At 48.6% G+C, this 71,083-nt stretch overlaps 1 protein-coding gene across 2 annotated transcripts; it reads right to left on the reverse strand.

Annotated features, from left to right (window-relative positions):
- Positions 1 to 23,921: 23,921 nt before the first annotated feature.
- On the reverse strand, positions 23,922 to 33,750 carry Dlk1 (delta like non-canonical Notch ligand 1). 2 transcript variants are annotated; one of them, XM_085697933.2, is made up of 6 exons: positions 33,499 to 33,749; positions 32,176 to 32,239; positions 31,611 to 31,741; positions 29,009 to 29,150; positions 27,301 to 27,580; positions 23,922 to 27,075 (listed from the first exon to the last, which is right to left on the reverse strand). In XM_085697933.2, exons 1-6 carry the CDS (start codon positions 33,563 to 33,565, stop codon positions 26,833 to 26,835), a joined length of 927 nt encoding a protein of 308 aa, XP_085554059.1. In that variant the 5' UTR covers positions 33,566 to 33,749; the 3' UTR covers positions 23,922 to 26,832. The 2 variants fall into 2 exon arrangements, with proteins under 2 accessions (XP_085554059.1, XP_048287248.1); XM_048431291.3 differs by having other exon boundaries at positions 23,922 to 27,580; positions 33,499 to 33,750.
- Between the last annotated feature and the right edge of the window lie 37,333 nt (positions 33,751 to 71,083).

A 71,083-nucleotide genomic window follows, 5' to 3' on the forward strand; every position in this document is an offset into this window, starting at 1 on the left:
ACAGATTAATAGAAATGGGTTAATTTAAGATGTAAGAGCTAGCCTGGAATATGCCTAAGCCATTGGTTAAACAGTGTTGTAATCAGTATAATTTTTTGTAATTATTTGGGTCTGGGCAGCCAGAAGACAAAAGAACAGTCTCCCTTTACATAATGGCACCCACTGTCTGGGACATGGATCCACATAAAACCTAAAAAAAAACTTAAGAAAAAAAAGGGGGCTTCTAGACCCACAAAAATGGGAGCCAAGTGCAGCTTCTGGGTAACCATATTTTTTTTTCAGCTAGTCTTTGTTTGCTGGCCACAAGCAAAGGTGCAATTTCTTTAAAAAATGGCTTCCTGGTTCATACTCATTGCCCCAATAGCTCTGGGTCTTTCGGGAGGTTCCCCTAGCATTTAAATGGAGTTTGTGAGCAGAGTGCTACAAGCTTCTTAATGGTGACATAGACCTGCTGTGTTCCTGGAGCTGGGGAAGTGAGCATGACTTGCAGAGGCAGTTAACATACCTCTACCATGTTGGATGGGATAGAGCCAACAGGCAAAGCTGCAGAGTTAGTCCAAGCCACACCAGCCACTTAGCATTTAAAAAAAATCTACTGGTCAGAAAATGATTACAGATATACAATAAGACAGATTCAGACAAAAAAAAAAAAGACGTCTAAGTGGTTCATAGTGTTGGATAAATGTTCATGGGCTTATGAGAGAAAAGAAAGAGTATAAAAAGTCATAGATTAAAGGAATAAAGATAATTAAATATTAAAAACTAATAGAGTGAAAAATAAGCTACATAAAGAGAGAATATACACAGAGAGTCTGGATTATGTACACTATTCTGTTTTCTTGGAAATTTTTGACTGCAGAGAGATATATGATTTTGGGGACTGCTAAGCTAAACCAACATAAATATTTTAAAGAAATCTTGACTTCAAAATTTGAGTCTAAGGATACGTTACTTTGGAAAAGAGGTTCTGCTTTTGTTTCCACAGAAGATGAGAACCTGTGGATTCCTTTCAGGCAAATGTGGTTTGATGAAACAAGACCCTTGAGAAGGATCTCCACAAATCCTAAAAACACTTTGTCCCCCAAACAGCAGGAAGCAGTTTGAAGAAAACAACATCCAAATTCCCAAAATGATTGTTTATAGATATTTATTTTCATTTAAAAGGGATTGAGTATAAATCGTTAATGGTTACAGTCAATCTCTTTTTAAAAAAATGTTAGGTTTTCTAAATGTACAGAGATGATGTAGGAGGTCGTTCTGTATTTCTGTTGCTTTCATTGGTTCAATAAAGAGACTGCCTTGGCCTTTTAAAAGGGCAAAAAATTAGGTGGGCGGAGTAGACAGAACAGAATGCTAGGAGGAAGAAGGCAGTGAGGAAGATGCCATGGAAGATGCCATGGCTTTCCCTTTTGAGATGGATGTGGTTAGACTCATCCTGGTAAGCCACAATCATGTGGTGACACACAGATTTATTAGAAATGGGTTAATCAATATGTAAGAGGTAGCCAATAAGAGGTTAGAACTAATGGGCCAGGCAATGTTTAAATGAATATAGTTTCCGTGTAATTATTTTGGGAATTAGCCAGGCGGCTGGGAACTGGGCAGTACGTGGCCTGATCACTGCTCATCCTTGCTTTTTTTACACAGAGATATATTTTAGATGGATAGGTATTCTTCAGACCTTTCAAAGACCCACAGAGTATGGCATTTAAAATGTTTAAGAATTTGCACTTTTCTTAACAGTGAGACATGTCTCCTTCTGGCAGCAACAATTACTTCAGAGAGTTTGATGGGCATTGAAGAAACTTGTTATGGAATTTGCCTTTAATGTGACAAGGCTAGTTATTTGGGCAAGAAACTACTCTTGCCTGGACTGCTTGATGGTATGCTGTATCAACTGGACATGCAGGACCCACAGAAAATGACTGCTGAACTTGCCTAAAGAAAGTGAGACAAGTCCTTCAGGGTTCCTGATTCATAAATGAGTTTGACCAACATTCTGCAGGACACAGAAGAAAGCACATGATGAACTTTGGGTGACTGTCCAGGCAGCAAAATGTCTCTGTCAATTCTAGAGTTTTGGAAGTTGCTTATGACAAATTTCTGTTTACTTAGGTAACATTATATCCTTCTGGAGTCTTTGATGGAGTTGAAGAATAGATGGTTATAATTATAGTTTTCCTTAGTTATAATAAAATAAAATAGATATAAGTATTATAACTGTAATTCTTGCTTGATACCTATTTTGTCATATGTAATTTTACTATGTTAAAATTCAAACCTTCCAATTTATTTAGACAGAAAAAGGGAGGTAATGTGGGATTCTCCTCTGTATGCCGTGAATATGTTTTATGACCATTGGTTAATAAAGAATCTGCTTTGGCCTATGACAGGGCAGAATATAACAAGGCAGGAAATCTAAGCAGAGATAGAGGAGGAAAGAAGGTAGAGTCAAGAGACACCATGTAGCTGCCAAAGGAGAAAGATGCTGAAACTTTACCAGTAGAGCACAGCCTTGTGATACATAGATTAATAGAAGTGGGTTAATTTAAGATGTAAGAACTAACATGGAATATACTTAAACCATTGGACAAACAATGTTGTAATTAATACAACTTTGTGTGATTATTCAGGTTTGGGTGGCTGGAAAAAGAAAGCACAGTCTCTGTTTTCAGTCCTTGGTACAAAGGTAGAGGGACAAGCATCCGTCCAAACCGTTCATCCCATTCCCTGAGACCTCTACCCTCCAACTCACCCTATATCTTGCCACATCTCTCCCCACCCTTTTCGACCATACCAAGGTTGGAATCTAGGGCCAAACTCCAGCCCTGTTCTAGTTATTTTTTTTTATTATTTATTTTATTTATTATTTGGAGGGACATAAGCATGGCTCATATGGACATCAAAGAACAACTGGAGGAGTTGGTTCTCTCCTTCATCCACGTGGGCCCCAGAGATGAAACTCTATTGTTGTGGACTATTCCTTTACACTGGGTGGATATGAGTCAGTGTGATTGGTTTAATAATGAGCTGAATGGCCCATAGCTAGGCAGGAAGAGGTTAGGAGGGACTTTGGGGGATGGAGTGGTGTTGTGGAAGAAGAAATGTGGAGTCGACAGCCGTACACAGAGAAAACAGAACATTCAGGAGGTAAGGTGAAAGCCACGAGTCACATGACAGCATGGAGATGAATATAAATGGATTTATTCGAGTTCTAAGAGCTGGTTAGAAATAAGCTTAAGAGCTGGGTGGTTGTGCCTGGTCTATAAGAGCTAGTTTCCAGGACAGGCTCCAAAAACTACAGAGAAACCTTGTCTTGTAAAACAAAACAAAACAGACAAACAAAAAAAAAACTTAATAAGCCTAAGCTAAGACTGAACTTTCATAATTAGTAAGAAATCTCTGTGTCATGATGATTTGGATGCTGATGGTCCAGAAAAGGCTGATGCCTGGTGTGCTGATTGGCTGCAAGGGCCTTTGCCCACGGAGTCTTCTCATGCCTCCTCTAGTTCTTCTTCTTCTTTTTTTTTAATATGGTATCTTTTTAAAATCACCATTGCTTGCATTTTATTTTTTTCTTTCTTTCTGTTTTTTGTTTTGGTTTGTTTTGGTTTTGGTTTTCAAGGCAAGGTTTCTCTATGTAGCTTTCTCTGTGAGCCTGTCCTAGAACTCAATCTGTAAACCAGACTGGCCTCAAACTCACAGAGATCCGCCTGTCTCTGCCTCCTAGTGCTGGGATTAAAGACGTGCAGCAGCACCGCTCAGTTTGCTTTTTTCTTTTTAAAACATTTCATTCATTTGTCTTATGTGTAAAAGTTTTGTCTGTAGGTATACCTGTGCACCACGTGTGCTTGGCACTTACAAAGGTGGGCACTAAAACCCCTGGGACTTGAGTTACAGTAGGGTGGGGGCTGCCATGTGTGTACTGAGACTCAAACCTGAGTCCTTTGGAAGAGCTGCCAATGTTTTTAAACCACGGAGTCATTTCTCCCACATGGAAATCATTCTATAGACAAAATGGAGTGGATCTTGATCCACCTGATTCTGCCACTCAAATGCTGGGATTGGAGGTGCGCACCATCATACCCAGGGCATTTTAAGACGTTTTTGTTTGTCTGGTTTTTGTTTTTTATTTTAATACTTTTAAAATAATTTGTTTATATTTATTAAATGGTTTTTAAAGATTACTTTGTGTAATGAGTGTTTGTAATCACTTGTGTATGTGTACCATGTGCCTGAAGAGCTCAGAAGAGGCGTCCACTCCCCTAGGGCTTGAATTATAAGCATGTGTCAGTTGCCAGGGTGCTGGGAACTGAACTTGGGCCCTCTGCAAGAGCAGGAAGTGCTTTTAAGTGTTGAGCTATCTCCTCAGGTCTCACTTTTGTTTTTTATATATGAGGTCTTGCTATGTAGCCCACGTACATATGGAACTTGCTCTGTAGATTAAGATAGCAAGCACTTGGCAGGCAGAGGCAGATGGATCTGAGTTCCAGTCTATTTAGTCCACACACTGAGCTCTAGACCAGTCAAGACTACATAGTAAGGCCCTGTCTTAGAAAATGAATCAATGGTGGTGGCAACGCACATCTTTAATCCCAGCTCTCCAGAGGCAGAGGCAGGTGAATCTCTGAGTTGGAAGCCAGTGTGATCTCTGGAATGAGTTCCAGGATAGCCAGAGCTACACAGAGAAACCCTGTCTGTAAAACCAAAAAAAATAAATAACGACAAGAATGAAAATTAATTAATCAGTCAATTAATGCAAAACATGCATTAAATGGACTGCCAGAAAATATGCATTTAACAAAGAAGAACTCAAAGAGCAAAGCAAAGCAAAAGACAGGGTTACATCAAAGTGGCAGGAATAAATAAAACAACAATAATAATTACACCAAAATAATGTAACTAAGAAAATCAAAATGTAGAGATTATCAGACTTCATGAGAAAGTAACTTATGGCATCCTTTGTGTCTGCTCCATGAATGCTGGGCTATCTATGTGCTCCACTATATCTGGTATACATATTTAAACTTTCCAGCCTACGGCTATAGTTCAGTTCACAGCACTTGCCTACTGCAAAAGGGCTAGGGCTTATTTCTCCAAACTGAAAACAAAGCTTTTTTAGAAGAATGATTATTTTGGGAATTACAGTACACATTTTAAGGAGTAAGTCATATCAATCTTTTTCTATTAGGGTAGAGGAAGTTCGCTCAATGCAGCCTTCTTCTCTTTCCTGTCTTTTGTGCTGACACCATCATGCATTACTCCTTGATGTGTTACTGCTCTGCTAACGTAATGTTCTTATTTTGTGCAGTTGTGTGTTACACTCAGAAACTGCAAACACAGAAAATCATTTGTGATTCATCTGTGTTTGCCTGCTGGCTAACCTTAGTGGCTGCTCCCCCATTGATGGCTACCACCATCTGGTGTGGTTTCTTTGTGGTTTGAAGAGCTGTCTTTAACGGGTGTTGTAAGCCAGGTCTGTTGGCAAAGGACTCGTTTAATGTAGTTTGTCCAGGAATGTCTCTGTTTCGTTTTTATGAGTGAGGAAGTGAAGTTTTGCTGGGTATAAAGTTAACGACTTGATCATCTTATTATCTCGGTTCTCTGATGTTATCTCACTGTCTTTGGCCCCCTCACAGCTTCTGCAAAGGAATCAAATGTATCTGAGTGTGAGTTCAAATGCAAGAGTCACTTGACTGTTGTTACTTTTCACTGTTGTTTTTTGAGACAGGGTTTCATGTAGCCAAGCTGGCCTCAAACTCCTGAAGCTCCATCCTTCACCTCCCAAGTGCTGGAATTACAGTTGTATACCACCCTCAGTTACTACTGTTGCTCTTTTTAAGATGTGTTATAGTCAAGATGTGGTTATGGATCTCTTTGTCCTATGCTATGGTCTGAATTCCTGTGTTCTGCTCAGATTTACTCACTGAAATCCTACCCATAAATATTGGTATTTGAAAATGAGTCCTTGTAGAATCAGAGCAATAGAGCCTGTCAATCAGAGTCTTGTATGCAGGACTTGTGTCTTTATAAAATAGCTAAGAAGAACTGTGTATAGTTCAGTGGGGGGAATGTTTGCCTGGCTTGCAGTAGGCCATCCAAAGTAGGGAAAGAGAGAGAGAGACACACACAGAAAGAGACACAGACACAGATTGAGAAGAGAGTGAGGAGGAAGTAAGGAAAGAGAAAGAAAGGGAAGAGTGGAGAAGGAAAAAAGGGAAAGGAGAGAGACTAGGAAGGAAAAAGAGTAGAGACAAGGAATGAAGAGGAAATGAATGAGGAGGAATTAAGGATAAGAAGAAGCAAGAGAGAGAGAGAGAGTGCACAGAAAGAGAAGGAAGGAAAGAAGGTGGGAGAGGAAATGGAAAGTGGAACAGAAAGAAAGGGAAGAGAAATGGCAGGAATGGGGGGAAGGAAGGGGAAAGGAATAAAGAAAGGATGAGGAGAGGGAAGGAATATGGGAAGAGGAATAGGGAGGAGAGGGGAAAAAAGAGGATGAAAGAAGGAAGGGGAGTAGGAAGATAGGGAAAATGAGAAGAAAGAAGGAAGGAGGCAGAGAAGGAAAAGAAATAGAGAGAGGTATGAAGGAAATAAAACAGGAAGAAGGAAGTAAATAGGGAGGGAAAAAGAGGAAGAGATGGAGGAAATGAGAAGAAAACACAAAGAACGAAGAATGGGAAGGGAGAGGAGAAAAGGAGGAAGAGAGAATGAAGAGAGAGAAGAGGGGAAGAAAGGAGGGAGAAAGGAAGAAAAAGAAAGGATGGATAGAGAATTAGGGGGATGCAAGGACATAGGAAGCATAAAGAAAAGGGAAGGAGAGAGAAAGGGAGGAAGGAAAATAAAGAAAAAGGGAAATAAGGGGGAATAGATGGAGAGAGGGGAAAGAAATAAGGGACAGAAGACGAATGATTCCAAGAAGGAGAGAGGGAAGAAAGAGAGTGGGGAAGGAAGAAAGGAAGAACAATGAGGGGAAAAGAGTAGAAGAGAGGGAGTAGGGAGGAAAGGGAGAAGAAGAAAGGTATGGAGAGAGAGGCAAGAAAATGGAAGGGAGAGAGGAAAGGAAAAATAGAAGAAGGAAATGAAGAATGGAGAGAGAAAGGAAAAAGAACAAATAAGGAGGGGAAGAAAGGGAAAGAGGAAAGGAAAGACGAAATATAAGAAAAAGAATGGAGAGAAGAAAGGAAGAGGGGAAGAGAGAAGAGAGAAAACATGGGGAAGAAGAGAGGAAGGGAATGAGATGGGAGGGGGAGAAAGGAAGACAGTAAGGAAGGAGGCTGTAAGGCAGAGGAGGTAACAGGAAGGAGTGAGGAAGACAGGAAAAAAGGAATAATAAACAAGAGCATAGCTGAACTTTCCTTGGACCACCAGCTCCCAAATAATGAAATGGATACTTCTTATTAAGTATGAAAGCTTGGTCTTAGCTTAGGCTTACTCCCACCTAGCTCTTAAAACTTAAATTAACCTGTTTATACCAATCGACGTTCTGCCGTGTAGATTACCTCTCCTCTGTGCCATGCATCCTGCTTCCTCCGTAGCTGGCTGGTGGATCTCTACCCTCTCAGATTCTTCCCCCAAGTTCGTCTCTCTACCAGGAAGTCCCGTCTTTCTTGTTCTGCCTAGCTACTGGTCTTTCAACTATTTATTAAACAAACCAGAAGGTGCCTTGGCAGAGGCACATCTTCACGGTGTACAAAAAGATTATGCCACAACAGAAGGAGGAGAATAAAGGGAGAAAGGAAGAATGGAAGAAGAAGGAAGAAGGGAAAGAGAGGAGAGGGAAGAAAGGGAGGAAAGAAAGAGGAATGATGAGGAGGAGAAGGAAAGAGAAAAGGGAGGGAGAGAGGAAGAAGAAAGAGGGAAGAAGGAAGGGAGATTGTAAAGAAGGAAGGAGGCCGGGGGAGAATGGAGGAAGAAAGGGAACAGAGGGAGGACTACAGGTAAGGAGAGTTAGAGAGGGAGAAAGAAAAACATTGAGTGAAGGAGATGTGGAGAAGAAGGGAGAGAAGAGAGAAAAGGGAGTACTTTAAAAAGAAGAATGAGGAGAAGTGGGAAGGAACAGAGAGGTAGACAGGGAAAGGAAGAATGGATGGGGGAAGGAGGAAAAGAGAAAAAGGGGAAACAAAGAGGAAAAGTAAGAAAGAGGAAGGAAGGAAAAGGTGAGAAGAAAGGAGGAAAGGAAATAAAAAGAAAAGAAAGGATGAGAGATAGGGAAAAGAGGCAGGGAAGGAGAAAAAGGAAGAAAAAGAGGGAGGCATAAAAGAGGTAGCAGGAAAAGATAAAGGGAAAAGAAAGGAAAGGAGGGAAGGAAGAAGGGAGGTAGGAGGAGAAGTGGAGAAAAGAAGAAGAGAAGAAGGAAATGAGAGATGAAGGGCTAGAGGAAAGGAAGAAGGAGGAAGGGAAGACAAAGGCAGAAAGGAAGGGCAGGGGAAGGGAAAAGGAAGGAAGAGGAGGGAAGAGGAAGGGAGAGGAGGGAAGAAGAAGGAAGGGAGGGGAGGGAAGAGGAAGGAAGGGAGAGGAGGGAAGAGGAAGGGAGAAGAGGGAAAAGGAAGGAGGGGGAGAGGAGGGGTGGTAGCAGGAATCAAATGAAAGGAGGGAGGGAAGGAGGGAGGGAGAGAGGGAGGGAGGGAAGGAGGGAGGGAGGGAAGGAGGGAGGGAGAGAGGGAGGGAGGGAAGGAGGGAGGGAGGGAAGGAGGGAGGGAGAGAGGGAGGGAGGGAGGGAGGGAGGGAGGGAGGGGTTGCTGTGCCTACTGTGTGCTCCTCTCATTGCTTTCCTAGGCTGGGGCATTTTCCAGCTGTCACTTCTGTTTCCTCCCTGACTTGATGGTGTCCCAGGGGTCTTTATTTCATGAGTTTCTTTTTTCTGTCATTTAGTCTAGTTGCTTTGCCTTTGTCTCTGAGTTTGTTGCATCTGCCTTCTCCCCACTCAAACACACTGTCGAGGCTCTCAGTGGACGTCCGTTGCAATTAGGGCACCTCTCAACTTCCTTGTTTCTCCCCAGTTCTTTCCATGTTTTATTTCCTGTCTACATTTATTTGTCATTTTTTGCTTACTTATTTATGGCTGTTTAAAGTGAGGTTTTCATGCAGCCCAGACTAGCCTCAAACTTCTTAGTAGCCGGGGATGACCTTTCTGTCCCCACAGCCACAGTACTGAGATGAAAGGTTTAGGACAACATACCTGAGCGGCCTACCACCTAAGCTATACCCCAGGCCTTCCTTTAATACTTTAAAAGATAGTGTTATGTATATAAATGTTTGCCTGTGTGTGTGTATGTGCACCATCTGTGCAAATCTGTGGAGGCCAGAAAGGGACTTCTGATGCTGGGGAGTTAGTTACAGGCAGTTGCTAGCCGCCATGTGACTGCACAGAATAGACCCAGGTTCTTTGCAAGAAAGCTAAAACCCCTAACCACTGGGCAACCTCCATAGTCCTTTCTTTAATCTTTTGTTGTTGTTGTTGTTTTGTTTTGTTTTGTTATGTTTTGCTTTTTAGGACAGGGTTTCTCTGTGTATTCCTGGCTGTCCTGGAACTCCCTCTGTAGAGCAGGCTGGTCTCGAACTCACAGAGATCCACCTGCCCCTGCCTCTCAAGTGCTGGGATTAAAGGTGTATGCCACCACTGCCTGACTCCTTTCTTGAAATCTTTAAACAGGACATCCTGCAGGTCTTTGATTATAATCGGGAGTCTGTGTCTGCCAAGGCCAATACCTGGGGTAGTTTCCACTGACTGCTTACTCTTCCACGTGTGGCTACACTTTCCTATTTCTTTATGTTTCAAATTTTTTGGGGAAAGATAGCATTTTGGATAAACATTATAGCATATCCAGACTCCTATCTGCCTTCCCAAGGGGTTGTTGTATTTGTTTGTTTGGTGACTTTCTTGGACGGATGATGTGGTTGGCTTTGCTTTGTTTCATTTGAGACAGGATCTCACTATTAGTTCAGGTTGAGCTCAAACTGAAGATCCCCCTGCCTCAGTCCCCTAAGCACTATGATTAGAGGGTTATATCACCTCATGCAGGGAGGCAGATGAATTAGTGAGGGTCTCCTTGTTCTCCAGTATGGAAACTCTGAAATCTGTATCTACTTTTGCAAAAAATGTTTTCCCCTTCATTTTTAAACATAGAAAAGTGGCTCTGGAGGTAAAGGTACGCTCTGCCAAGTCCACTGAGTCTGGTAACTTGAGTCTGTGTGGTACAAGGAGAGAACTGGTTCCCACAAGCTGTCCTCTAGCCTCTATGTATGTGTGTGCATATGTGTGTGTGTGTGTGTGCACGTGCGTGCGTGCGTGCGCACATGCACTTAAATGTGCATGTACACAGTTAAAGCTTAAAGTAAATAAATAATAAGATAAAAGAAGCATGGTACCCTTTAGCTCAACCCTGGGTCAGCATGACTTGTAGTCAGCTAACAATGGCTCAAAGATTAGGTACTTCGCGGCCTAGTACCACGATATCCCACCTTCTCTGTGGTGAGAGGGACACTCAGAATTCTGTAGTCCACAGCTATTCTACTTCTTGCTTTGTTTTACTTTCTGGTTGTGCAGGGCCTTGAGGCTCTGACTCAGGATGAGCCTGACACATCCCCGGCACCGGCACTGGGCCTTGTCCTGCGTCTCCTGAATCTGAATCTTTGGATGTGCTCGTAGCCATCCAGAACCGAATCCTGTGTGGGCCACCCCAACCTTCCCTAAGGCCATCTCGCCTCCCCCATCTCTCTTTTAAAATTGTGTCTGGTTGCTGCTTCCCCAAGTCAGAATCACACAACCTTAGGCCACTGTGATATCAGCCTTCCTTAACTGTTTGCTACAAGGATGGCGATTGCTCTTGGCAGTGTCCCTGGATACAAATCAGCCAAATTAAATCTACTTCTCCCAGTAGCAGCAAAACTTAGAGCTCTCGGTTATGAGGTGACACAGCTCCTGGAGAGGCGGACAGGGAAAACTCCATGTCAAAATGCCACAGACCCTGTCATTGTCTACCAAAGCTCCGAGCTTTTTAATTGAATCTGTGTCTTTCAGTTTGCTCCGTGCTTTGGTGGCTTTCCAGAGTTCTGACAATGGTCCAGTTTTATCATGGCAAGTGACAAGAGTTGCCGAGGTCGGCCCTCCACCTAGTTGCTGGTTAAACCTTAGCCTCCATTATTGGTGTGTTATTAGCTCTTCATATCAAAGGGCCAGAAGAAAAGGGGAGGAGTCTCCTAGCTGGGAGAAAGTGACATGCCATCAGGGAGGGATGAGTCTCTGATGAATGCGGTGGCAGAAGGCATATGCTCATACCTGGGTTAGTTTATGGACACTTCTTAGTAGACCTTCGCTTTATTCGGCTGGCGACTGACAAGCAAATGTCACAAGCCTGACCTGCGTACTGTTTGAAAAGGGATGAGGGTCTGAGACACCTTCCAGTCGAGCAGCCTGGATCATTCCAGACACAACATAAGGAGTGGGTAGAAGAGATGGTTACAGCAAAGGCCTTAGATTGGCAGCAGAAGCAGGGGCTGTCGCTGCCTCATCCTGGCCCTCCACCCGTGAGTTCCTGCAGGAAAAAGGCTCACAGGAGCCAGGGAGTGACTCAGGGATCAGGGTTTATAGCAGGTAGAATTAGGTGACAGGAACGACTGTCGCCTCCACTGTGTGAAATAGGTGCACACTTCCTAGCTACTGGCAGTGCGGTCAGTTAGTCTGTGTCCCTCGTACAAGTACTTTTGCCTGAAGACCATCTTCTGGCTGGAGCAAGACCCCATTGTGGGGCCTCCATGCCCCACAACAGATCCACGTGGCCCTCAAAAGACTTAAATCCCACCTCCTGGACAGGGGAACCCTGAGCGGCCAAGTAGCCCCCAAATCTCTTGGGATTTCTCATGGCCGGTGAAACTGATGACAAGATAACGGGCTCAGGCATCCCCTCCAGATCCCGTGACCCCCTGCAGAGGTGTTGGAATGGACGGTGTCCCTCAGACAATTTCTCATACAAAGCCTTCTGGCAAGGGAGCCCAAACCTGCAACAAACAGTGTCTCATTCATTTGATGTAATCACACAAATTAAGCCCAACAATTACCTCAAATCAATCCTCCTTCTCTATTCTCCTGGCAGCTGGCAGGGAGGGAAGAGTGGTACAAAACAAAACCCAAAAAGCAACTGACAGATGTTAAAGTTGAGGGCGACTGTTTTATGAATGGATAATTAAACCCTTTTCTCCGACAATATCTACAATGATGAAAAATGTTGCTTGCCCAAGATTGTGACCTCTGGAGTGTGACAATAATTCCTGACAGTTGCATAGAACTTACAAGGACTGTGCTGAGCACAGCCGCCGATGATGGGTGGAGTTGACAGGTCTTCATCAGTCTGGGCCTGGTTCCCAGTTTTGGGGGAGCAAGGATGTATTTCCTCGGGGAACGAATATGCCAGAGAATATGATCTCTCCAACAATCCGATGGCCGGCCTGAATTGCACACTGGTTGGGAGCAACATTGGCCTGGGAGTTGTACCATATGAGCCAAGCTGCTGAAGCAGGGCAAGCGAACCATTTGTTCCAGGAACTTGACCTTAGGCACAACCACAGGGCTGGTCACAGGCTCTGCAATTGTCTTCCCTTCTGATACCGGAGTTCGAGGAGCACACAGCCCGCATGTAAGAAAGGAAGACGTGTAAAAACGGCACGGTCAAGAGCAAACCACATCCACAGTGGTGCAGGGCTCCTGGAAGACAGGCAGGCCTAGCTCAGCGCTTTCCTCTCATTTGGGTGGTATGACCATCCTGTAGAATTCTGGGACTTTCATTACAAAGTTGAACACAGTATCTTCCTTGGGGTATAAAGGGGAGGAGTCACGTAAAGTGATCAGTGGGCTGAGCATTGTTAATATCCTGCTTGGGGAGCCATTCAGCTCACCAGCCATCACCAATGGGAGAGTTACTGACTGGCTGTGGCTCCCTTCAGCTTCTAGAACATCCCAAGGCCTACATCTTGTGTACTCTTAACTAGCCACACCAAAGAGTGGGAATTCTGAGTAATGGGTCAACCAAGAAAAGCTGATTCATGACAGAGCCCCCAAGGCCACCTCTTGTTGGTTTGGCACCCACATTTATCTGGTACAGTGATCTGGCACTTATCATCCAAATTATAAAAAAATATTCACATGGCTCCATGCCTGCCTTACACAACTGTCACCATTATACAACCGCTGCACACGTGGTCAAAAGCATGCTGACCCTTTCCCTAGAAGAGAATATAAAGCCCCTGTGTTTTGCCTCTGGATTCTTCCATCTCTCCTTCACACTCCACCCTTTTTAGGTTCTGCAGCTTCAACACTGAGACAGAAAGTTCACAGCTATGATGACATCTTCTGCTGTGTGGGAGAGCGGTGTGAGAGGGAGGAAAACAGGTTTCTCACACCAGTGTGGGTCACCAACCGGCAGCATCAGAACTATCAGTCCTCATTCCAAGGCCAGTTCCATAGCCACTACCAGTTCTTGTCTTTGCTTCTTTTAGGTTTATTTATTTTCTTTTGTGTAAATGACTTCTTTGCCTGCATGTGTGTCTATGCACCATGTGTGTACAGTGCCCGAGAAGGTCAAAAGAGGGCATTGGATCCCGAAAACTGGAGTTCCAGAAAGACTGTAGGCCAACATGTGGGTACTGGGAACCAAACCCAGTCCTCTGGAAGAGCTGCTAGTGCTCCTAACCACTGAGCCATCTCTCCAGCACTGACTGACTTTGATAGCTACCTTCTGGGATCCATTTTGTATCCCCTCAGTCTGAGTGACAGTCCAGCTACCCTGGATCCTCTTTGCTTTAAGGAATTGCTTGAGCATTTATTCATGAAGAGCTTGATCCACCAAGAGCCCTATTTAATTCAGGTTGACTTTTTTTGTTTGTTTGTTTGGTTGTTTTTTGTTGTTGTTTGTTTGTCCTTGGCTGGTTGGTTCTCTGGTTGGTTGACTAGTTGTGTGGTTGTTTAGTTGTTTGTTTGGTTGTTGTTTGCTGTTTGCCTGGTTGTTTCTTTGTTTGTTGTTGTTTGGTTGTCTGGTTGATTTCTTGGTTGTTTGTTGGTTGTTGTTGTTTGGTTGGTTTTCTGTTTGGTTGTTTGATTTTCTGTTTGTTTAGTCAGTTGCTATTTGTTTGTTTGTTTATTTTGTTGTTTGTTTGTCATTGGTTGGTTGGTTCTCTGTTGGTTGATTGTCTAGTTGTGTGGTTGTTGAGTTGTTTCTTTGGTTGTTGTTGTTTGGTTAGTTTTCTGTTTGATTGTTTGATTTTCTGCTTGTTTGTTTAGTCAGTTGCTATTTGTTTGTTTGTTTGTTTATTTTGTTGTTTGTTTGTCATTGGTTGGTTGATTCTCTGTTGGTTGATTGTCTAGTTGTGTGGTTGTTGAGTTGTTTCTTTGGTTGTTGTTATTGTTGTCTGGTTGCCTGGTTGTTTGTTTGGCTGTCTGGTTGATTGATTGGTTTGGTTGTTGTTGCTTGGTTCGTTGACTGGTTTTCTGTTTGGTTGTTTGATTTTCTGTTTGTTTGTTTGTTTGGTCAGTTGCTATTTCTTTGGTTGGTTGTTTGGTTGATTTGGGAAGTGCTAAGGACTGGGATCGCATGCAGACTAGAGAAGCACTCTGCCGCTGAGCTTTATCCCCAGCCCTGTGTTTATCCTTAATTGAGAGTGGAAATTATGATTGGTTTTAACCACGGGTCATGGGAGAAATAAGCAACCCGTAGACTTCTCTGCATTTCAGATATCTTCCCATCTCAATAAAAGGGGTCAATCAGCTTCTCCAGCTTAGGATGGACTAGGGTCACCTCTCCCAGCCAGCAGAGAAACCTACTTTGCTGTTGATTCAGCAGACAGGTGACAGTCTTGGCACTGAGTCGGTGGTATCACTGTGTGAGGGCAACACAGACACTCAGAGGTCATGCTGAAACGCATATCCACAGAAGCATCATAGGCAGGGAGGGCAAGCTCACACAGAGCAACTGTAGCCCAGCACAGCACCCTCGTCTATGGTGGAAATAGGCCAACAGACTCAGCCTCCAGCACTCAATTGATCCACTGGAGAGCACTCCCCATGGGGACTCAGTGTGGGTCTCTGCCTTTGACAAATTGGCCACTCAATCATGGCCCTGAATGATGGTCCTCTATGGAGACATAAATGTGACCAGACTATACAACCCCATCATTTCCAAAGGGTTACTTTGTTCACGAGACTGTGTGACAAAGACAAGAGAAAATGGTCCTGGGATCTGCGCAAATTAACCTACTCACCTGGTTGATTGCATATTCATCTTCTGAGCAAACCCTTTGTTGACTCTGAGTGACAGTTCTGGGACAAACACACGAGCATGCTGTGCAGTTTAGAGGGATACCTATTTGTCCTTCTGATGCTATCACTAAGTTTTCAATTGTAATCATTCCAGTTTCCTGGCTACTCTCCAGATTGATTAGCCATAGCCTTTGAGGCAATAGTGGCCCACAGTCACGGCCATCCCTCCCTCTAGGCAAGATGAACAAACCACATTTCGCTCCCTGGACAGTCTCAACATCCATCCCTGCTGGTCACGCTTGGGTGGAACTTCTATATTGTGTAGAACAGTCTAAAAAGGAGGTCTCAATGTTTTCTTTCTTGATGAGCTGATCACAGGGAACCTCCCCATGAAGCCATGATTGCAGGGCGGAGGGAGAGAAAGTGGTGAATCAAAGAACTGGGACTCTATCTGGGTCACATCCTTCTCAAACAATTCACCCTGACTAAACCTGCTAGAGCCAAGATTTTGTACACAACTTCATGTGGCGATGGATTGTTGCTGAGCATGCCTGGTTGGAAGGCCAGATACATGGGTCAGGCTACCCTCGTCCATGAAGTGAGTATCTCTGGTCAAATGGTAGCTTGGGGCCTGTGGTTAAGAGTTTGAGCTCCATGCAAGCACATGCCAATCAAAAGTGATGCGCTTCTCCCAAAGAAAAGCCAGTGGTCTGCTGGATCAACTTCTGAGCATCTTCCTGAGGTTACTCATATCGTAACCTCTGCCCCATTCCTCTAAAACACCCTGAAACCTGTTGGGTCACTTGGCCCAACTGGCAAAGCTACTGGTCAGTGCATCCTGGAAGCAAAACTTTCTCTGGTTCTGGGTCTAATTCAGAATTTTCAAGTAGGTCATAGTGAATGGGTCCAAGTAGCACTGATGTGCTAGGCAGGAGAAAGCTCTGAGCCCCAGCACTTCCTTCCTTCCTGTCTTCCCTCCGCTCCTCTCTTCTCCTTCCCTTCTTTTAATTTCTTCCTCACTCACCCCCACCCCGCTTTCTCTCTCCAGCTCTGGGATTGAGCCTAGGGCATCCGTACATAACAGGTAAACATTCTGTCAGTAATATAGATTCCCAGACTTTTTAATTTTCCTTTTTTATTTGGAGACAGAGTCTATCCAAGTTTTCCAGGGTGGACTTGAACTTGCTCTATAGCCAAGGCAAGCCTTGGACTTGGCAATGCTCTTGGTTTAGATTTCCCAGGTAGGCAGAAGAACAGGCCTTTGACATCAACGTGTGTTTCTCCTGTAGGATGGGAGATCCTACCTGTAACTGTTTGTCTCTCACCCTGGAGAGAGAATATTCTGACATGTCCCCAAACTCCAGGACTGCTTAGATTTCCACTGTGGTGGAAGAGGAATTGATTTCCCTCTTTCTGGCCTGCAAGCGTCTCAGCCACGTGTCCTGCTTCCAGGTCCAGCCAGCTGAGGAAATGCAGTGAGATAAAGCAGCAGGATCCACCATGTAAGTGAAAGACAACCAAACTCCTGGGGAGCAGATTAGAGCACGGTGCTGGGAGAAAGATACACCCGCCACGGAGTACCTGAGGTCCAGCAGCGATGATGGGCCTCTGGCTTCGCCGCCGATACTGTTGGGAAGTGAACTCACTCTGATGGCCTCCACTAACAAACATAAAGGAAAAAGCTCTCAACAAAGCAGGGCTGTATGCTGGGGGATTCCTGTGTGAATGGACTTTGACAATGGATTCATATCAGGAGCAGCAGCCACACACTTGGTTTTTTAAATAATTCATTGTTGTTCCCCAAGCTCTATCTGCTTTCTTCTCAGGTCAAAGAAGTGAGGGGACGAACACAGACTACCCTAGCAATTGCCATTCTTTCGACTTCGATGCCGGCCATCGTGTGTTCCTATTCAGAAACACCTGGGGCTGTGTAACCTATCAAGAAAAGAGGGACTGGCTAGGGAGCTTTATTGGCAGAGGGCTTGTGGTGCAAACACAAACACCTAACTTCAATCGCTAGCACACAAAAAACCATGCATGGTAGCACATGGAAGCAGCGCTAGGGAGGTGGGGACAAGCAGATCTCTAGGGTGCACTGGCCAGCCAGTCTAACCTATTCAACAAACTCCATGTTTGAACAAGGGACTCTTTCAAAACACAAGGTGGATGATGGCTCTTCAGGTATATATGCATGCGTGAACCAGCCCAGGCATGAACACACACACACACACACACACACACACACCCTGGAGGTCTGTTTAACTCACCGTTTTAGAAGCAGAATGGGCAAAACTCCTATGGCCCCGTCTGCTCAACTGTGACTACTTTACAGAATGGTGGGTGGTATCATAGCACACGAGAGAGGGAGCTATCCAAGTCATCACCACTTCCACAATGCCACACGAAGGACGTAGCTTCCAACACACAAGTATTTGGAGGACAAACCTCATCCTTCCCACATCTCAGTCATAGCAGGCACCGATCTCCATCAGTGTAGTCTTGCTTCAGATAGGTAGACAGTCTTCATGGACACAGACAATTCTATAACTTGCACTTGGCCTTTCCCACTACGGGAGTCTCTACTATTTGAGTCCAAGACTCTGTGAGGAGTCTGCAGGTGCTAGGTTCATAATTCCAGTGATGAGTTCCTGATTCAAAAAAGATAATCCCAGCTAGTCAGGGAGCCATTGGGCCCTTTAGGGGACAGTACCACCGAGAACTCGATCCGCAAGGTCCCCATTCTGACTTGAGAAACAGTATTGCTTTCCAGATGGAAGACTGTCCCCTACAGTGAGTGTTCTGTGATCTCTCTCTGAGAAGTCTGACGAGCTACAAATGCAGCCTTCAGTGCAGCTCTGTGCTGTTGAAGAGGAGAGGGAGTGTGGCTGTGATTGCTGTCATGTGATCAACTGCTCTTGAATCCATCCTTATCCTCAGCTTGGCAAAGTGGCGTCTTGATTCCACTGGGTAGTTGTCAGGGGCAGGGGGGTTGAGAGGTACGAGGGGTTGTCCCACACGGACAGTAAGCAGGGAATACTTACCCCAAGAGGATCAAGATGGAACCTCTGTTTATCAATGACCTGCTGGGAGGGAAACAACCTGGAACTTTTTGTTAAAGAAGCAAGGAGACTAAGAAAGTCAGGAGGCAAAAGCAAACTGCAGCAATGAATAGACAAGAACAGGTGGGTGTGTATGTCAGTAGGAGTCACAGGCTACCACTACCTAACCTAGTGGTCTCAGATGCATGTGGGTGTTGACTGCCTTCAGCCCCAATGTCATCATCTCTAATGCTAGAAACCACGAACTACTAATGTTCCCTAAGTTGCTAACTGAATGACACACAATGCTTTTCGCGAGGGTGTGCAGTTCTTAAAACCCTGGCCCTGACCCACGGCCTTACTCTGGGTTCTTCCACCTGTTATAAGCATTGGGGACAGGATCTTCTCTGCCGTCCTGAGCCTTGTGGGCTAGTCACCAGCATCGTTAGCTGTTACCCGATGGATTCTGATACCACCCATCAAGCTTTGACAATGAAGGATGTCACCAGAATTGCCAATTATCCCCGTGGTTGAGATGCATTAACTAGCCACACTTTCTAGTATCTCTGTATTTATAATAAAGTACATGGGCACTGGGGACTGAGATTCCTTCCAAAGCTATGCTTCATGCCTCTGTCATGCTTTCCCTCGTGTGCTGAAAAAAACACCTGCCAGACCTGAGTCATGATTTTTTTTTCTTTTTCTTTCTTTTTTTTCAATTTTTTCATTTTTTTTTTAATACATGGCCTTACTGGGTAGCTCTGCCTGGACTGGAACTCACTATGTAGACTCAATTGGCCTCAAACTCACAGAGATTGGCCTGTTGCTTCTCCAGAGCTGTGGTTAAAGGGTACATACCCCAGTTGGCTACACAGTTTTTCCCCTGACTTTTCTCTTTGGTGATTGTTCTCTCTCTCTCTCTCTCTCTCTCTCTCTCTCTCTCTCTCTCTCTGTGTGTGTGTGTGTGTGTGTGTGTGTGTGTGTGTGTTTTGAAAGGAGCTGCTTGTTTGTTCCAGCAACCCAGAACCAAAATAATCACTCAGAAACTGTATTAATTAAATCACTGCTTGGCCCATTAGCTCTAGCTTCTTATTGGCTCTTACATCTTAATTTTACCCATTTTCATTAATCTGTGTATCTCCACGTGGTTGTGGCTTACTGGGTAAAGTTCCCAGCATCTGTCTTCAGCATGGCTTCTTCTGACTCTGCCTCCTTTCTCCCAGAATTCAGTTTAGTTTTCTCTGCCTATCTAAGTCCTGCCCTGCTATAGGTCCAAAGCAGTCCTTTATTAGCCAATGGTATTCACAGCATACAGAGGGTTATCCTACATAATTTTTGAAATAATTTATTTAACTTTATTTTATGTGTATTGATGTGAAAATGTCAGATCCCAGGGAACTGGAATTACAGATAGTTGCAAGCTGCCATGTGAGTGCTGGAAATTGAACCCAGGTCCTCTGGAAGAGCAGCCAATGTTCTTTACCACTGAGCCATCTCTCCTGCCCAGTGGTTCTTTTTCTCACTTGTTCTCATCATCTCCTTAGTTAAAATTCAGAATGATATTATCAGGTGGTCTAATACACACCGATAGAATAAAACTCATTATTTTAGGGGTTAATTAGAAATGTTCTACTCCTATAAAAAAAGTTTTATTTTAAAAATTATAGAATTTAATTACCCAGATCACTACTTTTAATCAAAGGGTATGTTCCCTGTCTTACTGACTTCTTGAGCTATTTCTATTTTGTTTCGTTATTATTTAAAATATTTTTTTGATTCTTCAAGAATTTTGCAACATGAACCCCCAACCCCACTCATTTCTAATCTTTTTGTGTCTGCCCTCCGCCCTTGTAGCCTCCCCCTTAAAAGAAAAGGAAAGCCCCCACTTTGATCCTCAGTCTTGCCCCCCTCTCCATCGTTCACAGTAGCGGTCATGCTGGAGGCTGTGATGTGTAGCATACCCTTTTGTCTGGGCTGGGTTTTGTTGTTCGTTTGTTTAGTTACTTGATTGGTTTGTTTTTTTTTTTTCTTTTGGCTTTTGCTGTTGCTTTGCCTTTTGTTGTTTTTTTAATATTATTATTGTTATTTTTTGTTGGGAAGAGGAAGCAGGGGGCGATCAGAAGATAACCTGTGGATGTTGGTCTCTCCCATGGTTATTCCCAGGACCTATGTGGTCCTAATCAGACTAAGATCCTCAGGTTTGGTGGCAAGTGTCTTTGTCTGCTGAGCTGTCTTGTCAGCCCTGGTTTTTGTTTCTGTTGCTGATTTTGAAACAGGGTCTGGTGGAACCCAGACAGGCCTCGACTCACTCTGTACCACCTGAACTCTTCTTGAGTCTCCTGCCTCCTGTTTCACAGGACTGGGATCACAGGTGTCCATCACCACACCCAGCATATATAGTGTTGGGGATAAAACCCAGGATTTTGATCATGCTGGGCAAGCTCTCTTCCAACTAAGTCATGCCCCCAGCTCCTCTCTGGCTCATTTCTTCTAGGTGACTTTGAAGTTTTAGGGTTGGGGGAGGATAATCATAATCTCCTTGGTGATAGGCATGCCTCTTGCCTTTTGTTCTTTCGGGAACTTTTTGATTTGATTTGATGTACGTAGCTGTTTTGCCTGCATGGGAGTCTGTGAAGTGCACAGATTCTGGTTTGCTTTCTCTTGCCATGTTGGCTGGAAGCGCTGGAACGCTAGCACACTAGCAGCTCACTGCGCTCTTTCACACACACAAAAGCAGGCAGCGCGAAGTGAAGACATCAAGGAAACCAAGCCAGAGTCACATCCAAATCCAGCGCCATCATGAAGGGATTCTAGCCAACCCGAGCATGGCATCCATGGATCAGGCGGGCCTTGCCCTTCTCCCCATTGTCCTCTGCCTTGCTAAAATCCATTAGGTTACATTCTAAAGCGAGCCCCAAGGTCTAGCCCCTTATTTGACTACTTCCTTCTCCTGTGGCTGACTACCAAGGTCCAGTTATCAAAGTATTGAAGTCCAGCAATCACAAACCCCCTTTGGGGAGGTTGGGAATTTAGCTCAGTTTGGTCCTCAACTGGTGTGGGGAGCCCCAATTGGCTCACCCAATTAATATGCCCAAATAAAATTAAACACTTCGTCCTAACACGGGGTTTCCCCTTTTACCTTTATAAACTGCCATTTTCCTATGCGCCACATCTGTCTCCTCCACATCCAGAGGCAGCCCTTTGTCATCATTATGTCCCCAACCCCAGACAAACACCACTGCCCCCTTTCCCTTGTTCCCTTCCCCGTCTCCCTCGTCCTCTGTTTCCTGTCTTTGTCCCTTATCCCTGCCCTCTGTCTCTCCAGGGGAAATAAATTTCCTTTGTGCTGAGAACTTGGTCATGGGGGTCCTGAGCCGATACAACCCTTCCACATCACCTGCTGTATAGCCCTAGACTTACATTCCCGTAGGTCATCCTGGTCAGTAAACTGCTGCATATTAATTTAAGGCAAGCTGTTTATTTATGACATTAAGGAGACCTTTTTCCTCCTTCTTTTCATGAATTCCTGGGTCACAGTCGAGTTACCTCCTGTATTTTCATTTTTGCCCTGGGCATGATGAAACAGCATGCAGAACCCAACACCCTCCATGGGCTGGGTGAGCATAGTCTTCCTGCACAGCTGACCGAGTCCTGGGTTCCTTCCTTCCTCTGAGCAGGAGGTGGGTGATTCATTGAGCAGGTGTTTGTTGAGGGTGACAGGGAGACCTTCCCCAACATTGTAAGACAAGGAAGAAATCAAACATAGGTACATAGAATGGTTTCACAGGTAGCTGACTCCACTGCTTGAATTTGTAGGGGTACATTCTGGAGGGAAAACATTGCTACTTCATAGGTAGAAAGTTGCTAAGGCCCAAAAGGGCATGACCCCAATGATTTAAAGACCCCGACTTGGCCCCATCTCTTAAAAGTTCCACACCCTCCCAGGGTCCATTCTCTAGCACAAAAGTCTCTGGAGTCTAACTGTAACTCCTGTAAGGCTGGCTGGGGAGGCAGAGTGGGGTCCTGGTTGAGGCAGAAAGAGCAGCAGGGGCAAACAGACTGATGGACAGCAGAGCCACGTGGGCAGAGGAAATTCAATAAATAACTTTGTGTGTGTGTGGAGGGGGGGGTCCCCTTTGTAGACCAGGAGAGCCTCGGATTTCCCACCGCTGTGCCCATGCTGTGATGTGGTCTCAGGGGGCATCTCACAGCCATGGTCCCTCCTAACTCAAGCATCCCCCCTGCCTCTCTCTGGGTATCCCCTACCCTAAGACTTCTAAGGCCCCTGGACCTTTCATCTAACATTTGGTTAGACGTGCTTCGTCATGGATCTCTAAAACCCCATGTGGCTATTTTATTGAGGGTCTGCTTCTTTCCTCGGAGATGAAGAAGGTGACTGTCACCCAGTGCGCGTGCTGAATGCTCCCTAGCCCACCAACTGTCCTCTGAGTCAGTGTCCATAACCTGGGCATTGTTCATTCCTTCAGCCTTGGGTGCTGGAGACCCTGGGTCAGGTTGGCCTTGTTTCCTGGGATCTTGCTCTATCTCACTGGTTATGCTGAAGAATTTGTGGGTTAATATCTTCATAGAAAACATATTCCCGGAGTAGATGCTTTTATGTTTCCTAACTCCACGTGAACATGCTATCTTCCTACAGCTTTTAGGACAGTGCCCATGTCTGAGATCTTATGTCCCCTTCTAGTCCCTCCTGTGTACTCTGCTTCATCTGTGCTCAGACAGGGATGGGCCACGGGGCACAAAGGCCAGAGAAGCAAGGAGGGAAAGGGGCCTGGGCCTCTAAGAGGTCCGAGTACGAGGCTAGAAAGAGGTGAGAGGAGTCAGGAGGGTGGGCAATGCAAGGAGGTGATCCCCCAGAGATACCAGATTCTGAGTCTGGGCAGCTGGACAGGCAAGGGACAGGTCTTGGGAGAGGCCAGAGATGGGACACTAAACCAAGGATCAGCAGGGACTGAGGCTCCCAAGGCTGCATGTGCGAGGTAGTTCTCTGGAGTGGGACGCTGGGAGGGGTACACTCGCTGACTGGATGCATGGCTAATGGTGCCCTGGGATTGGAGAAGAAGCAGATACCACCAGGACATATAGAGACGGAATTAGGAGTACAAAAGGAGCCTACACACTGCCAGGGTCCAAGGTCCCCTTGCTGGGTGTCCCTCAACCTATATATTCCCTCTCACCTTAGGGACCGCCCTCCAATAACTGTGGAAATCCCTGGAGGATTCCACAGAGCTCTGCGCCCAAGCATGGTGCACGGAAAGAACTAGTTTCTTAAGCGTGAATTGCTTGGTCCCCTCTCCTTGCCCCATCCCTCTCGTGTCCCAGATCCATCCACAGCTCCCATGGGCAGCCACACTTACGGAGCTAGACACAGACAAGGTCTCCCAAGCCCTGGTCACCATAGTCAGGAAATGCCTGGATTTCAAATTTCTCCAAGTAAAAGCAAGGCAGGTAATGGATGGTGGTCCAAGGGTTTCCCCTTAACACTGTGGCACCAGGCCACGCCGAAAGAGTTGGAGCTGGACCAGAGCAGAGCTCTCAATACCCCTGGCCTGTGTTTAAGGCCATCCCTGGGAGGGGTTAGTGTAACTGGCGAATAACAAATCAATAGCAAACACAAGTAAAGCCCTTTTCCCTTTATTAAACGAACAAACAAGTTGTCGTTTAGTTTTTGCATTGCGTCTGGACTTGCCTGCAAAAGAGATGGGGGAGGCTAGAAAGCGCGTCGTGATGGACATTTTGTTAACATTTTGGTTACAGAATTATCGCCACTGTGAATTTGGAACCGAATTAGTAAAGATGTCCCAGACAGCCATCTTTCAGCTACTCCACCCGCTGAACGAAACTGCACTACACCAAACACGAGATGTGTATGGGCAGCCAGAGATCTGACATTCTCGCAGATCTGCAGACGTGAAGACCAAGGTGAGGCTGCAAACGAAGACTGCTCCTGTTGTGTGGAGGGTGGACGCTGTGGAATTTGGCAGGGCGGCCTCATCGGTGCTGGTCTCTTGATCTTTTGTCACGTGGGAAGGTGTAATGGTAGCACGCTGAGGGAGGCGTCTGCTCAGGACTCTCCCACGGTGTTGTTGTTGTTGTTTTTTTTTTTACCTGTACTGTGCTTGGCTTCCTGGGGACACCTGTACATCTGCTCCCCTCCCAGAATGTTCCCCTCAGCCCGCACAGCCCACAGCTCCAAGAACACACCGCCTTACACTCTGCAGGTGCTTGGAAACGCTCCCTGACTGGATGAATGTTGAATGATGAATACTTTGGATGGATGAGGACTTGCTGGGAGAACAGCCGGACCCCCTATCCTCGGAGATGTGGCTGCTCTCCACAACATGGAGATCAAAAAGAAAAAGTGGAGTGGAGAAATAATCTGTTTTGTCCAATTGTAGAATTTCACATTGGGGAAACTGAGGAACAGAATTGTCAGCAGACTCTGTCAAGGTCTCACGCTGAAAGAGGCCAGGGGGTATATCTGACACCAGCCTGGCAAATGTCAATAATTGTTAGTGATTTTTTTAAATTTTTTAAGATTTTTTTCTTAATATGAGATGGGATGATGGCCTGATTGGGGCGGGTGGCCTCAGGGAGGGGATTGGTTGGAGGCAGGGGAGGGGATCTTGGAGGAGGGAGGAAGGGAGTCAGGGGACCAGGCAAGGGACCAGGAGGCAGGAATTTGGGGACTTGGGACACACCCTCATCAGGATGAGGGTGGGGTGAAATGGGGAGGGGCTTCAGGGTGGGGCTGGGAGGGGCTTGGGCTGATGATGACCAATGACTGGGAAGGGATTCTTTGAGTCAGGGCTTTTGGTGAAATGACCCCAGGGTAGAGGTTGAAGGGTGATAAGGTCCATAATGTGTGACAACGGTGACGCACATGACTGACCAATGGGTGATGATCATGAAGTAGTGAGTGTGTGCTGTGATTATGATTTGAATGACAGTAGATAATGGTGACAATGACTTGCAAGCAAGTATTCAGAGCAAGGTAAACATGGCTCACACTTAAAGCTAAGAGCATAGGTTCCTACCCAAGTAACCTAAGAAGCAAAGGATTCCTAACCGAGACCCAAGGACTGTGTAGCAACCAGACCCCAAATAAGAGCTGGGAAGCTACACAGGACTCTATCCCATTTCTTTCTATTTTTTTTTGTTATTTTTTGTTTTTTTATTTTGCAAAAAAAAAAAGATAGAAGCTCTTTTTTAAAAAAGCAAATTCATAATTCAAAAGCTGGCTAGGTCTTTTGGGATCTGAGGGTCGTATTCTCAGCAACACAAGGGGACTTCCATGGCTGTGGTCAGGTGCTATCCCACTTTCGCCATAGAACAAGAAAGCGCCCCACAAGCAGCAATTTCCACTAAAGCCTGTGAAAACCTTGGTGAGGGCTGCGTTGCTCGCTCAGATTTTGCCAGGGGGCACTTGTGGTTCAAGGTACACTTAAGTCTGAAAGCATTTCATGGCTACTCTAAGGGGGAAAGAGGTGAGTGGAGGGTGGAGCCTGGGGGGTATGGGGCTGGGCAGGGCTGAGCTAGGGTGGGGCGTGGGTTGCTCAAGAAGCAACACCAAATGGCACATTTTGACCTAAAGGGGCCAATTTTTTCCCAAACTGGACATGAGCCAGGAGGCTCCCCACTTTGAGAAACGCTATTGGGATCGACTTCAATATCAAGTGTACAGCCAGGATAGGCCAAAACCTTTCGGATCCCAGGATGAGACCAAGTCTCCATCAGATCCTCTTCTTGGAGTCAGGAGTTGTTTTGGTATGTATCCCTCGTTCCTAATTCTGAATTTTGGGGCTAGAGAGAGCCTTGGTGGTGTGGGTATTTCCACCCCTCCCTCAAGAGAGGGGTGGGGAGGTGGCCCAGGGTTGGAATGGGGGTCTCGCTAAGGGTCACACAGCGAGGGAGTGGCAGGGCTGGGACTGGGTCCTGACCTGTCTGCCAGCAGCCAACCTGGGGTCTCTCTCTGCCGGACACACAGCCACTACACACTGCAAAGTCACAAATCGACTGGAAAGATCTAAGGGTTGCGGTGTGAGACTGGATGTGGGTGACAGCCGAAGCGGTGTGTGAGAATTAACGAACGAAAGAGTTTAGCCCTTTTCACAGTGAGTGGTCAGGTACAGCATTCGTATGGTTGCACGAGGACCAGGTAGCTGAAAGCCCCCTGGGAGAGGGACCTCAGTACCAAGCCCTGGTTCTGTTACCATGTTTTTTTTTGGTCTTTTTTGATTTTATATTATTTGATATTTGATACTTAAGAGTTTAGAATAACATACTTATTTCTTTAACTCATTTAGAGATATTATTATTATTCATTATCATGCATTAAGAGGGAGAAAAGGGGGTTCTTATGTAGCATGGCAGCATGTCACACAGCGATGCAAAGACAATACACGTAAGCGTAGCGTTCACTAGATTCCACACAAAAGAGAGCAAACTGCACCAGAAAGAGAAGCACAGACCGCATATAGTGAGCTCTGCGGAACCCCCATAATAGGGAGGGGCCTGGGGGGATGCTGCTTAGATCTCCTCGTCGCCAGCCTCCTTGTTGAAGGTGGTCATGTCGATCTTCTCGGGGAAGATGATGTTGACCGCCAGCTCCTCGCCGCTGTTGTACTGCAGCAGCAGGTTCTTCTTCTTGCGCAGCATGTGATTGTAGCGCAGGTTGGACACCCAGGTCTCGCACTTGTTGAGGAAGACGATGGCCACGGTGCCCAGCACCACCAGGCTGGTGAGCACACCCAGGATGGTGAAGCAGATGGCCTGTCCCTCGGTGAGGAGAGGGGTACTCTTGTTGAGCTCCTTCATGGACACCTTCAGGATGCGGTGCTCGGGCTGCTGAACTGGCAGCTCGTGCACCCCGGGGGTCAGGCGGTAGGTGAGCCCGTAGCCGCTGGGCAGGTGGGTGACCTGCACGGGGCTAGCCCCGCGCTTCTTCGCGCACGTGGGACCCATGAACGGGGGCTTGCACAGACACTCGTAGCTCACCTGGGTGTGCTGGAGGCAGGTGCCCCCGTTCAGGCACGGGCCACTGGCGCAGATGCTCACCGGGCGGCTGCAGGTCTTGTCGACGAATCCGGCTGGGCAGCGGCAACGGAAGTCGCCCCCGATATCGGTGCAGACGCCATCATTCTCACATGGGTTAGGGGTGCAGCTGTTGGCAATGATCTCGCAGAAGTTGCCAGAGAAGCCAGGGGGGCACAGGCAGGAAGCATGCGAGGCCTGGCCCTCATCATCCACGCAGGCACCTCCGTGCTGGCAGGGGGAACTACAACACAATAGACAAGGTAAAGGGCCCTCGGGGGCTGGGCTAGGACAGAGCAGTAGGGGAAGAGGGTAGAGGGCAGAGGTGAGGCTCCGTTTCTCTGGACCTTCCTTTGGATCTGAGAAAAGGGCAGGGCTCAAAACACATCGGGCTAAGAATGGTTTAACGCCAACTAGGTGGGCATCTGGGGATGGCACCCCAGGCTTGGAGGCTCACCAGCTGTCCAAGGGTGGGGTGCATGTACACCTCACCCTGCCATGTCGTCAGCCTTGTCAACCTCGAACAGAACCAACCTCTCACGCCCTCTCCCTCCTCTCAGCCCAGAGCATAGAGTGTCAGCCACTAGACAGATGGGGGAAACTGAGGCTGGGAGAGGGAGTATTAGTAACAGTCCAAGTTTACGGTAAGATCCCTCAGGTCTGGGCTCTCCAAGAGGAGGTCTGCTGTTAGTCAGGGCTCCAGTGTGTGTGCCACCCACTCCACCCCACCCTTTATTATTTTTATTCCTAGTGGAGTGGGCCCAGCCAGTTGTTGTGAAGGAAACCCCTGGGGCTGTCAGCGAAAGAAATACTGGTCCTATCTATACTGGCGGGAGTGGTCTCTAGGGCGAACTGTTTAACAGTGGTCCCTTCGCCCAAGTGCAGCCCATGGAGCATTTCATGTAAGTGCTTTTAAAGGAGCTAGCCCTTTGTCATCTGATAAATGCCAAACCTCCAGGTAAAGAAAAGCCCCCTCCCCTCAACACACAGCATTGTGACTTCAGCCCTAGGACTGTAAGGAGTTGGGCTCTGAAAATTTCCTCAGGGCCCCCAGACTCTCTTTTGACAGACTAGATCAAGTCCGTTGGAAGAGAACAAGCCAAAAGGTCTTGTCCTGTGTTTTCCCTTTAGTAAATTGCAGTGGGGTTCAATGGTCACCGATGTCCTTCCTGAGTACCGATCTTTAGACCCCTGTGTTCCTGACTGTCTGATGCCCCTGCAGATTCCTGGATCTTGGACAGGAGCCCCAGAGCCTCTTCCCCACTGTGGCTATCCAATAGTGACCCCTCCCATCTCCTCCGACATCCCAGAAAACCCAATTGCAATGCCCTAAACTGCCTCCTGCAACACGCCAAGCTGGTTTCACAGTCTGGTCCTCCTGAACTCTGATCTTTTATTATGTCGCCTTTAGAAAATTATACAGCTTGGCATCTCTGTCCCCATCTCAATCTGCTGTCATTCACTGGCATCAGGACTTGGGGACGTCAGGGGAATATGAAATTGCCTTCAGAACCATTTGAAAAAAAATATGGAAATGGCACATTCCTGCACCAAGGCCCCCTACCCCATGAGAGCAGAAGGTGGGGCAGGGGTTGCCTGAAGCACTTCTCTCATCAGGGGACAGGTCCTACGGGGTGGGGGGGTAGGCTGAAAGGGTCTTCCGACTATTTACCCATTGATCACGCAGGGCCCAGCTTTGTTCTGGCAGTCTTTTCCAGAGAACCCGGGGGCGCAGGAGCACTCGTACCCGCCCTTCTCGAGATCCACGCAGGTTCCATTGTTGGCACAGGGGGTTGAGGTGCAAGCCCGTGTATCTGGGAAGCAGAAAAGCCAGTGCTTAGCTTTCGTGCCCAGAGGCCAGTGTGACAGGAACCCCAAGTGGCTCCGCTAGTGATTTCCAAGTGGGATTTGTAGAAAGGGGGTGCAGTGATTTCCCCCACGAAGTCCTGAAGTGCTGAGGGTAAGGAAGCTGAACTGGAAGGTCAGTAATGAGAACGCCAAGGCCATGGGGAACAAGAAAAGCAGCGGCACCCTTTTCCTGGCACCCTTGCAGTGTGGCAACACAACCTTCACCGCAGAAGCCTTTGTCCCTCCACAAAACTGGGAGTGAGCCAAGATTCCCTAAAGTCAGGCTCCTTTCTCACAGCTAGAGAAGGGGGTCTCTGCCACCTTGGGAACTAGTACGGGGTGGCGGGGGGGGGGGGGGGGAGAACACTAGCTTTTCACACTTTCCCATCAAAGATCCCCATCAGGAAATAAGAAGACTAATTTAGCCCCAGGGCTACCTCCCCACCTCTTAGTCCTTCTGTTCTCTGGTTCTGAACTAAGGGGGGTCTAAAGGTAAAAAGGCTGCATCTTTTGAAGGCAGCAAAATTAAAACTATTGAGCGCTCTCCTGTCCGTTCGGGTTTCCAGGAGCACTGCTGTATTGCCAGTGCTTTAACACCTCCTGTCAGGCTCACTTCATTATTCTGCTCAGCAAGCCAAGGATGAACTGAACAAAGGGGCTCAGGGCAAGGGTTCTCTGTCTGTGGAGACCCCAGCTGCCCAGGAGGGGCAGGAAGGGGCCCTTTGTGGCTGCTCCAACCTGCTGCCCCACAGAGTTCGGTTCCTTCCTGCTCTGCCTCAGTTTCCCTCCATGTAAAAGGAAAAGCTCTCTGTAAGCTGATCTCTGAGAGTTTTCCACAATGTGAGCTGTAGAAAGCCAGAGACTGCAAGTAAAGGCAGCCCCAGAGAAGGGATTCCTGACGCTAAGACCACACGTGGAGAGCTTCTCTCCTTTTTCAAAGAGACCTGCACCCTGATGAAGGGGAGACCAGCGTCCATGGAAAAGCCTGTGCACCATGCTGGTGGACTCTCTGCGGATCCCGGTGTGGTGCAAGGAAACCTAAGGAGGATTTATCTTTCCGGGACAGTGCCAGCAAGGCATTAGTGCACTGAGCCTCTGAAGTTAGCTCTGGCTTCTCTGCCCCTGCTCTCCCAAAACTCGGAATCTTAATTTAAGATAATGATCTGGCGACCACCCCTAGACTGTTCAGTCTCCCTAAATACCACTTCTCCAGAGCCTCCGACCCCAAAGACAGGGGTGAATCAGCTGCCGCAAGGAGAGGGCTGAGGGGGCTCTCCTCTTGAATAGCAGCTGCGGCCAGGCAGGCAGAAAGGGAGAGGGACAGCAATTACCCAGGGGCTATGTTCCCCCTGGGACAATCCTCAACCCCCACCATTTCTACCCAGGCAGATGGGCTTTGCGGTTTTGATGGAGAGGGGGCTATGCACGCTGAGGGACCTGTGATAGAGAATTCTGTCTGGAAAGCTCTTCTGGATTCAGATATCTAGAAGGGTGGGATCCAGGCTAAAAGCCTAGCCCTGGTCAGTGGTTTTTCTAGCACCCCTCAAATAATGGTAGCTGCTGCTGCAAGGGGCTGCAGAGTCGTGACCAGAGCATGAGTCAGCTGCAGCAAAAATCTTTCCCCACCCACCACTCGGGGAGAGGGAAGCAGACAATTGGGGTACAGAAGCCCCTTTTGCTTTTCTGATCCTTGATTTCCCTATTTGTCACTGGCAATGCTAAACAGACAGGTCCTGGGGCATCTAGCTGTCTGCCTTCCTGATGGAATACCATCTGGGGGGGGGGGCGCGCATACCCTTTATTCCCCGGAACCTCAGTTTTCCTGGGCTTTGGGGACAGCGTTAGCAAATGAGAATGGTCCTACAACAATGCAGCTGTCACTTTACAAAGATCATATGAATTAGTGATATTAGCAGATCACACCAGTCTGTACCTTAACCCTTCCTCAGCCTCTCCCCACCACCAACCTCCTGCAACACCTGACTGCCCCCCCAACCCTGGCCTTCCTGGTGATTCATAGTCAGTCCCCCTCCCCTATTTGTTTGTTGGCACCCCTTTCTTGATGTTTGAGCCCTGAGAATCATCCCTCCCACAGCACGCAGAAAAGACCCCCACCCAGTAACCTGACCCCAGCTCCAGTAACCTGCTCAAGTGCCCCCACCCCGGCATGCTGGGTTTTATTTTGTAACTCTTTATTCAACGGGCAGTTTCCCAACAACCCCCCACCCCACCCCCAGTCTGGAAACCTGCAGAGCTGAAGTGAGCAAAATACAGTCTCTCCTTCTGAGGCCCAGCAGGAAATGTATGTGCCCTATAGATCACATACTACAAATAGAGAGTCTTAGGGGTTCTAGACCGCAGCTCCAGGCAGGGAGGGGGAGGTGGCCAGGGAAAAGGGGCTAGGGTGGGCCAAGAACGGTGCCCACCTATGTTGCAGAATTTCCCATCCCAGCCATCCTTGCAGATGCACTGCCATGGTTCCTCACACAGTCCATTGACGCAGCCAGGGGAGGTTACACACTGGTCACATAGAGGGCCCTCCCAGCCGGGCTGGCACCTGTGTGAACAAAAGGGAGAGGGGGGGCACATGAGGGGAGCAGGGGTCCCAAAAGGGCTCAGGCTGTTTCTGTGCTGAATGGAGAACCCTTGGTGGTCTTTGTACAGTGCCAGGTCAGTGGGTCCCTGGAGCAGGCAGCAGGCACCTGAATGGAAAACTCAGAGAAGGCGCTCAAGAGCAGAAACAAGGGTCTTACAGACCCCCACAAGAACCACATTTGATGCAGTGACCCCCCACAATGGTCTCACCCTGTAAGACATTCTCCTGCCCCCCTTCTCCTATGCCCTCCTTCTCTCCCTCCCCCCCCCCCCGCCAGTTTCTGCAGGAGCAAGGAAGCTGTGACGCAGTTTTGTAAAAAAGCATCCCTTTTTTTTAGCCTGGCCCCAAGACCCCCCAGGACCCCACCATGGCTCCCAAGCAGCTTACGCCATTACCTGCAAACATTGTCATCCTCGCAGAATCCATTTTTGGGGTCGCAGGCTGGGTTGCATTCAGCCCCTGAGGAAGAAAAAGAAGGTACGCAATTCACCCCCACAAGGCCTGGAAGACACTACCAAGTCTATTTTCTCTCAAATGGCCCACTGCCCCTCAGCAGGGGGGACAGGGGGGATCCAAAGACCCTTGCTCCTTCCAGCCTGGCACACAGTAGGCAGTTCTTGTCTGTGGATGGATGTAGTTCAACCTACCCAGGAAAACAATCCTGCCTGCTCCTAGCAGCCATGGGGTAAGCACAGCAAACCCCTGATTCTCCAAGTGCAAAGCAGACACCTTTCTCTCCAAAGAAAATAGGAACCCCCAGACCACTAAAAGTAGGAATGGGGGACAATGAAGAGGTAGCCTTTGACCTCTGGGCATTCCGTCAATCGCTCACTTTTGCAAAGTGAGCTAAAGAAAAGATTTTGAGGTCTAGGAAAGCTCAGACAAGTTCACTTGCCTGGCTCACAGGTAAAGCAACTAGATTTCCCCCCCAAGATTAACCCCAGTTACACCAGGAAGGCAAAGTCTCTCTCTCCTGCTTTCCCTACCTCACACTGGTCACATTAAAAGAACTGCGCAATAGCTCTGCAGGGCCTCTCAGATTCCAACACTAATAGACACCTACTGTTTGCATCTATTCAACCGACTCTCAGGCTTACCGGACAGCCCCCAGCCACCGACACACAACCACTGGCGCAGTGGGACCTGGGGTCGCTGCGGGGAGGGGGCAACTCTCTAGCTGCTAGAGACAGAGGGCTGCTGCAGACAGAAGTGTCGCAGCCCCTCACCTAGAGAAATGCGCCACACAGGAGGGGTTCTGGTTTTGCTCCTGTTGGAAATTGGGGCCTACGACTGTAAAATCATCCCCCCAAAGACCCCAAGACCTGTTCCTTAGCACATATGCAGGGACAGACACCCCCAAAGTTGCACCCAGAGCCGTTTTTTTTTTCTTCTTAAATAAAATACCTCCCAGTGCAGCCTCCTTTTTCCATACCTCCTCAATCCGCGCAACGACACCCCTCCGAACGCCACTTCTGCCGGGGCAATAAGGGGCTGGGACCCTCCACCTCCCGCAAATCCCAGGACCCTGGAACTGGGCTCAGCACGCAAGAGCGGCGCAGGGAGGGTGAGGTGGGCGCAGTGCGGGACTTAGTGTTAGGCGGGACGGGCGGGACTTGGGGCGCACGGGACAGGGAATATGGGGTGGTCAGCGGGGTGGTCGGCGGGGCATCGCAGGCTTCCCCAGAGGGGGCGCGAGCCAAGCCGCCAGGGGGGCTCACCATAGGTTCTGTGGCCGAAAGCCAGCAGGAGCAAGAGGACGCGCAGGAGGGCTCCGGTCGCGGTCATCTCGGGGCGGTCTGGGTCGCGGTCCGGGGAGCGGCGGCGGGGCAGAGGGTGCTCCGGGGGCTGCACTGGGCTTCTGGTTGCGGACGATGAAGGGGGCACGGGTGTCCAGCGGAGGGAAAGCCAGGGTTGCACCGGGGCGCACGCTGTTAAGTGCGGGCCGCCGAGGAGCTGCGGCAGCGACCCGCGCGCCGCCTTTTCGTACTGTCGTCCCCCCCCCGCGGCCCCCGCTCACGCCCACGCCTCGCGCGCACGGGGCAGGCGCCGGCCAGTCCCGGTGACCCACCCCCTGGCGGGGCCGCCCCCCAGCGCCGCGGCGCCCGGAAGCTGCTTGCGCACGCGGGCGCACACTCTTGGCTAGACGGGTACCTGCGCACGATGGGCACGCGGTCCGCACACAGGACAGCACGCGGCGGAGGCGGAGGCGCTCGCACAGGCCGGCTTAGCGCAAGTCTCAGGAACCAAGCCGGGCGGGCGGGCGAAAGCCATAGCACGCACTCAGAATACAAAACGCTCACAGACATAGTAAGACACTTAGGACTTGGGACCCGGGCACACATGGCGCGGGTCAAAAGCCCAGAAGGACCCAAACGCACACCACGAAGATGTGGAAAATGCACATGATCACAGATGCACACACGAAAACGACCACAAAAAGCTGAAGCCCCCCGACGAGTCTGGCCATTGTGGAATGTGGGGAAGGTGCCCACGGAGCCCCAACCCAAACACACCTTTCAATACAAGCGCACCTTAATATCCCTCCTTGGGGCACAGGTCACAGACCGGGGCAGCAGGAACTGTCCGATCTGCTCCAAGCAGAGAAACGTCAGCTATGAAAGACTGAGCGTCCTTCTGCCTATGCTGCCCCTCCACGAAGCCCGCCTGTAAACACAGGAGACCACTGGTAAACACCGACGACATCGTGCGTCACCATCTCCCCCTCCCCTTTTTCAGGTACTGCAGCCACAGCCTGGGCCTTATGGTGCTGAAACATAAAGTCACTGGCTCTTTCCTATATATATGGCTACACACCTGATAGGAACACCTATGCCCAGTCTCCCAAACTGTCTCAGATTCATGGGGTCACCCAACACACAAATTACCCCCAAAGTACACACAATCGAATCCATCTTTGTCCACAGTGACAGTCTCACCAATTTATTCACAGTCAAATGCAGGCAACCACAGTTAGGGACATTTATCCAGAGATGGCTAGGATGATTGGGGTGTGTGTGTGTGTGTGTACAGGTACAGATTCTGCTAGAGTTCCTGGGGGGTTCGCCGGGCAACCCCTTTTCCTGCCAGCCCTCAGACAAGTGCTTAGAGCCCATCACTCAACTAGGAGGCTTAGGAGGCTTCCCTATCTCCCCATTCTGAGGCTCAAAAGAAGGAGTGGAGGAAGAAATCATTTAATGGGGCAGGGAGACAGCTCAGAGGGTAAAAGTGCTTGCAGTCAAACTTGACTTCAATCCTTGACTCCTGAAGTTGTCCTTTGACCCCCAACAGGCACTCCCTTAAACAAAATGTAAATAGGGTCATTGAGATAACTCAGTTGGTAAAGGTGCTCACTACCAAGCCTGATAGCCCAAGTGTGATCTCCAGACCCCACATGGTGAGAGACTGAACTGCTCTCTGGCCTGTACAGGCCTCTCATGGCTTGCACTCCCTCTTCTCCCTGTCATCCCTCTCTGTCTCTGTCTCTACAACACACACACACACACACACACACACACACACACACACACAATCAATCAATCAATGTAAAAACTAAAAATAAAATGAAAATCTAAAAAACAAATAAATGTTAAAAATCACAAATAATAAAATGTAAATGAATAAATGTGTTTTTTTTTTAAATGTGGAAGTTGGAGAGATGACTCAGCAGTTAAGAGCCCTTACCCTTCTTTCAGAAGACACAGGTTCAGTTCCCAACCCCTCACATATGGCAGCTCACAACTGCTTGTAAATCCAGTTTCCAGGGCACCAGATACATGTGTTATACATTCATATAAGCAGACAAAATGCTTATACACATAAAAAGAACTTTAAGTAAGGTAAAATATAACTAACTAACTAACTAAATAAATAAATATAGAGTCTTTTGACCTCTGAGGAAAGATGTAAGGATTTTTAGGTGGATCATTCAGGTATGCTTAGTTCCCATACATTAATTTGCATCTAGCTTTCAGGTGCTGTGAGCTGGGCTTTCCCTAGCCATCTCTTCCTTTCCCCCACAGTTGGGCGGGCGGGGGGGGGGGGTGAAGCTTGTGGTTAGCCATGGGACTTTATCTCTTTGAATCTGAGGGGTTGTACTTCAGTCTGAGGGGAACTTCCTTGCCCAAGCAGGTGAAGACTTTCACTGTCTCAGGAGATTGAGAGCCAGGCAGTGAGACCTCCTCTGGAAGAAGTCTGGGGTGGGCACACGGTTGGACTGGAGACTGAAAGAACACTTCCCAGTTTCTTGGGGGGGGGGGAGAATATGCTTTTTTTGAATTTTTTTCTTGGATTCTCTGCAGAAGCCTCCCATGAATACAGCCTGAAGAAAATAGCTTCTGAGGCCGGCTAGAAGGCATAGTTCGGTCCAGCTGAATTGGTAGGGACCCACTGGCTTCCATGAGTTCACCCTGCCTTCAGTTATTACACTGAGACCAGCATAGCAAATATTTTTGTTTGGGGGGGGGGATGCTATTGTTTGAATTTTTTGTTTGTATGTTTTTTCCCCAGTGCCCCTGGTTAACGTGAGAGTGGCTGGCAAGTGCCTCTGTCCGCTCCTTTGTGATCACCAAGGTCTCCTTGGCCCTCCTTCATCTCTTCCTTCCAAATCCCCTGACCTCAGCCTCCAAAATTATCCCACATAGGGGAGCGCAGCAGGCAGGCTGGAGGGGCCAAGTTCTCAGCCAGAGCTAAGGAGACTGGAGGAATTTGGGGCTGGGCCACCGGAATAAGAGGTAGATTTCTGCACTCCTGCTCAGGGCAGCAGAAAAAGTGGGGCACAAAGAGCCCCAGAAGCAGTGAAGTGGGCCCCTCACCTAGATGCCATTTCCCTCTCCCAAGCCCTTCTATACCCTGCCCTCCCTGGATTTGGAATGAGAAGCAAGTCACAGGGGCAGCCTAGGTGCCCAAATGTCACAGGCTTAAACTAAAGGGCACTCCTGTGGCTGATGGGCACGTGCCTGCCTTCTAATTCCAGATCCATCCCGTGCCTGCTGCGGGCTCTGGCCAATCACCTCCTTCTCTGAGCCATGTTTCCATGTCTGGAAGCTGGGATCACACACCTGTCACTGAAGAAAACCTCCGAGTTTTGTAGGCAGGAAAGCTCAATGCCTAAAAGGTGCACCCGCAGCTGGGGCTTGGCTCCAACCCCAGATAGCTAGAGGGGCCTCAGAGGGAAGCAGACAGCGTCCTCTTCTGGAACCCCTGCTGGGTGGCTTTGGGGTGGGTGAGTTTCCTCTTTCAAGGCTCACAAGCCCAGGAGTTTTATGAGGGTTTGCTCTGGTCTCAATAAAGCGTTTGTTAATGCGGCTGGCTGAAGATGTCTGTGTAATGAGCAGATGCCGAGAATGGACAAGTAGCACGGGGGAGTGGGGGGTGGGAGCTAACGGGGGGGGGGGGGGGTTGGAGACTGTCACAGGCTCAGAGGCTGCACAGAAAGAAGAAAATGCCAAGCCAGTCCCTTTGGGAGAAGTCGGCACAGTCTGCCTTTTGCTGAACAGATCTCGGGGGCTGGGAGTCCCGCCCCGCTCTTCTCTCTGAGCATCCCTCCTCTGCCCCTCCTCTTCTCAGGCATCTGCATGCAGCCCCCTGGCCTCAGTGGTGAGGCCAGGAGCCCCCTACCGCTAAAGCATTGCTCAACAGTCACCGTATCAGGGCATGATGGGGTGGGGTGGGGGGCTATGCGGCTAGCAGAGACTGAATCTGCTCTCTTTGGGTGTGTGTGGGGGGGGGTGTCACAGGAAAATCTAGGCTGCCTCAGAACTAGGCTGCTTATCTCTAGCCAAGCCAAGGACTCTAACTCCCAGGTTGTGACAGGCAGGAGAGGAAGGCAAGGGGATTCTGTCCTACAAAAGAGATGCCCTGGTTGGGGGGGGTCAAAGTTTTCTGAAAGAATCCAAGAAATGCTGTCTCTGGCCCACTTCCAGTACCCTGCTCCCCTCTTCCACCCTCCCTCCCCAGCCCCTATCACTGCCTCCAGCCCTCAGCAGACCACTTGGCCCTTGATTAAATACAGAGTCGCTGGTCAGGGAAACTCAATGGGGGTGGAACTGATGGGCCTCTCAGACAAGCCAGTCCTGGTCTCACAAGAGGGTTAGGCCAGCTGGTGGGGGGAGGGGCTTAACCCCAGGTTGACATCTTGCACCACACCCCCATTGAGAATCTCTCAGCCTTGAAGCTTTGTTTCTGCCTAGACTGGGCTGTACGGTTAGGAGGTGTCAGATTCTCTGTTGATCAGCCCAGGGACAGTCTACAGATAAGTAAACTGAGGTCTGGTGTGGTTCTTGGGGGGGATGTGTCAGAGGGAGTGCTTTTGTGCTAGCCCTACAGCTGACATTCTCCATTCACCCAAGGACATAGCCTGCATTCCCCTTCCCTTTCTTCGGCTATACCCCCCCCCCCCACGCCCGGACTGGTTCTTCACTAAAGGGAGCACAGAGAAGCAGATGCCTGTTAGGCCTGAAGTTGTGGCCTCATCGCCTGCTGAGCCCCATTGCCTCCTCTTCTTCCCCAAGATCTCATCTTTATTTACACTCCAGTATCATGGGTTTCAGCTTCATCAGAGGTTCCTCACAGCCTGGAGCTGTAAGTCTGCAGAGCTGTGTCAGAGCTGAGCATCCAATGCTCGCGAGTTTTGCAGCCGATCACGGAGTAGTAAAGCTGGGACATAAACCATGGCCCTCCTGGCATTGAAGTCTCTGCTCTCTGCTCAGGGGCAAGAGAGACTATGGTGAGCAGAGAGTGGGACCACCTCAGGGTATCCCCAAAGTCCAGCTTTCTCTATGGGATGGGAGGGGCGGCTCAGCCACTTTGGATGCTGTGAAATTCTTCACCAGAGACAGAGACCCAATGCTGTGAGAGATACACCACTGCTTTGGGGATTACACACCCAAGCCGGAGGACAGGAGACAAAATCCCTCCATCCTCTCTCTCTGTCATAGAGGGGTGGGCCAGAAGCAGAAGACTGAGGAGAATGAAAGACACACTGGGTACATTTAGGCTTGAGAACATGACAGTTCTGTTTCAAGTTCACTCAGAAAAAAGATTCTTCAGTCTCAAGTGGCTTTGGATACAGAGAGCTAGGACTGCAGCTTGTGGCCATAGAGATGCAAGCCTTGCCTTGGTCTGATGTGGGGGACCAGAGATGTGCATCGTGACCCCTGGACCCACTCCTGGGCACACTAAGGCCATCTGTGGGTCACTGGTGCACAAATTCTGCACAGTCTAAAGTTCCCATGTGGGTCTGCCTATAATGTGGGGGAGAAAGTATTTGGTTTCCCCGGGCCTTGACCCAGCCTTGACATGCTTGAGAGACAGAGTCACGTAAGCACTGGTTGGGGCAGGGTCTCGCCTCTCCTCTAGACATCACCAGTTTTTTCTCTATCAGTGATAGGATTAAAAAATAGACTTCTTGCTTCCTTCACCAGTGCATTCCACGTGAGTATCAAGTTCGTCACATACACATCAGCTAAATTATCCTCTTAAAGGGCACACTGAATCATGCTGCCGCAGTGGGGCACTCTGGGGGTCTCTGGAGGGGTTAGGTGACTCATCACACCTCCCCCACACTCTGAAGGTAAACTCACCTCCCCCCCCCCCACCCCAGCCTGGAGGGAGGACGTTCAGAGGAATGAGGAGGTTTAGCTTTGGCAAAGACTGCGCCAATTCCTTACTGATCACAAATTCTCAGAAGTCAATTTTCCATAAAACGGTGAGTGGCTGTCCTCCTTAAGTGCAATATCCATCCAGCCAGAGCTACCGAAAACCCTGCTGTGTGCCCAGGAAGGGAAAGGAGCTCTGCTAGGTGCCCAAAGAGGTACAGACCCGGGGAAGGGGTAGAGCACTTGCTGGTGGGCAGACCCTAGGCTGAGGAGGATGCAAAGGCGTTCTCCAGCGTGATGCTTCTGTGGAGAGAACCTGCAGGACGGAGAGAGCGGATGTGGGAGCTAGCGCTAGTGAGGTCTGTCTCTGCCTGCTCCTGTCAGCTGTGAGGTGTGTCTCTGCCTGCTCCTGTGGAGCTGTTACAACACAGGTGAGCACTCGCGCTGCTCTTCCAAAGGACCCAAGTTCAGTTCTCCGCAGCCCTGTTGAGCAGCCTACAACCATCTATATATGTATGTATGTATATACGTATATATGTATATATGTATATGTATGTATATATACATATATATACACACACACAGTTTTAGGGGAGCCAATACCCAGCACCCTCTTCTGACCTCCGAGGGTACCCTGTATTTGTATGCACAAACCTACACAATTACACATAATTAAAATTGAAATCTAAAGCCAACAACAACAAAAAAAATAGTGCAGCGACTAAGGCAGGAGGTTCTTACAAGCCCAGAAGTTTGACGCAACATATTGAGACTTTGTTACAAACCAGCAATAAAGTACAGTGTGGTTTAGTTTGTCAGCCAGAATTAATGTGGAGAAAACAATGAGACTGGACCACAGTGTAAAAGTTTCAATATGTGGATCTAAAATCTGTCTAAACTCTTCTACTTCCTCCCCATGGCAAACAATGGCTCCAGAGTCAGAATCCTTTTTCATTTGACAACGACGACCGTGAAAGAGCCGGCGGCGGCAGTGGCGGTGGCAGCGGCAGCGGCGGCACCGGCGGCACCGGCATCATGCCCAGACTTGACCATGAGTTTTGGAAATAAAGCCAAGACATCCACACTTATTCCGTGAAGCACCACCCACCCACCTTGATTGGGGATGGCGAGTAAGGACAAAGGACCGGGCTCAAGTGGAAACCGGAGATTGCCTTTAGTCACAAAAAAGACCTGGGTTCAAGCCTGGAGTCTGGGCAAGACCGGCGTCCTGGTCCCGGATCAGATCTCAGTGTGCCTGAGGCAGAATTTTCACTCTGCACTGCCTATAAAAGGGAGTGCTGTGTAGTGGTTTGCCCCCACCCCCGAGCCTGTTGGCAGGAGGCTCTGTCAAGTTTAAGGCTGTGAAAACACTGCTCTCGAGGAATCTGAAATTTTCTCTTTCAGTTTTGCAAGGAAACATTTCCATTTTCATTCAATTATATTCAAAGAATGTTTTTAGAGTGCATTCTGGGTCCCGGACAGATTTTAGAATCTCCTGAATGGAGATTTTCCCTAGGAAAAGGGGTGGGGCAGGGGAAAAGAGCCCAAGCCTCTTTGCCTAACAGCCCCGCCCCCTCCTTGAGTCCTGGCCCTGGCCCTGCTGCGAGCCTGTCTGTGGCCTCCTCCCCAGCCTCCTCACTGGCGGAACACATCTTCCCGCTCTGGTGTTAATGGATTGTGCACATGTGTTTGACCCCAGCAGGACCAGAGACATCTTGTTCCTCCTTGTACCTCGCGGCTGGTGGCCTGCAGCCCTGCCCGTGAGCTGGTTGCGGATTAAGTGAATTAATGAATAAATGAATGAGGCACAACATGTTCTCTGAGGGTTACTATGGGCCCCTCAGAAAGAGCCTGTGTCCTAGCAACTGGCCCCAGCAGCAGGTCCTTCTCCCGACAGCAGCCCTCTACAGGCTCCAGGGGTGGCTGACCTCCCGCAAGCAGTCTTTCAGAAGAGAGGGTCCCCTAGGTCGCTACAGTGTTCCCTCCTAGTTCACAACTAAGGCTGCCAGCCCTTGCGCTGGGAATGTGGGTAGCAGCTCCATCAGACCACATTCAGAGCCCCCCACTGCCTCCTCCAGCAGGGGCCTGGTTCCCCTGAAGGCTCTCTGCCGGCGCGGCAAGCAAACCGTTCCTATGGTGATGCTCAGCACCTCTGAGAGGCCCTACCTAGCAGTCTGTAGCCAAGCTTCGGTCAGTGATGGACAAGGGGTTGCCAGCCTGTGCTGCCCGGGGCCCCTACCTCATACACACATGGGGTGGCTTAGGACCCAAACCCAAACTTTTGTAGAGCTTGAATGTGGCCCAAGCCTAGAAATGTCGTCACTTCTTCCTTCCAGTTCTTCCCCTGTTAACACACTCATGGGGCCCAGAGAGGGTGAGTGACTCTCTGCCAGTCACACAGCAAGGAACTGACAGACTAGGACAAGAATGTTGGAAGTGATGCCCTGTCAGGAAAACTGCAAAAGTTGATTGTCACGAGTCCTCGGTCCTCCAGGAATTTCAAGGTAGGAAGACTGTCAAAAAGAAGAAAGGAAGGAAGCAAGCAAGCAAGCGCAGCATGGGAGCTTTTTATAGCACACAGTTTTCATCCTAATGCTCCAGAGGCAGAGAGAGTTTGAGGCCAGCCTGGGCTACTTAATGAGACTGCCTAAACAAAAAACAACCCGAATCAAACAAACTAACTACAATCAATCAAAAAGCTCAGAGGGGCTGCTGCCGTGGCTCAGTGGTTCAAGGTACTTGCTACCAAGTCTGAGTGCCTGGGTTCGATTTCAAGGACCCAGATGGAGACTACTGACTCCTGTAAGTTGTCCTTCACACCTGAAGAGAGGCACAAACACACACACACACACACACACACACACACACACACACACACACTTTCCCCCCTCTCTCCCCCCTATGGTGGGGTCACCGTCCCCCTCCCACCAATTACCGCTTCAGCGTTACATCCCAGGCCTACGCCAACTCCCTCCCGTCTCATTTCCTTTCTCTTTCCCTTCTTTCTCCCTGCCCTGGAAAGCAACTTTTCTTCTGCCTTCATTATCCAAAGCCTGCCCCAAGTATGAGACCTCCTGGTTTCCCAGATAACTACCCCCAAGCCGTCTCTGACCTCCCTAAAGGGCCTGTCCCTCAGGGCTTCCGCCACCTTGCACTTCCCCCAAGTCGATGCCTGGCTTCTTTGCTCCCCTGGCCAGACATCATTTGTGCCTACTGTCCAGGACCTGGAGACCACGCTGCCCATGGCTCAGCAACCCTTTTCTATGGCCCATCCTGACCACCACCTGCCTGACCCGACCATGATAGCAGCCTCTGGACCAGTACCCTCTACCACCTTAGAACCACAGGGCAGGCAGCAGAGGCTGTCTCTCGTGTGTGTGTGTGTGTGTGTGTGTGTGTGTGTGTGTGTGTGTGTGTGTAAACTTCCACAAATGAGCTGAGATGGGAAGGAAAGAATAGGGAAGTCAGACCCGAAATCATGTCAGTTTTCTCAGGGCTCCAAGCTATGAATTTAGTGCACATTAGGTTCTCATTAAGTATTTGTGGAGTCGAATTGCAGCATCTTATCAAAGAATCAATAGGGAAGTCCTTGGCTTTCTTCGGGAGAAGGGGAGATGGGGTCAGTTATAAGTAGTCCTCTAAGCAGGCAAGCTCCTCTTCACTGGAAATACATGCCTTCAGCCTTACAGTCAACACTGATTCCTTAGTAAGCCTCTTTTCAATGGCTTTTCTTCACGTCTCTATATCGGGCCAATTATTCCCAACTGTGTTTTACTTCATTCTGCCTCCCTGTCTGAGTATAAGTAGCAAGACACCCCCCCCATCCTGGTGTGGCGTGTGGGCGACCCCAGCAAGCCCGTCTCCACATTGTCTGGGTTTCTTGATTTATTTTCCTGTTGACAGTATCTTCAGGACTTGTTACAGGCCAAAGAGCAGGAAGTGAGCAAGGGTGTGGGGTCATGGAGATGGAGGGGGACCTGGAGGGTTGTTTCCTGGTGGGTACAAAGCCCCTGGCCTGTGATGGACACTTTATAGGGGTCTGACTTCCAACAGGATGTTCCGCTGCTGGGAGGGTGGGAAAGCGCAAGAACAATGGGAAGTCAGGCCAGTGACCCTCCAGCCAGCTTCCAGGATGGCATCTGGAATCAGCACCTACTATCTAAAATGGATGCTACAAGCCAGAATCTGCTTCTAGAGATCTGGGCCCAATCTCTTTGCTTGACAGCATGGGTTAACGGGGCCCTATGAGCTAAGAGACAAGACTGGGGAGGCCTGCGTGAGTCAGGCGGGGCTCAGCACAAGACAGATGGTTCATGCAAGATGGTGAAATCAGAGAGAGCTTATTAGAGGGACTATTTGCAGCAATGTGGGTGAGGTGCAAAAAAAAAAAAAAAAAACCAGAAGGATGACAGCAGGCCAAGTTACCCCTAGGGGTCGAGGGGTGGGTATCGCAGTACCTGGACTGCAAATTGGGAGCTAGTGGAGAAGCTAAGGGTGGCTTTGGATGTCAGTGGAGGACGCTCCAGTCTATCAGAGAGTCTGATGTCCACCCCAATCAATGACCGAGCTTACCAGGTCTAGACACAAAGGGTTAGGGGTGGAGGTTCTGCAAGTTAAAGAAGCCCGTATGACCAGAAATCAGGGAGTCTAGCTGCCTTCTCTTATGGGGGAAACTGAGGGCATATAAATTTAAGTGGCTGAGCGTGTATTCAGACTCACATCCCTCACTCTCATGGTATCAGTGGAAGGAAAGCCCATCTTGGCTTAGCTCTGTCTCTGGAATTGGGTTCACGGGGGATAGGTTTCACCTGGGCCCTAATTTTGTGAGCTGGTTCATTCTGTATGGTTCACATTCGTGGGCAAAGCGGGGGGGAGCTGTGTTGGTTAACCACCCCGCTAAGATGCAGTGGGTTCTGGGAAGGGAACTTTCTGCTAGAGAACCAGCCTGCTGAGTGCCAGGTGTGGCCACACCCACACAGCCCTGTAGCAAGAGAAACCCCACTGAGTATAAAGTCAGGGCCCATCCCCAATACCATAAGAGCTGACATTTATATTCCAACAGACAGGCGAGCCAGAGGACTCACTGTCAGAACTGGAAGAAAGTTCTGGGAGTTCTATAAAGCCTTTCTGCTCGCTGGGTCTCAGCTTCCCAACTAATTTCATCTTCGTTAGCTCTGACTGACAGGCCACAAGGGCCTGAGTGGCAGAGGAGCCGTGGCCAGGAAGGAAAGGGTCCATCGAGATTTTGGGGGCGAAGCCAGTTTGTAATCTGTGCTAAGTAGGACATGCGGGAATGGAGGCTGGGCACTGAATGAGCTTGGTGCCAGAAGCTGCAGGAGCAGGGAGCAGGCCAACAAAGGGCATTATATGCAGGATAAAATCCTGGGAAGAAGCAAGTAAGGGACCAGAAAGATACACAGGAAGCAGCTGTCCAGAGCTTGGGACCTGGACCCTAGGGCTTGCCTCATAGGTGACCCCACAATTCCCTCTTTTAAAAACTGACTTGTGGGGGTTGGAGAAATGGCTCAGCGGTTAAGAGCACTGACTGCTCTTCCAGAGGACCCAGGTTCAATTCCCAGCACCCACATGACAGCTCACAACTGTCTGAAAATCCAGTTCCAGGGGATCTGACACCTTCACACCAACGCACATAAAATAAAAGATAAATAAATCATAAAAATTAAAAAAATAAAGTTAAAAAATAAATAAATAAAACTGACTTGTTTATTTTATGTAAGTGTTGTTCCTGCTCGTGTGTATGTGTATCACATGAGAGCCTGGTGTCCATGGAGGTCAGAAAAGGGTTTTAGATGCTGAACCACCTTGTGGGTGCTGGAAACTGAACCCAGGTCTTCTGCAAAAGCAACAAGTGATCATAACTGTTGGTTCCCAATCCCCAAATGGCTGTGTCCTTAGCTGTTCACTCTACTGACTCCTTGCCTGAAGCCCATAAGTACCCTGCAATCCTTTCCATGGGAACAAAGGGATTGCAGATGCTCAGAGAAAATGGGGAAGGGAGTCTCCATAGATCCCAATGCTGCAAGAACATCAATTAAGAAAGTGGAGACCTAGGCGTTGGCCAATGGGGTGGACACCTCTGGGACTGTAGGGTCCTGGGAGAGTGGGAGATGCAGAAATGGAGAGGATCAACTGTAGCCATGAGGAGAAAGCAAATGAATTAGCTAGCCAAGGGCTCCAGGATGCAGCGAATATCAACATTGGAGTGTGTGCATGCGTGCATGGGAGCCTAAGCCTTCACTTAACTATGAGAGGAACCCAAGGGTGTTTACAGACTGAAGAGGATACAGAGGATGATCCAGGACCTAAATGATTAATTGAATGAGGCAAACACAGCCCGCTCCTTTGTGGGTTTCTGGCCTGGTAGAGAGATGAGGATTTGAACCAATACTTTTATGAGCTCTTTAATTGAGTCTGCAGCATCCATGGGGGCAAGGCGGTGGACCACGTGGGGCAAGGAGTCGGTGTACCATGATCTCCTTCCATCTGTCCTCTGGCACCGTTGGCAAAGGGAACAGCCATGCTGCGGAGCCCAGCCTGCTGGAAGCTCTCTGCCACTGGCCTTGTCATAGGCACACTTGGGCGTTAATTGTGCTTTTAACTTTCAAAGTGGTTTCACATTGATTTTATTTACACAGAACCTGGCATTTGTCACGGTCTGCCTCAGAAGCTAGCGAGCCACTTTGCGCACTGGGAAATATCAAGAGGGTCTGAAAGATCTCTCTGATGCCCACTTCTCATCTGGATCCTGGACATACAGCCAGGGCCCAGAGAACATTTGTTGACTGAATATGTAACGGGTGGACAGCTAGGTAGAACAGTCTATAGGAAAAATATCTCTCTTGCGACCACCAAAGGAGTCTTAATAGGACTTCAGAGATTCTCGCATAGTATCTCCTGCTCAGTCCCCGCCATGCAGGATGTGCCCCCCATCCTGGGGACTTCTCCCTGTAGCCTGTCCTTTCAAACTCCCTGCCCTCAGTGGATCTCAGTGTTGTGGACTGAGTGCTGGGGATGGGTACGTGAATGTGTTTAACTCTACCTCACTTGAAGGTAGGTAGGGGGTGTCTATCTGACCCCAGTAGAGATCTCTTCAACATCTGGGGGGTCCCGGGCCTGATCACAGCTCAGGCAGAGAGGAGCTGGAGCAGTTGGCGGGGTGCCTGTCAGCTGAGCTACACACAGGCCGTGGGCAGGGATTCCCCTGGGAGGAGTCGTGGGTTTCTAGTAGTTTAGGGTGCCTGCACTTCCCTGATGCCAGTATTTTTAACTTGGCCTGACAGTGTGGGGAGCAGTAATCAACAGTTAAAAGACTCAACTCGCTAAACCGCTACGCTGAGAAAAATCTCCTTCACAGAGTCTGAGTCCGGAGAAGGCCTGTGCTTCCTGGGGCCACTGAAGCTGCAGAACTGGGACAGATGAGTGACATCGTGGCCCCTGGCAGCTGCCTTGCACACCTCTCTGTAGCTCCAACTCCATCTCAGACCCTGCTGCCATGCCCTCCAGAGAGTCCCCTCTGTACATGCTTGGCTCTCCTCAACACTGGGGACCTGGCAGGGGTTGTCCGTCCCTACCTCTGCCTCTCATTCCTACAGGCTTGCTTATGTTTCCCCACTCCTCACCCCACAAGACCCTTGTTCTTCCCTCAACCCTTCACCAACGGCATATGGCAGGCTGTGGTAGAGATGCTTAGTCTGTCTGCCTATCCATCCCCATCCTTCTGTCTGTCCTGAATAATGAGCTGAAACAATGGCTCTACCCTCCCTTCATCTAGGGAGAGTGGGAAGGAAATACAGCCTTTTCCTATTGTCATGTCCTCTACCCCCATGCCCAGGCTTAACCAGGATCCACCACATCCCTGTTCTCACTCTGCTTGGTTTCTGGGTGTGATGAGCCTGGCTGTGCTGTATGCTCCTTGGGGACAGTTATACCCTCTCCTTGGGGAGGCCAGTGAGGACATTCCTGGACTAATCTACAAAGTGGTCCCAAGAGCAACAGTGTGTGTTTCTGCATTGGTCCTTCTCAGATTGGCTTGCCAGGAAACTGAAGGAGGTAGTCACCTTCTACATGTGATCTGACAATGCCATGACTGTCTGCTCCCCACCCCAAGGATTCTACAGTTGCTTCAGTTCCCATTAGTAAGCAGGGACCCCCAATACCCAGTTTCAAGGTCTTTGTTTGAACCGGTGCCATGGATTCATTCCATAGGTTTCCAGTATGTATATATGAGAGAGGGGCTAATGAACTAACTACGTACTGTACAGCCCTTTGAAAGGCTATGGGGGAGGGGATGGGCCTCTGGGAGAGTCTGAAACAGGAGGACAAAGGGGTGTGCTATCACCACCTGCCCAAATTGTTCTTATTACAACTGTGGAATGTACCCATTGAGCCTCCGGGTGACAGAGCCTCTCTCAAGGGTGGGGGCAGCCAGGCCACCTGCTCGGGATGTCCCAGCAACGATTGGCCAGTGGGCTGCCTGTGGGTACCCTTCCCTGCTCCCGTGTGCTCCTTAGTTCTGCTTGTGATAGAGAACACTGTCCGGAACAAAGCCTTGGCTGTGTTCCCAGGTTCCACATCTGCCTGTCTCCCCCCAGGCCTCCCGCCCCCAACCCCCACTTGTCGAGACAGAAGCAGGCAAGGGAGGGCTTTGCAGGCAGGGATGGAGGCATTCATATGTTTCCTGGCCCCGACTTTGTTCATCGGCGGTGGCTCTTCCTCGGGAGAAGGGAGAACTAGAGACTTTCTCTGTATCTTGCTGGGAAGGCAGGAGGGACAGGGGGCAGAGCAGACAGTGGGATCTACAGTGCTCTTCTGGGCAGTCACCAACTGTTTAGTCACCCTGACTTTGTGACTGGGGAATACACCAAAAGAGAATCCACTGAGGCTCCAGGCACTGAGACCTGGGAACAGGACGTAGAAACCAATGGACTAGTAGATCCATTGTAGGGCCCGACATTGACACACCGTTGCATTCCCTGCCCAGGCCTCAATTTCCTCTCTGCCCTTGGAGATGGTGGCAATAAAATCCAAAGACCCTTGTAAGCTGACAGCCAGTAAGGCAAGGTCAGATCCCTCCAGCCTTTCCCCCTGTTCAAGGACTTTCCTACCCCAGGGACTTTCTCCTACCCTTGCCAGAGACAAAGACAGAGGCCCTTTTCCTGCTTGTCTACTGTCTCCACCCCTAGACCCTAAGTCCTGTTGTTGACTTCTTCACTTGGGCCTTTTGTCAGAACCCAAGTGTGTCCTCTAGGATCTAGTCTGGGCAAGAGACCCCAGAGAGCTCCCGTTTGACCATTTATGTATAGCCCAGAGGAAAACGGAACCCACTCTGTGTGCTCTCTGGTAAAGCCACTGCTCAGAGCTGGGAATGCCGCTGACAAATCTGGAATGTTCCGCAGAGAGTCTAAACTGGTAGTCTGAACGTGAACTTCGGTTCTGGTTTGGAGAACGCAACTAGAGTTTTGAAAGGAGGGTCATGTCTTGTCTCTACGGAAGCACAGGCAGACACCAGGGAGCTGGACTCTCTGCCCGGCCCCTCTCTGACCTTGCTACTGGGCCTTTCAAGTGGGGATAGCACAGGACAGACCTTGTAAGTACATTCCGCTCTGCTACAGGCCTAGTGGAAGCTAGCAGGTGACAGTGTGTGGGGAAGAACAGGACAACACAACCGAACTAGAGCCTTCAGCCCTCCGCAGTAGCCCCAAGGAGGACAGGGGCGCGGCGTGGTGCAGGGCAGACTGTCCATCTATTCGCTAGCTGGACTGCAGCGGTGCAAGGCGGCCCTAGCAAGGCCTGACCGTCTTTGGAAGACATCCCAGTAGAGGTGGGGATGAACCTTGATAGGTTCAAATTAGTGTGCCAATGCAGGGGAGGGGGAGGCCTTCCCGGCAACAGGAGGAGGCCCAGCCAGGGCAGGCCAGGGCGCCAGTGCGCCTGGCTATTTTAGGAACCAAGTCTGAGAAGAGTGAGGGGAGCAGCTGTCTCTAAGGAGGTGAAGCTCAGAGGGGTCCCTAGTGTGACCTTACTGGGCAGTGCCACAGGAAAAGCTCGAGCAGGTTCCAAGAAGTGGAGCCACAAGGTCAGAGCAGTGAGAAACCTCAGCAGGTCACTCTGGCGGCCATGGAGGAAGAGGGAAATGGCGACCGCAGAAAGGGCAGAAGGACAGAAATCAAGGGCAGGACGGGGGGCCCAGAGCAGGGTAGCTGGGAGAGACACAGAATGAGGGGAAAGGCGGTTGTCCCCCTCCAGAACCCCCTCCCACTCACTCTGTTTGTTCTATATAACACAGAAGGGGAAAATACATTCAAATATCCCCAAGATGGATGGTAAGACTGGAAAAAAAAACGTGCCTCAGAACAGTGCGTTTTTCAATGAACTCATTTATGTGGAGTGAAAACGAACCAGATCCGCTTTTCTATTGATATGTTTACTCTTGCATAGATGTTTCCGGAAAATCACGAAAGAAACAGTTCCTAGCGTTCACCTCTGGTGAGTGGGCCAGGGACTGGGGTGGAAAGAGGACTCACTTCACATTTAAAGTGCTGTGTATAAGAGTCAATGTTACTCTTTAAACCACTTCTAAAAGAAAAAGAAACCGAGTGGGGAAAAGAGGGCGCTGGAGATGGTGGCATCTGGCTAGTATCCACGCACGACCGGATAGGGTTATCTGAAAGGCAATGCGAGCCTTAAGACCCCAGAAGGCTGACTCTCCCTTCTGGCACCTCTACTTTTCCACCACCCTGGGCCCCAGACTCCGAAGGCAGCACGCCTGCCCTGCCTAGCACCCCTGCTCTCGGCGAGCTGACTGCGCCCCCTGCCGGCGGGTCTCCTGGCTTCCCTTGCCAACGTGGAGGAAGAAGCAGGCTGGAAGGCGCCTTCTCTGCAGCAGTTAGCAGTTCATCCTGGGATGTCTGCATTTTCTCAGAGAGTGGCTCCTGTAGTGAAAAGATAAGAGGAGAGCCGTTATGAATGGATGCAGGCAAGGGGAGGCTATCCATTATCGTTTTCAGCCTAATGAAGCCCTCTGAAGGCTCTCTTCAGAGTGATAAATTCCTCTAGGGCCTCAGTCCTTCCAGCCACGAAGCCACCGGCTTGTCATAACTCATGTCACAGGAACCACACTGTTGTCCCAAACTTCCTCAGTGCAGGCTGCTCAGGAGGCCCAAGACTAAGGCTGATAACAAATTTTGGAAAAACAGACGCTCACAGCCCATTGTGCTTGCATTCGGATGACAATACTGGGGTTAATTCCTCCCATTGCCCATCCCTATCAGTCTTGGCAGTGTGAAGGCCAGGCAGAGGAAGCTGGCAGGACTGTGTATGAGAAGAGAGGACCTGGAGGCAGCCAGTAGTCTGTAACCGTGGCTATGGCCAGTCTAGGAGGTGGACAGTGTGCGAGGGGTCCTTGTCCCTCTGGGCGAGATATTGGGCAGTCCTATGGGGTAGAAGGTGCCCCAGGCCTGCAGAGTCTCTCTCCCCCAACTAGGCCCCCCTGCCTTCCAGTTACTGCCCCTGACGTCCGTTCCCAGCAAGCTCAGCCAGGTGGCTGGATGCTCTCACCCCTCATGGGAGCAGCACAGACAGCTGCGTGAGACACAGTCCAGACTACGGGCCTGTTCCATACAGTTTCCCATCCGCACAGCCAGGCTCAGCCAAATGGCTCCCTGGTGTCAGGGCGGTGAAGGTCTTCTACAGGGCCTCAGCAGGAGGGGCGTACAGAAGAGGCCCGTTCAGGGGTGCAGGAGGTTGGAAAAGGGGGACAGAGGCTCAGACAGGGGCTGTTTCACTGTGAACGCAGAAAGGATGAAGCCCTGCTTTCTCCATTAGTCTTTCTCACCCGCCCTGCCCACTCTTGAAGTGAGAAGGCCAGTTCCACTTATGTGCAGCCTTTGTGGAAACATGGTTCCCAGACCTTTGGCCTTCCTTATACAAACACGAAGCCCTTCCTAATTCAACCAGCCCCACTTTCACACAGCCTTTGTGGTGACATGGGTCCTAGAACTTTGACCTTCCTTGTACAAACATGGGTTTGTCCCCAGAGTGGTCCTCTGTCCCTATTAGGGAACTTCAGATGAACAGTTGTCTCAGCCTGCCCTGGGACTGTTTTAAACAGGACAGAGGAGATATTCTGGGCACAACCCTCCCTGGCAGCCTGGTCCTGGCTACCACCCCAGGAAGACATATGAGAGGAGCGCTGAGAGGTGTGGGCAAGGCAGGGTAGGGCAAAGATGACTCCAAGGACTGGTAGTGCCACCCAGAGGCCTGAACCAGTAACTGACCTATGGGGGACATAGAGGGGGTCTCTAGGTGCCTGTGGCGAACAGAGCAGAGGCAGATCCTAGGCCTTGCTCTGTGTGGATATGCCTTGTTGTCAGGCATATCTGCAGAGCTGGGAGACTATTCCATCTGCTTCCCCTCCTTGCCCCCCCGCAGGGGCAAAAAGGAGTTCACGAAGCCAGAGGGTTGCCTTGGGGTAGGAACTGAGTGGTCTGGCTAGAGAGCTAGCCTTTCAGCTGGGATTCGAAGACAGGGTGAACATTTTAAGTGAAAAGTAATGACTGGTTTTGTTGCTCTGCTATTTAAAGAAACTTCAGAGAGGCCAGAAAACTGAGAGATAAAAGGAAGTCACACACTGTGCCCTCCACAGGAGCTCTGAACTGAGATCCCTCAAGCCTTGGCCTCCTTGGGGTCAGAGACTGTCACTGCAATCTGGCGTCCCCTTAGCTCCTCTGGGAGGCGTTCTCCTCTGACTTCCCAGATTCCCCAGAGTCACTATCAGCAGCAACCTCAGAGACATCCAGGGGTTTACCTTTTGTTTGAGACATCTGGGACTTAAAATTGTACTTTTCTATCCCTATGATCCCAGCACTAAGGAAGCTGGGGCAGAACTGCTAAGAATTCATAACCAGTCCGAGCTGTACATTAAGACTCTGTCTTCGAAGAAGAAAACTAAGATTTATTTTCTTTCTGATTACATGTATGAATGTGTCTATATATGGTGAGTATGTGCATGTAAGTGCAGTTGCCTGAGGAGGCCAGAGGAGGGCGTAAGATAGTTGAGAGCTCCCAAGAGGGTGCTGGGAATCAAACCCAGATCCTCTACAAGAGGGGCAAGTGCCCTTAATCTCTGTGTCATTTCCCGTGCCCCAAGTCCCCGAACATTCCTCGAGAAAACACATCTCTGATGTGGCTTTGCTGCTTGTTAATTCTCTTTTCATAGTTCAGACACACTCCCCTGAGTTTTCGAATGTTGGATCTCTGTTTGTAAGATAATAGATTGTGTTGTGGAGCAATCTTTTTGTCTACTATGAGGTTGTGTTGCTCTCACTAGTTTAATAAAGAACTAAATGGTTAATAGCTAGACAGGAAGAGCTTATGGCTTATGTGGGACTTGCAGACAGGGAGAGAGCTCACTGGGGTGAAGAAGAGCAGAGTCACCAGGAGATTCTGGAGAAGCAAGATGAACATGCTATACTAAAGAAAGGTACCAAGCCACGTAGTAAAATGTAGATAAAAAAATATGGGTTCATTTAAGTTGTAAGATCTAGTTAACAAGAAGCCTAAGCTATCAGCTGAGCACTTATAATTAATAACAAGTCTCTGTGTGGTTATTTAGGAGCTGGCTGGTGGAACAGGAAAAGTCTGCCTGTAAATGGTGCCCAATGTACAGCCATGTACATCCACATAAAGCCTGAGAAAGTTTGAAAATAAGTTCAGAACACAGAGCCAAACATGGTTACCTGACAGTCTCTCGGGTAGTTTTGGTGCCAGCAGTAAACAGAGGTGCGGCTCTTTTAAGTGTTACTAAGCACTTATATGGGGTTTACAAGTAGCGGGAAGTGTGCTATATAGTGATATGAGACGAGAGAGAAAGCCTATAGCAGCATGGATCAAAAAAAACTCCAGAGCTAGGACAATAAGTGTGGCTTCTGCTGGTACCTCCATCATGAGGCTCAGAGAACCACGTGGGAGGGGCCGACTGCCGGTGCCACGTGCTAAGCTGTCACATCGGTTTTCTCGTGCCATCAGAGAACACTACAGATGCTCAGTAAAGACAGATCCAGATGGGGAGAAAAAGCTCAAAGCAGGCTACAGTGTGTTTAAAAATGTGCATAAGCTCGAAAAAAGGAGAAAGGGTATAACAGTCATAGAAGAAATAGTTTAAAAACAGTATTTAAAGAGAGAAATTTTTAAAAAGCCAAGTAGAGAAGGGAATCTGGATCCTGTGTGGTGTTGTTTTAACTTTAAATTTTTTGATTTCTGATGAATGGACAATAGCTGCAGAAAGACATTGGATTATGGAAACTGCTAACTTAAATCAACCTATATTTTATATTTTAAAAATGTATTAAATTCAAAATGGATGTAAAAATATATGTTGCTTTGGGGAAGAGATTATGCTTTCATTTCCACAGAAAATGAAAGGCATGTGTTTGTTCAAGGTTAAAGAAGGTCAGGTTTGATCAGGGAAGATAAAATCCTGGCTCCATACTTAAAGAAATAAACCTAGAAAAACTATGAGTCATGTGACTTATATTTCACCTGCTCAAACATAAAGCAAAAAAAAAATCATCTTTGCCTGACTTGTGTACAATACATGGTCTGTACTTGTTTTAATGAAGATATGTATGTTAGCTTTAAAAGTTTACTGCTGTCAGAACAAGGGGACCAAATACCAATGAAAATGAGTGGTCCGGGTGATTCAGCATCTCAGAGTGCCTCTGTTCAGTGTACTCGGAGTTCTGCATCACAAACAGTTTCAAGGCTGCTGGCTGAGATGGTTCAGCCTCATAGACTACTCCAGCCAGGACGTGATCATTATCCTGATATTTTCAGGGTCCCCCAAAGATTCCAGTGCCCCCAGACAACGGGAAGCAGTCTAGATAAAATAACACCCACATTCCCAAGAGATGGATTATAGATGTTTGTCTTCATTTGGGGTGTTGTTTATAAATTGTTATTGGTCATGGTCAGAAAAAAACAAAGAAGTTCGATTCAAGGATCTCTTTCTGAAGGAAAAAGAATGATATAGTATAGAAATGATGAGATAAAGGGTAGCTTATTGAACCTACTTTAATCCAAAGAGTAACTATTAGTCTCAAAATAATTTTCATTGGTATGAAGTTTTGTTTACTGATACAAATTTAAAGTTATTTTTGTTACGCTGTATGTTTCTACTCTTGTTTGGAGGTATTGCACTTGTGCAGCTCATTTAAAAAGGTAATGCGTAATTAAGAAATAAGGTTAGTCATCTATAACAATCAAACCTGTAGTCATTTTAGGTATGTTTTGAAGGTTAAACAGATATATTTAAATAGATAGAAATGGTCTCCAAACACTTCCTACAGAATATGGCATTTAAGATGTTTAATAATTTGAGGCGTTTTATGACAGTGGAACACATCTACTCCTGACAAAGCCAGTCTACTTCATAGAAGATGATGGACATAGAAAAATCTTTGTGTGGAGTTTACATTCTTTGGACAAGAAGCTGCTCTTGCCTCAACTGCTGACAGCATGTTATCCAAATGAACAATCAGAACACAAAAATGTGGCTGCCAACCTTTCCAAGACAAGGTAGAACATCCCTTCAAAATTCCCTGTTTCTCAGAAAAGTTTATTCTCAGAAAAGTTATTATTCTAGGCCTATAGGCCAAAGATGGATGTCCCAACTTTGCAGAAGAACTTTAGGTGACTGTCCAGGCAGCCAGATGTCCCTGTCATTAGGTAATAGTCCATTCTTCTGGGATCACTGATGGAGACTAAATTGTTAAGCTTATAGTTTTCCTTAGTCACGATAAAAAGCAAATTAGGTATAAAACTTTAGACTCACAAAGATAAGATAGATAATAGAGTATTTTCTATAAATTTGCCGAACGCAAATGGACTGGATATTGTAACTGTAATTCTTGCTTGATAACTGTTTTTGTTGTATATAGTTTTACTATGCTAAAGTTCAAACCCTTTTTAATTAGACAAAAATGGGAAAATGTTGTGGAGCAATCTTTTGCACACTGTGAAGATGTATTCCTCTATGGTCAATAAGCTAGGCAGGACTTGCAGACAGGGAGGGAGTTTGCTAGAATCAAGAAGGGTGGAGTCAGCAGGAGACATAGGGAGAAGCAAGATAAACATGCCATACTGAAGAAAGGTACCGAGTCACACGGTAGAACATAGATAAGGAATATGGGTTAATTTAAGTTGCAAGATCTGGTTAGTAACAAGTCTAAGTTATCAGCTGATCATTTATAGTTAGTAATGAGCCTCTGTGTGGTTATTTGGGAGCTGACTGGTAGGGCAGAAAAGTCTGCTTATAAGATTTTGTATGTGCGTGTGTGTGCATGTGTGTTTGTATGGGCCACCAGGAATACCCAGGGACTTGCATATGCTAGTGATAAAGAAGTGCTCTATCACCAAGTCACATCCCCCAACCTAGACTTTTTTTTAAACAAATAGAACTTTCTGGTGCATAGTATGAATGAGTGTGGGTTGTTGTAATACAAGTCACATGTGCTTATTTTTGAAAACTTAGAAACAAGTGTAGAGAGAATATCACACTTTCCCAATGACTTCATGAATATTTTCATATTGATGATAGCTATGGAATGTATGTGCATGTGTGTATTCACACTATGTACATGTACATGTGTGTGTGTTCATCCATGGGTGTACATATATGTATGTATGTGTGTATGCATGTATATGTGTACAAATATATGGGTATGTGCATGTCCACACTGAGGGTATGTACATACATGCATGTGTGCATCCACACTATTTGTATTCATGTGTATTCACACTTGCATGTGTGTGTATTTTATACATATGCAAGTGTGTATATTTGTTCATGTGTGTTTGTGCCTATGTGTGTCTCTGTGTGTACTTATATGTATGTGTATATTTGTGTGTGTGTGTATGTGTATGCATAGATGTGTTTGTGTGTGTATGTGTGTTTGTGTGAGGGTGAGCATGTCTGTGTTTAAAGTCATGGGACAGGCACCATCTTAAATTTCATGAGCCCCCTGTACATACATAGCACTTTGTACCTACCTGACTGTAGACCTTGGGCTTCTGGCACCTCCTGGCGAACCCTTCTGGGATGCCTTTCCCTGGCCCCCAGTCTGGCGATGCCCCCTTATTGGGGATGTCAAGAGACTGTCTAAAACCAGGAGAACCGTCATTACTTAGGGAACGAAGGGTAGCCAGGCCTTGTCCCTGACAGCACTTTCTCAGAGGCTGTTCCTGTCCCAAAGATAGCTCCACTGTTTACCTCATGAGGACCCAAGCACCTAATCACTGTTCTCTTGTACTTGTGTCCAAATCCCCAGCCAGGTTGATGGATCCAGAATCTATCGTATCTTTTCTTTCTGTGCCTTCCCTATCCAAGCTGAGCCTGCAACAGCTCTTCCTAGGACCATGGAAATACTGCAGTTAGTCTCGTCATTCCTCTCATGCAGAGGAGACCTGTCAAAGCCTGTGTGGCTGTTAGCCAGGTCCTCCTGGCTCGCCCTCATCCTCTTCCACTGGTGATCTGACTGCCACCTCTCCTCAGCCTCCCCTCCAGCCACAACAACTCTGGCCTTAGCAACACCTGCCTGTCCCTTTGCCCTATATGAGTTCCTTCAGCTTCTGTATGCCATGCAACGTCACCTTCCCAGGTCATGCCCGGCATTCCTATCACTGCCCCTGTACCATCCATCCACCCACTTAGTACTTCACGCCAATAGTACCTCTGTCAGTGGGAGGTTTGCATGGCAGGACCTGGATTCTTCCATGGAGTCCTCAGGGCCTGATGGTTCTGCCTCCATTTGTCTTAGCCTCCGACCTCTTTCTCTCCAATAGTGAAGGTACCAGGGACCCTCAGGAGTCTGACGTGTTCCTCAAGAGCTCAGAAGCTCTGTGCTGTCCTTGAAAGCAGGCTTAGCCAATGCATGTTGGTTCACAGTGCAAGGAGGAAGAGCCTTTGTGGGCATTGGATCAGATGAAACCCAGCCAAGCCAACAGCTTCACGGCACCAGTCAACCTGCCCATCCTTCACATTCTTTTTTTTATTCTTTCTTAAAAATATTTTTATGGTTTATTTAACTTTATTTTATGTGCATTGGTGTGAAGGTGTCAGATCCCCTGTAACTGGATCTTCAGACAGCTATAATCTGCCATGTGGGTGCTGGGAATTGAACCTGGGTCCTCTGGAAGAGCAGTCAGCGCTCTTAACCTCTGAGCCATCTCTCCAGCCCCCGAGATTTCACATTCTTAAGCTGGAGTCAGTACCTGGGGGTTAGATCTGCCCACCTGGACTAAGACTGGCCTATCACTACATTGCAGTTATAACCACCCCCTTCCAGGATCCCTCTGCTGGGTTCGTTGGTGAAAGGCTCAGAAAGCTTAAAGACCTGTCTCAAAGACACACAGGACAGCCTAGGCTGATGGTCCCGGAGTGAAGTACGCAACTGTACTGCTACAGATTCATCTGCCCAGGAAGGAAAGAGTTCATCTTTACTCAATACCTGCCTGAGAGGCTGCAGGGTCGTCAGGTCTATTCCTCCTCAGTAGTGATGAACTCTCCATCCACAGCAACCTACCCCATCCTCTCTAGGCTGTGCAATCCCACCCAGAGAAGCTGACAGGAGGCTCAGACACAGGCACTGAGCTGGGAATGTCGGTGTCCTTCCTTGGGTCTCCACTGATCTCTGAGCCCAGATTCTTCATCTTTTGGAACCAGAAAGCCTCAAAGATAGCTTAGTGGGAAAAGAGCTTGCCTCACAAGCGCAAAGGCCTGAGTTCAATGCCCAGTAGCTGCATGGTTTATTTATTTCTTTTTTTAAAGCTAGACTGACATGGTGGCATGTGTTTATAACCCAGTACTGGGAAGGCAGACACAGAAGAATCCCTGGGACTCACTGCCTGACCATCTAGCTTACTTGGTGAGTTCCAGGCCAGTGAGAGACCCTGTGTCAATCTAAGAAATGACACTCAAGGCTGTGCTCTGACCTCCACAATACACACATGCACATACCCACATGTATCCCCACACATAAGTGTATATGCACACATAAAAGAAGTGACCAGCTCACTGCCTTCCTCACCAACACCTTGGGGGAAGATTCTGAGACAGCCATACATTGTGTAAGTCCCGCCTCTGTGGGTGACTCATGAGCTGAGGGGACCAGATCCTTCTGCTGGGACTACTGAAATCCAGCCATGGTCAACACAGGCCCCAGAAGAGAGACAGAAGGCCTTTATCAATTCCTCCCAGACACCTGGTCCTGTCACCGGCCCTTTAGGAGAGGAGGCTGCGAAGGATGGGCGGGAGACTGCCGGCCTTGTTCCAGGAAGGCGGTGTGTGGCTGCTGGTGTTGCAGCCCAGCCCATACAGCAGCCCTTCTTGTTTGGGGTCTTGGCAGGCGCTGGGGCCGTGTTAGTCTTGGAGGGCTCACAGGCGCTTGCAGTGTTCCGTGCGGGGTGTTCTCGCTGCTTTATGGGAATTATTTTGTGGCCCATGTAGGTGTTGGGCAGCTCCCCGCTGCAAATCTCTCCAGGCTAAAAATACCATATTCATGCTCAACAGCTTGCGAGCCTTGGGGGCTGTGCAAGGGTCTGAACCTCCAGTCACCAACTCAGGCCTGCAGGGAATATAATCATGCTTTCCGCAACCCAGCTTCCCTAGCGACCTGCGACAAAAGCTGCCTCAGTCTAGCAACCCCCGCCTCCCATCTCTGAAACTCTACTCCCAGAATTGGGTAACTCAGAAAGCATTTGAGTAAAAAGGCTCACATGCTAAGGATTTGGTCCCCAGATGGTTGTTGGAGAGGTTCTGGAAATCTCAAGAGGTGGTCAAGAGGGATCTTGTCTGGTCTCTTCTGGATCTTGATCTTGTCTCTTCCATGTTCCCACGATCACGGCGCATTGGCTCCCCAAGACTCAGAGCCAATAGAAGCAAGCGCTGTAGACTGAAGTCTCTGAAACTGTGAACTGAAACCAATCTTTTCTTAGTGTGTGTTACTTGGCTGTTTTGGTATGCAAAAGTAACATATAAAGGTCTAGGCCTTAACCTGACCCCTTCAGAGACCAAAACACCCATGTCTCACTCACCTGCTCTCAACCCTCTGTCTGAGGAGACAGAGACAAGGGACCTACAGGGTCAAGTTCAAAACCCAAAAGTCAAGAGCTAACTTAGAAAAATCGACTCTATTTACTTACTGAGAGAGGGTCTTATTGTGTAACCCCAGCTGGCCTGGAACTCACTATGTAACCCAGGCTGACCTTGAACTCACAGAGATCTGTCTTCTTCTGCCTCCTCAGTGTGCCAACACACTCCAGTCTAAGAATTTATTTTTAAACAGGATGATGGTTTCTCAGAAAGTCAAACACTGGGGCTTGGCACGAGGGGTCGATGGGAAAAGCCATGCCTGGTGTCCTGAATTCAGTTCCTAGGGCCCACATGGTGGACCGAAAGCATCCATCCCACACAAGTTGTTCTCTGACCTCTACACACAGACCATGGCATGTACACACACACAAGTACAAATAGAAACACAGTAAAGGATGTGGTGTTGGTGCTTGCCTTTAATCTCAGCACTCTGCAGGTAGAGAGAGGTGGATCTCTATGAGTCTAGGCCAGGCTGGACTACATAGTGAGTTCCAGGGCAGCCAGGGCTAAGCAGAGATCCTGCCTTAAAAACAAACAAACAAACACACACACACACACACACACACACATACATACTATTTTAAGTAGTTAAATAATGAACTTAATGTTACATATATTTGTAGTAACGCTATATCATGTTTATGTCATTGTGGTGGGGGATGAAGCTAGGGCTTTTCTCATGTTAAGCAAGGGCTCTGCCACCCCGCCATAAGCCCAGCACCTTCCAGTTTTAAAATAGCCAACCCAAAGAAGGAGAAAGCAGGGGGAAGAATCAATAAATTTCCCAGCTTCTTTTCCTGCAGAATCTTGCACAGAGGCTGACTTTTTAGGGATAGAGCACAGCATCTGGTCCACTCTTCTGGAGACAGAGCACAGCATCTTCTGTGGACGGTTCCAGGGCCAGTGGCTCTCTGATTCTGAGGGGTAGGAGGCACCTAGTCAAATCTGGAGATGTCTTTGGCTGTACCTGGGAAGTCAAAGGTTGACTGTAGCATCTTTAAGGTAGAGGTCAGATTTTGCCCAGGGATACACAAGACACCCTACCTCAGGGAACTTCTCAGCCCCAACATGGATCACATCACAGGCACAAGACAGCTGGGGACATACAGAGGGGCTCAGGAACGCCGATGCCAATTCCTCTGGGTCCTGGTGAAGAAACTAAATTTTGCTATGAAAAATTAACTTTTGTGTATGCTTTGAAACAGGTAGAACCTCTGACCTGTGATCACCCTGCCTCAGTCTCCCAAGTAATGAAATCACAGGCGAGGGCCACCAAGGCTGGAAAAATAACCATCTCATTCTTGCACTCGCTAACTGTTTCCCTGACTTCTGGCTCTACCCTCTGTTCTCCTTGGGCCAAGAGTCTTTTCTGTTCTTGTGGGGCTGAAAGTCAGACCTGGCCCTCACTGCAGCCCTCCCCCCATTCCCTAGGTTTCCCTGAGTAAACAGGAAGTGCAGAGCAAGCAACTTTCAAAATTGTAGAAATGGCAGAGACTGCTGACTGCCTGGACAGTCATCCAGGGTACCTCTGCTACATTGGAACATCCGTCTTTGGCCTACAGGCTCAGAATACCTGACAGACTTCTGTGAAGTAAGAATTTGGAAGTGCTGGCCTACTTTGTCTAGGCAAAGTTCAGTAATTGACGTCCTTTGTGCCTTTTTTGTCCATTGTGGGCAGCATACTGTTAGAAGTCGAGGCAAGGGCTCAACTTTCTTGCCCAGTGACTAGCTTTGCCACATTGAAAGAAAATTCTCTATGAAGGCTCTTTGATGCTCATTATCTTGTCTGAAGTAGATTGGTGCTGCCAGGAACAGATGTATCTTTCTGTTATGAAAAAAGTCTTATGTGATTAAAACATCTTAAATGCCATGCTTTGTAGATCTCTGAAGTGTTTGAAGAGCTCTTATCTGTCTGAAATATATTTCTGTTTAACCTTGAAAATATGCCTAACGTGAGTTCGATTGTTATAGATGACGGATTTATAATCTGCATTTCTTAATTGTCCTAGGCAGCTTGTAACAGCAGCTTTCAAGGACTAGAACTTTCATTACATACATTTTTAAGTGAGTTGCCTGGGTACAATATCTTAAACAAGAATAGAAACACACACACACACACACACACACACACACACACAGTTTGTTATAACAAAAATAACCTTAAATTTGTATCAATATACAAAAATATTCATACCAACGTAAAATAGTTGAGACTGGCAGTTGCTTTTTAGTTTAAAAGTAGAGTCAATAGTCTCCCCTTTTTCCTATAATTCCTATATATCCCTCCTTTTTTTTTTCTTATCCTCTATCTCCCTTTTTATCCCTAACACTGGATAGGAGAGAAAGAAATATAAAGAAAAAAAGAAAGAAATTCCTTAATAAGACCTCCTTTGTTTAGCTTCCTCCCTGACCATGACCAATAACAATTTGTAACCAACCCCCGTAAATGACAACAAACGTCCATAACCCACCAAATGACCCCAAACCACCCAGCCCACCTCTTGGGAATGTGGACATCATGTTCTTAAAATTGCTTCCTGCTGTCTGGAGGCGACAGTATCTGTAGGGGACCCTGAGGAAATTGAGATAATGGTCAAGTCCTGGGAGAACTAGCTGTATCATTTGCTGTCTGGTCTCTGTGTAACGGGAAAGTACATTCTAGAAAGTGAAGTCCTTGTTGGAGTAATCTGTGAGGCTGGACCGTCTCAGCTAGCGGCTCTGAAGTTGTCCTCGATGCAGATCCTTGAGGAAACAACACCAGAGGCATTCTGCAAGGCTGGATTACCTGGGCTACTTGTCTTGTCTTCACCGGTGCGGGTCCCTTTGTTCTGAAATCACACCTCCACACACAGGAAATGGTGCGGGAGAGAGGCTGATCCAAGCTAGACCAGGAGTTTCCGCCTTGTGTACATGGCAGAGCTGACTAGCCAGCTCTCAACAGCCTTGGTTCCTGTCATCTAGGGGTCTCTGTGATTTCCACACTTGCCATTGGATTAAGGGTAATCCACTGGACTGCTCAGGCAGGTGAGGAACTAAGTCCTAGTAAGGCCCCACGGGCAGCGCTGGGCAGGGAATTGAGCCCAGCTGGATCCTTTGTGGGAAAGGAGTGCCAGGCATCTAAGAATCCAAATCTCCAGCAGATTAAGAGGCCTCAGATTTTCTTTTTGCTAAAGGGAATGTTCTAGAATTAGATTCTGGTAATGGTTGTACAATTCTGTAAATTTACTGAGCACTATTGGATTATACACTTAAAATGGGCAATCTTCATGGTTTATAAACACTATGTCAATAAAGCTGCTTTCAAAAAGAACCTCAAGTCTGAGTACTAAAGACTGAAAAAGTCCTGAACCAAGGAGGCAGACTCTGGGAAGGCCTGGGGAGGAATCTTCCATAGCATTGCTTTGGTCCAGATACATGGTGGGATGTTGTAGGGTAATCTTTTTGTACCTTGTGAAGATGTGTCTCTGCCTAAGGCATCTTCTGATTGGTTTAATAAGGAGCTGAATGGCCAATAGCTAGGCAGGAGAGAATAGGAGGGATTTCTAGGGAGAGAGAGGAACTCAGGAAGAATCTGAGGTCAAGGATGTTACCAGCCAGGCACAGAGGAGTCATACATATGGGGTAAAGGCAATGAATGAGTCACGTGGCAAAACAAAGATTAATATAAATGGGTTAATTTAAGTTAGAAGAGCTAGTTGTGAACAAGCCTAAGCTAAGGTCAATCATTCATAATTTATAAGACTTCTCTGTGCCATTATTTGGGAACTGGTGGTTCAAAGAAAGTCCGACCACAGTGGGAGGGGGAACTGGTCTGATAAAGATAGAACTGCCCATGCCCGGTGACAGCTGGAGGGATGGGATGGAGAGTTAGCCAGCTTGGAACTGGGTATGGGCTCTAGGTACTGTAGCTGAAGTACCAATCCCTAGTCTCCAGCCCGTGGGTGATGGCTAACGTTGATCCTGGCTCCTTGTCCCACCCCTGTGTCATTTAGCTCATATCACTCCAAAAGGTCCCTGTGTCATCTTGCTGTTCATTCACTTGGGGCTCTCTCCAAAGCACTGAGGTCCCTTAAACCCTATCAGTATCAATCCAAGTGGCCCCCTCCCAAGCATGCATCTTTATTTTTCCTTTTTTGTTTGTTTGTTTTTTTCAAGACAGGGTTACTCTGTGTAGCCCTGAATGTACTGGAACTCTCTTTGTAGACAAGGATGGCCTCAAACTCAGAGATCCACCTACCTCTGACTCCCAAGTGCTGGGATTAAAGGCATGCATCACCACTGTAGGACTCCAGTCAGGCATCTTAACATCTTCTGAACTACATAGCCCATGCCTCAGTTTCCCCAAGAAAGAAATGGCTACCAACAGGCTCCAAAGCAGGAGGTCACACTCTCAACAAGCAGCACCTTCTGCTTTTCAGGGGTTCTTCTGTCTATGCTAGGTGACCACCTCCTAGGTAGGAGTCTGAAGACCTGGGGCTTCGTATTCCTCTGTCCTCTGGCTAAGGCATGAAGACTTGGCCTCAGGTGGGACAGACCCACAGGTAAAGCTAAACAAGCTATATCCCTGACAAGCTAATATATTCCCTCACTCCTAATACTTACTCACCATCAAGGGTCTGCTATGGGGACTCAAGAGTGGCTGGGAGGGTCAGAGGAGTGCTGTATGCACCTCCAGTCACTGCAGAAGTCCCACCCATCCCAGACACATGTGGGAGACAGAGAAGCACTGCCAAGAGGAAACTTTCTTCTACTTACTTTTCATATACTTATTATTATATTATTAATTATTGTTGTTGCTATTGCTGCTGCTGTTGTGTGCATGCAGTTCTTGGTAAATGCTTACAGCTGAGCTGCATCCCTGTCTTTGATTGATTGATGTGTGTGTGACCTCCCATGACATCTTTCTTTCATGAAGGGCAGAGGATATGCAGTAGTTGGCTCTTTACTTCTACCAGGTTGGTCTCAGGGTCAAACTCGGGTCATTGGCTTAACTGGAGCCCCCTTGCCAACTGAGTCATCTTGTTAGCCCACCAGGCTTCTTTTTCTTCCTGACTTTTTAGTTTGAGGCAGAGACTCACTGAGTTTACTAGAATGGACTTGAGCTCTGTAGTCCAGGTTGGGACTTAAAGTTATAATCCTCCTGCCTCCGTTCCTGAGTGAGTGACTGGGATTATGAGTTAGCACTAGGCCTAGTCAGTTTAGCTGACTGGGTTGTTAGTTTGTTTGTTCGACAGGGTCCCTTGTAGTCTCCTCTCAACTTCCCCAGCACTTGAGTTACAGGCTGGGGTGGCATATTATTAGGTTATGTAATGTTAATAGATTATGAGTACTGGACCCAGGACTTTGCGCACGCCGGGAAAATCCTTCACCATCTGAGCTGCATCCTCAGCCCCAGGTTTTATTTCACTTAAAGCTTCATTTGTTTATTTTATGTGCACGAGTGTTTGTCTGTCGGTATATGTACCACATACATGCCTGGTACCCTAGTCAATCAGAAGAAGGCATTGGATCCTCTGGAATTAGAGTCATAGATGGTTCTGAGCCACAATGTAGGTGCTAAGGACCAAGCCCACATCCTCTGCAAGAGCAGCAAGTGCTCTCAACCCCTGAGCCATGTCTTCAGCCCCTAGCTTACCTTTCAAAGTGCACATCGCAACTGGTTTGTTAGAGATTGTGATTACATCTTCTCTCCCTTCTGTTTCCTCTCTCTAAGCCTACCACATACCCCTTGCTTTTCTTTTTCAAATCCTCCTTTTTCATTGTTATTACACATCACATGCATATATATGTATATACATAAATATATACTTAAATACATAAACACATGTAATTTGTTTGAATTGGTGATTCTGCCAGGAATGAGAATCACAGGTTAAAACTTGGGTGTGGAAAGTACCAGATCGGTAGCATTCAAGCACTGCGGGGTGATAAGGGTGGTCACACCCACACAGCTGGACACACTTCTTTAGCAGAATCCCCATGCCCATACTCCCCATCCTCCCATGAGCGCAGCACACTTGGGAACACCCTCAAGACCTCAGGGGACGTGGACCCACACTTTGGCAGCTCCTTTCCTCACAAGGACCACAAGGTGCCTCCCTCAAGTGTTCCCAGGCAAAAGAGTTGGTGTGGAAACTGCAGTCCAGCCCTACAGTGAAACAGTAGTCAGCCACGAAGAGAAATTCAGTCTGAAACAGACCACGACTGGGGTAAGTCTCCCAACATTAGGGGACATGAAAGAAGCCAGACACAGAGTTCACTAGGGGAATCTGGAGACAGGACCTGAATAAGTGGCCTTTGGGGTCTGTGAGAATGAAAAAGCATTGCTCTGGAGCCTGGGTCCCCTTCAGGGAGAAGACTGTCCTGGAACTCTGGGAACTGATTGCTCTTGAATGAATTTCCCACAGCATCTGGAGAAACCAGTGAGAGCCAGATGTGTGCACCCTATGAGGCAAGAGCAGATATTTTGCTGGGTGTGGTCCTGGGCTCTCCTCGACCCTCGGAGTAGGGGCAAGAGCTGCCCCAGCTGCCTAAAGATCAAGATAATCTTGGACACTGGCCCAGAGAGTGGACTCCATTTTTGCGAAATGAAAGCTGTGCTTGGTGAAACCTGGGTAGCTTTTCCCACTGAGAAAATTCAAAGTTGCCACTGGGTGAAACCAGCCTCGGCAGCCAAGGCAGTGACATTGACAGGCTGGTCATGCACTCGAGAGAGAACTACATCTGAGGCCTTCGCTTGAGCTCAGAGCGAGTGGCCTTGCATCCATCCACAGTGCTGTGCCAACGCACGGCCGGGATCAAAGCCTTCAAGGTCATGCCTGATGTCTCCAGAGAAGAGGATGTTGACACGAGCTTGCCTGAAGCCTTGAACATTCTGAAGCTGAGCATGTCCCTGGCAATGGAAGTACAGGAGAGGATCTTGCTGAGTGCTCCCTCCCTCTCCCACTCTCTTCCTCCCTTTGTGTTGGTTTTGTGTGGTTTTTCTCTTGGTTCTGGCCCCCTGACATAACGTGCACGTGAAGATGTTCCGACTGGTGGGGGATTAGAGGGAAGGGGTGTGGTGAGCTTGCTGGGGGCGGTGTAGGAAGTAAGGGCTGGAAAGGATGGGGTTCCTATTTAGGGTGGGGTCTCCATTCTGGCCTGGCTCTCCCTGACTCCCTCAGAAACTGCAATCCCAGCCCTTTGAGACTCTTGTCCATGGTGCTCACCTCTGTCAACCCCCTCTTCTAGAAAATTCAGAAGGAAGAGGAAGGAAATAGTATAAGTTGCGCCCTTCCTCCAGAAGGAAGCTGAAGAGATTAGAGGGGCAGGGGGGCCCTGACCTGTGGTCTTGTGGCTATTTTGTTTTTCATAAAAAAGAGGGCTAGCTAGGGATGCAGCCCAGTTGGTAGCATTCTTGCCCAGAATGCAGAAGGTTCTGGGTTTCCTCCCCAGCACCACGTAAAACTGGGCGTGATGAGACAGATCTATTGTCTCAGTGATGGGGAGGAAGAAGCAAATGGATCAGAAAATTTAGTTATCTGATCTACATAACAAGGGAGAGGCCAGCCTGGGGTCCTCGAGACCCTGTTTCAAAAGGAAAACAGGAAGGAAGTGGGAGCGGAAGAAGGAGGCTGTGCTTTAGAACACAAGAGCGAATTTGTTCTTCAGTTTACTTGATGATGCTGATGCCTGACTCACAAAGCGGAGGATGTGCGTTGATGGATCTTGCTCAGCGGCGTTGGAGTACCCTCCCGCCCGTGCACTTGTTCTGTGTCTGGCTTGGAGGAGGGAGCACGGAGAAAGGGACATGAGGTCAGCCTTAGACACTTCTGGCTGTAATAAAAAGCCAAGTCTTGGAGCAATTAAGTTCTCTGCATTTGTCTCGTCACCTCTGGGCAGGTGCGCCGGCGGATGGAGGGCAGATCCAGTGATCCCAGGCTCCGTGGCTGACAGCTTTTATGTCATTTATCCCCATTTCATTCTTTCAGGCTTTAGCGGGGCTTAGGAAGAAACACCAGAGCCGCCAGATGAATTAGAAGTGGGCGAGAAAGACAAGGGGAGAGTGAGCACAATCAGTGTTGGGCACTCCAGGGCAGCCGAGGTCTGCTCCCCAGGCGGTCTCTCAGAGCCGCTGGCGGGACGCAGGGGCTTGCAGGCAGCCACATCAGCCTGCTTCTTCCCTGTCTCTCACAAAGTCATTCTGCTTCCTGTGATGTATTCTTGCTGGCGAGCTTCAGATAGAGAGGATGCACATTTGAGTGGTCCCCGAGTCCCGGGAGTCTGGTTGCTAAGGTAGTCTTTGACTAATGAACAAATGAGCAAAGGAACGAACATAGGCAGCTAAGAAAAATCCCTTCATCTCATCAGCAAAGCACAAGCAAGGGGCTTCCTGTCACTACCACGGCTTTGCTGCCCAGAGTCCAGCTTACCTGCCCTTGCGCCAGAGGCTTGTGTTACAATTTCAGTTTCATTAATGTTATGAGTCACCTGTCAGGGCAAATTCTTGCTCTGCTGTGTGTCTTTGATCACGTTACTAAACCTCTCTGTGCCTTCATTTCCCTCTCAAAGGAGAGGATAGGGATTCTTGTCTCTGTAAACACACTGGACCAATGTCTGGCATACAGCAGGTATGAGGCCAGGGCAGCTGCCTGTGTTGTCGACCTGACCTCGAGCTGGGTCCATCTGCAGGAAGCTGTACTCCTCCCTCCAGGAGATCCATACTGACGCCCCTAGGTCCAGGTCCACCATGATGGTCATGTATAGGCCCGATAGTCCGTCTGAAAGCCATTGGTGTTGCTAGCTGTGCGTGTGTGGCTGGGAAGTTGCTGCTTTCTGAGTATCACAGCAGCGAAGAGAGGGGTCCTTACCCCGCCACTGTCTCCACTTAGGCCCCCCTTCCTGGGCGTCAAGCGTGCCCGCCGGGACAGCAGTGTCTAGGATACTGATTTCCATCCCTTAGGGCAACATGGCAGTGGGCAGGCGAGGGGAGAGCTGCAGAGGGCTTCCAGAAGAGGGAAGACGGGTAGGAGGGGGGAGAGAGAGCAGGTGAGAGGGTAGAGGGAGGAGGAGAGGGGAAGAAGAGCAGGGAGAAAGATAAAGGACGAGAAGAGTTGAGGAGATGGGAGGAAGGGGTGGAGAGGAAAACAGGGAGCAGGAGGGGGATTGAGGCAGGCCCAGGCTTCCCCAGGGCTTGGCAGGACTCTGCCAGACTGGGTAAATGTTTGTAAAATGAATCAAACCGAATTGTGTCCACAGAGAGCACAGGGCACACAGCCTAGAAGCTTCCGAAGAGGCTTGTCCTTCTGGGCTCATTACAGACAGGCATGCCACCTGAATGCTGGCGGCTGCCTATCGCCCCTCAAGCTGCTCCCTTGGGGGCCTCTTGGCTGAGCAGGCATGGGGGGAATGCAGAAGAGAAGTTAAGGGTAGTCAGAGCAGGACTGGGGAAGAGGAAGAGCTTCCACCAGGCTACCAGTGAGGCTGAGGGTGGAACATGGGGTTTGGGGAAAGGAGAGTTTCAACTGTGCATAGATATTTCCCAGGGGTGGCCAGCGGGTACCTAGAAGGAGAAGTAGATGGAAGAGAAATAGTCAAAAGTTCCGGAAGGGAAGCACGGAAGAGGGAGGGCAGAGAGAGAAGCAAAGAGGTCTTGGAAAATGAGAAACCACCTAGCGGTCATTGCTGTCCCAGCAGACGTTGAGGACGTGAGCAGGTGCCAGCTGTACCTAGTGAGAGGGGATGACTGGCATCGGGGGTGAGATGGGAGGATGACTGGAAGCGGGGTTGAGATGGGAGTTCAGGGTCCAGCTGGCCAGGGACAGGTTGCCTTGGAGTATCTGAGGGGAGCTGAGAGACTGCCGTCCAGGTGGGTGTGCATGGCTCCCTCGAATGCACACTGGCATCAAACTCCTACGCTGTCATGGTGTGACTCTGGAATGTCCCCCAGATGTTGCGTTGAAGACTTGGTTGCTCACAAGGGACATCTTTGGGAGCTGACAGGACACTGAGGCCTCTCTCCTCATCCATGGATGACTAAGGATAGGTAGGTTCCTGGTCCACCTTACCACAGAACAGAAGCAACTACATCAGCTGACCATGCGCTAAAACCTCTGAAACCATGAGTCCAAGGAGCCTTTTCCCTCTAAATTCTTGTCACCATCAGAAAAATCCACCTGGCAGAGGAACTTCCATTCTGTTTACAGAGGCTGAGAGCAAACAAAATGGCAGGTTGGGGTATGGGTGGCCCCAGGTGGGATGGGCAGGTACAAGGCCTGTTTCAGGGTGCCAGAGAAGTTTTCCTTGTAGATATAGGTAGGTATAGACTCACAGCTCTGAGTGTGTGTAGGGGGGTATTGTGTAACAGTTTCTTACCAGAAACTCCTCGAGCAAGATGGTAACATCTGAAGACAGCTTCAGGAAGTCCCTGAAACTGACCAGACTCATTAGGCCCCTCCCTGCCAGAGTAAACAATAAAAACTGCAAGCCCCTGTTAGACCAAAGGAAGCCGAACTACCCATATTATGCAGACAAGCCAAGCAGCAGAGACTCTGAGACCAGACCAGTTGCCAGGAGAGGTTTAAGCCAATGGAGTCTCCTGGAGAGCGCCCTCCAACCTGTTGAGCTGAGGTAGGGATGGTGACGCAGCTGTCTTTGAGCCATTTCTGCTCCCAGAAGTTACCCCTCACCCAGATCCCCATAAGGAACCCTAGGAAAACTCATGGGTTGGGCAAGTTGGACTTTGGAGTTATGTGTGCTCTGGTCTGCGGCGGGCCTCCTATCTGGGGTGAGTACATGTGTGCTGCATCTCCCCAGAAAAACTTTTGTCACACAACTGGGGGCTATTAGTATTTAGTTAGAAGTGCAGGAAGTACAAAGGCCCTGGGATAGGAGTGTGGCCTCTGTGTTTTTGAACAAAAAGAAGGCCTGTTCAGCTGTAGAGAAGTGAGAGCCATGATGGAATGATGGAGACGAGGCCAGGCAAGGTGAAGAATAGAATCATTAAGAACTAAAGAGGCTTGGTAGGGACTTGAGTTTGACTGCATATTCCAAGTCTTCCATGGGTTTAGACAGAGCACATTCATGTGCACACGCCCTTATGCATGCGTGCACACATACACACACACACACACACACACACACACACACATACTTCCACATACATGCCCACAGAAACACACACACACACGCAAACACATGCACATACACACTCTTGACTGAACACACACAGGTGAACACACACACACACTCCCACATGCATGCACATGCAAACACATGCACACACATGCTCTTGACTGAACACACACAGGTGAACACACACGCAGATTCCCTCGGACACTGGGCTGAGGCCAGGTGGAAGGTTGACCAACAGACCAGGTGGGTGTCAGAGTCACCCACAAAGAATGAGCCGTAGCTGGAGGCCAGTGACCCTCAAGTGATGGGGTCCTGAGGACTCCCCATTGAGGTAACTGTGAGGTGCCTCAGAAAGAGGCGTCACAAAGACCCCCATCTTGGGCAACACTGGAAAGCTACATCGGAGGAGGAGCAGGGAGCACTGAGCGC

The sequence above is a fragment of the Myodes glareolus genome, chromosome 11 (assembly GCF_982192425.1).
Source record: "Myodes glareolus chromosome 11, mMyoGla1.1, whole genome shotgun sequence".
Lineage (NCBI taxonomy): Eukaryota > Metazoa > Chordata > Mammalia > Rodentia > Cricetidae > Myodes > Myodes glareolus.

Bases quoted from the DNA above. Each gene is read 5' to 3' on its own strand.
- Dlk1 (XM_048431291.3), bottom strand. From the start codon at position 33,565: ATGACCGCGACCGGAGCCCTCCTGCGCGTCCTCTTGCTCCTGCTGGCT. The intron at 32,240-33,498 runs GTGAGCCCCCCT...TTTCTTCCTCAG, and splicing joins TTTCGGCCACAGAACCTATG to GGGCTGAATGCAACCCAGCC. The intron at 31,742-32,175 runs GTAATGGCGTAA...TTGTTCACACAG, and splicing joins GAGGATGACAATGTTTGCAG to GTGCCAGCCCGGCTGGGAGG.